General features: G+C 37.8%; 1 protein-coding gene across 2 annotated transcripts; it reads left to right on the forward strand.

Annotated features, from left to right (window-relative positions):
- The first annotated feature begins 19,184 nt into the window (after nucleotides 1-19,184).
- LOC149243105 (chaperone protein ClpB3, mitochondrial-like) lies at nucleotides 19,185-52,074 on the forward strand. 2 transcript variants are annotated; one of them, XM_089374416.1, is made up of 7 exons: nucleotides 19,185-19,374; nucleotides 44,181-44,235; nucleotides 48,542-48,692; nucleotides 49,398-49,706; nucleotides 49,849-50,114; nucleotides 50,238-51,167; nucleotides 51,546-52,074. In XM_089374416.1, exons 1-7 carry the CDS (start codon nucleotides 19,217-19,219, stop codon nucleotides 51,861-51,863), a joined length of 2,187 nt encoding a protein of 728 aa, XP_089230542.1. In that variant the 5' UTR covers nucleotides 19,185-19,216; the 3' UTR covers nucleotides 51,864-52,074. The 2 variants fall into 2 exon arrangements, with proteins under 2 accessions (XP_089230542.1, XP_089230543.1); XM_089374417.1 differs by having other exon boundaries at nucleotides 19,316-19,374; nucleotides 48,555-48,692.
- Nucleotides 52,075-72,089: the final 20,015 nt, after the last annotated feature.

Consider the following 72,089-nt stretch of genomic DNA (forward strand, 5'->3'; position numbering starts at 1 on the left):
AGGAAATTTAGGCATGTGAGTTGTTGAGAAATCTAGGACATAGTAATTATGCTATTTCTTTTCTATTAGAAACTGCTTGTGAGTTCTTTCTACTTATTTAGATTAGGATCTTCTTTTACTTAGGTTATTAGTGTTCTTCTTCATCAAACAACTACCAATGCATAAACCATAAAGGGACAAGAGACACAAAATATAGGTTATCAACCTGGACCAAAACCTCTCACTCTTTGAGAGGAAAACTCGAACAAAATCTTCTTCTTATAGAGATTCCAATTAACGAATATCAAGACCAAAATCCTTGACCTATTTGTCACTCCAAGGCCAAGCCACAAAGCTTCTTCTTCCTTCAACGAAGGTCAAACTTCGTCTTCCTTTACTCTTGCCTTCAAGACCTTGACTTCCTCTTCTCTGATTTAGATCTGCAACTTCTTAGCTTCCTTCAGAAATCCTAACATGTGTGAAGTGTCACCTTTGAGTCCTTGATACCTTTCACTTTAGGTGGAGATTGCTTGTTTGTTAACTCGGCATGATGTCACCCTTGTTCTTCACCTAAAATAATTTCCTTATAGTGACTGATATTTCGGCCTTCTTCTTGCAATGGATAGCAGAGATCTCTCGCACGTGTGGAGGTTAGTTGGCCCACAAAACAGTCCCAAATCAACACTTAGATACCTCGCTGCTCCTTCCTTCTTTCTCGCTGGTAATTAGGCTCCCTTGATGACCCTCGCACTTCAGATCTTTACTGAATTGTGCCTTTGAAATTGTCTCCTGAACTTAGGCCGAGCTGCCTATTTATAGTGGTTTGCCTCTGTAATTAGTTGACATGAAAGAGCTTGAGCCAACATGTCTCTTAGAGTAGGTTATTTACTCCATTTTGTAGCCGACATGAAGGAGTTGTTTGTGCTTGGTCTTGGAGGGCTTACATACAGATTTAATGATTCATACACAATGTAACATACCAAAGAAGGGTCTTTCATACATGACATAGACTCTATTTGACTTTTATGACAAGATGACAAATCCTAAATGCTCACAATGGGAGCCATCACTAAAAAAAAATTCCTTGCTCATGAAACCCATGAGACAAGCATTACACTAATAATTTTATTTTTCTTCTTTTCATCAATTAGATAAAATTACAATTACATATGTCATTATGAAGACTGAACCTAGTTACATTTTTCAACACGAGTCCCTAGGGGTACGATTAAGAGATGTTCAACCACGCCCTCATCAATCTTGGGTAAGCCAAATCCAAGGGTACTCCTGATGTCCCCTCCAGTAGATCTCTTTGGAGGCAATGCTCCAAAATCTTGTTGTGCAATGTCACACACTGTTGCACACATACACGTATCCATGCACTCCTCTACATGGCACATCTCTGTGCACCACTGGATACCCCTGCCTATTGCCATACCACCTTGTAACACATGGCATCCCACATGTGCTACTTTGATAGTGAAACCACCATGATGTGAGTCATGTCTCGTCATTTGTCCTGGACCTTAGTAGACTTGAGCAACCTAACTCCTCACATGCTACTGGGAATAACACTACTATGTCGATCCTCAATGGCCCCTATGCCCAATACATCAATGGAAGAACATTGTCTCCATACAATGTTTTGTCTGGTGGTTTGTCGACGCCACCACCTCCTATAAGCTCCTGCCAAAGTATGCTAATCATCCTGCAACCCCACGCACAACCAACATGCCAAGACATCTCACGAAGTTTTCCTGCCCCCTTGTCAATCCAACTTGTCACTAATGTTGTCGGAGCATCCGATGAAGACAATTAGTCATCGGATCCATCACACTGCTAACACCATCACTAACCAAATCCATGATGTGACGAGGAATCCCACTTGAATCCCAACAATAGTCTAGCCCTCGAGCCCCTCTAGTAATCCATGACCCCTGTTGAACTATGGTCATGGATATATCTGAACACCTAGCCTGCTCCATCAGGTACTAGCTCAAGTGCTCTCACCATCCAATCTCATGAGGGGGATCGAATGCAAGAATACTTGTCCTGTTAAAATTTGAAAGTTTTATGTAGAAATTTAAAAATTCTTTGCAGAATCTTGAAAGTTCTATGCAGAAAACTGAATGTACTTTGCAAAAATTTGAATGGAATTGAATGTACATTGCAGAAAGTTGGAATGTAATTTGCAGAAAACTGAATTTACTTTGTAGAAAACTTAATTTTTCTATGCTGTTGCAATTACTTGGAATGCAGATTTCTTTTTCAAAACTTTTCAGATCAGCAATTGTAGATAAAACATAAACTTAAGGATCATATGAAGAAATCCAGGCACAATTATAAGACACAGAGTGTTAGGTCCAATGACCAGAGCAAAACCTACAAGGGGAAAACCCAAATGATTCTTCCTCTATTAGATTTCTTTAATTGTTTAGCAGAGTACAAAAAGTGAGAGAGAATGAGAATGAATAAAATCACCAATGCCTAATCAACTTATAGCTGAAGTGCTCTTGTTCTTTGCTTGAAGATATCCTTCTCTTGATCAAATGCTGTCCTTCACATGTGCTCTAGCTCTTCTCTCGCTTTTACTCTTCACTTTCTCTCACACTTCTCTTGCACACACTCAACACTAGCTCTCCTTCACAATTGATATGCTACTCTCAACTCTCACTTGCTCTTGCTTAAGTAAATGAGAAATGAGAGGAGTTACAAAATGAATTCATGCCTTGAGCCAATAATAAGAGAATTGAATTCCATCAGGGAGACGTTACTTGAGGAGAAGTGTAACTTATCCGAAGAATAGAGAGAAAGGTACACTTGTCTTGAGGAGTTACAATTCGAATTAGGGAGAGAGAGAGTTACACTTAAACATGAGGAAATATTTGGTAAGAGTTACAAATCAAATTGAATGAGGGAGTTACAAGTGCATTTAATGAGGAGGAGTTGCACTTTTGCCATACATTGAATTAGAGGGGGAGAGTTGCATTCTCTTAAGTGTTGAGTTACTATTTTATTCCAAGAGACAGGTTCGATTTTTCAAGTAAAGAGATTCTCAATTTAATTTACTTATTCCATGAGAGAATTCGTTTTTTATTAATCCATTGGAAGGTAAATGACTTTGGACTATTTTATAATAATATTATCATAATAATTATTAATAATAATACTAGTAAGGATGAATATATTTGTATAATCATGATTGATTTGATTTTAAAGTGGATTCCATATGTCGAGATCATCCTTGATCATTTAGACATGACTTTCTAATTTTGGAAAGTTACTTCCAAATTGAGATGTGACTTACTATTTTTGAATAGTCATTTTAGAATTGTCATAAATGAAATTTTATTAAGTGGTTCAAAACTTCAAACAAAATTGAAATATATGATTTCTTCTAGGAAAAATTCATCCCTGAGTTGCCAAATTTTAACACCCTCTCAGTTAGGGAGGAATTTCTTCCTGCATCAAAGATCTTTGCTTCCTCTGATCTCATTTATTCATCTCAACTCAACTTTGCTCTGAAACATATGTAACAATGAAGTTGCAATCTAAAGAAGAATCGTCCAGTTGACACAATTTGGAAAGGAAATGATCATCACCATAGTTGCAAGAATCACCCCCCCAAGGATCTCGTCATTTGTCCTGGACCTTAGTAGACTTGAGCAACCTAACTCCTCACATGCTACTGGGAATAACACTACTATGTCGATCCTCAATGGCCCCTATGCCCAATACATCAATGGAAGAACATTGTCTCCATACAATGTTTTGTCTGGTGGTTTGTCGACGCCACCACCTCCTATAAGCTCCTGCCAAAGTATGCTAATCATCCTGCAACCCCACGCACAACCAACATGCCAAGACATCTCACGAAGTTTTCCTGCCCCCTTGTCAATCCAACTTGTCACTAATGTTGTCGGAGCATCCGATGAAGACAATTAGTCATTGGATCCATCACACTGCTAACACCATCACTAACCAAATCCATGATGTGACGGGGAATCCCACCTGAATCCCAACAATAGTCTAGCCCTCGAGCCCCTCTAGTAATCCATGACCCCTGCTGAACTATGGTCATGGATATATCTGAACACCTAGCCCGCTCCATCAGGTACTAGCTCAAGTGCTCTCACCATCCAATCTCATGAGGGGGATCGAATGCAAGAATACTTGTCCTGTTAAAATTTGAAAGTTCTATGTAGAAATTTAAAAATTCTTTGCAGAATCTTGAAAGTTCTATGCAGAAAACTGAATGTACTTTGCAAAAATTTGAATGGAATTGAATGTACATTGCAGAAAGTTGGAATGTAATTTGCAGAAAACTGAATTTACTTTGTAGAAAACTTAATTTTTCTATGCTGTTGCAATTACTTGGAATGCAGATTTCTTTTTCAAAACTTTTCAGATCAGCAATTGTAGATAAAACATAAACTTAAGGATCATATGAAGAAATCCAGGCACAATTATAAGACACAGAGTGTTAGGTCCAATGACCAGAGCAAAACCTACAAGGGAAAACCCAAATGATTCTTCCTCTATTAGATTTCTTTAATTGTTTAGCAGAGTACAAAAAGTGAGAGAGAATGAGAATGAATAAAATCACCAATGCCTAATCAACTTATAGCTGAAGTGCTCTTGTTCTTTGCTTGAAGATATCCTTCTCTTGATCAAATGCTGTCCTTCACATGTGCTCTAACTCTTCTCTCGCTTTTACTCTTCACTTTCTCTCACACTTCTCTTGCACACACTCAACACTAGCTCTCCTTCACAATTGACATGCTACTCTCAACTCTCACTTGCTCTTGCTTAAGTAAATGAGAAATGAGAGGAGTTACAAAATGAATTCATGCCTTGAGCCAATAATAAGAGAATTGAATTCCTTCAGGGAGACGTTACTTGAGGAGAAGTGTAACTTATCCGAAGAATAGAGAGAAAGGTACACTTGTCTTGAGGAGTTACAATTCGAATTAGGGAGAGAGAGAGTTACACTTAAACATGAGGAAATATTTGGTAAGAGTTACAAATCAAATTGAATGAGGGAGTTACAAGTGCATTTAATGAGGAGGAGTTGCACTTTTGCCATACATTGAATTAGAGGGGGAGAGTTGCATTCTCTTAAGTGTTGAGTTACTATTTTATTCCAAGAGACAGGTTTGATTTTTCAAGTAAAGAGATTCTCAATTTAATTTACTTATTCCATGAGAGAATTCGTTTTTTATTAATCCATTGGAAGGTAAATGACTTTAGACTATTTTATAATAATATTATCATAATAATAATAATACTAGTAAGGATGAATATATTTGTATAATCATGATTGATTTGATTTTAAAGTGGATTCCATATGTCGAGATCATCTTTGATCATTTAGACATGACTTTCTAATTTTGGAAAGTTACTTCCAAATTGAGATGTGACTTACTATTTTTGAAAAGTCATTTTAGAATTGTCATAAATGAAATTTTATTAAGTGGTTCAAAACTTCAAACAAAATTGAAATATATGATTTCTTCTATGAAAAATTCATCCCTGAGTTGCCAAATTTTAACACCCTCTCAGTTAGGGAGGAATTTCTTCCTGCATCAAAGATCTTTGCTTCCTCTGATCTCATTCATTTATCTCAACTCAACTTTGCTCTGAAACATCTGTAACAATGAAGTTGCAATCTAAAGAAGAATCGTCCACTTGACACAATTTGGAAAGGAAATGATCATCACCATAGTTGCAAGAATCACCCCCCCAAGGATCAGGAGATGGAACTGCGTCTCGTATGGATTCGCCACCGATCCTTCGACATAACTGCAGACTCGCGGTTTCGCTAATTTTTGGTGATTCTTAGGAAATTGGATCCGCGGGGGCTCGATCCGCAGTTCTGGCTGCCCGATCCGTGGATTCGGAAAGGATTGACTGTGAATCCGTGGAGGTCTGGGCATGTATTCGCTGTGGATTGCGAGTGGATCTGAGAGAAGGTGGACGGTTCACACGGTTCCGCGAGACTTTTTTTGTTATTTTTTTTTGGGAAATTTCAAACTATTATGTGAGGAACTATGCTTTCTGAATACTCCCAAGGTGCCCTTTGATGTTCCCTAATGGTAATGTTAAATTCTTAAAATAAAAGTGACATTCTCCTTTATATTTCATTTTCATTCCTTTAATTAAATTTTTAACATTATCATGAAATGACTCGGGATGTTTGAGAGTGGTTCCAACCTCATCAGACTTCATATGGAGAAAATAGAATTTCATATGCCATTCAAAGTTCAACAGACTTAATAGTTTTCAGGATCAATGGGATTGTGGCATTTCATTGGATTATATCATGTATGAGGGCATGTGATTGACATTTAATCAAGAGCACAGAGCCCTATATGTACCCCAACGTTGGTGTTGTTGATTGTTGAACTCTTTTGTTATGGCCTTAGCAAAAATGTACACTTCACTCAAGTCAAAATCATTGATCATGCATGTTAAGCTTTCTCTACCATATTATAAGGCTTGGATTACGCTGTTTGATCAAAATTGGGCAATGTTGACTAATATCCTTAGAGAATTGAAGTAGAGGCAAAGGATAGACAAGGGAAGAGGAATCTAGATTCTATATGGTTGATGCGTCAACCTCTTCTCTAGATTCTAGATTGTTGATGCGTCAAGATGGTTGACGCTGGAATTATTAATCATTAATGTGCAATGGATGCCATATCTATCTTGACTTCGCTTCCTAGATTTTTGGGAAATGACGCTTTTGCATCTCTACTTCCAAAAAAGATCCCTGCTTCATGCAACATTGATCATCACATGTCACATAGCCAAGGATTACACTCAATAATTTTTCATCTCAAAAATTAGGTGATAGAACACAAACATCACATAGAGAAGACTCAAACAAGTCACACAAACAAGAATCAAACACAACTGTGTCAAGTGGTAGAACACTTGCATCCTAGACATGTCGCACTACACCTATTGGTCAAATAGGTGGTTCTTCCCACGTCCTAGATTGTGGGTCAAATGCATACTGAGGCAACTCAATGTTCTTGATCAGTTGTGACCAGTTCCCGGAAGGGTCACGTCGATAAGTTCAAATTGCTCTCTAAAAACCAAGAACTTTTATTTCGGTAAAGGTTTGGTAAGAATGTCAACTATCTGATCATTAATGGAGATGTGATGGAGCCTCACTACTCTCTGCACCATATCCTGGATATAGTGATACTTGATCTCAATATGCTTGGACTTATCATGAAACACATGATTTTATGCAAGATGAATCCCACTCTTATTGTCACAATATTAACTATTGTGTTTGGAACTTGCTCAAATAGTTCCCCAAAAAACTGTCTCAGCCAAACTGCCTCACAACTAGCCATACTAGCAGCAATGTACTAAGCTTCAGCTATACTCAATGTAACAAACTTCTACTTTCTGCTCATCCAAAAGATCATGATAGATCCCAAGCTAAAGTAGCACCCAGAAGTGCTTTTTCTATCGACGGAGTTACCAACCCAATCAACATCAATATATCCATGAAGTCTTACATTTTTAGCAGTGTATTTCAATCCTAGATTGATAGTTCCATGCAAGTATTTGAGTGGGCATGAAAGAGATCAATTATATGCTGACTTAAAGTGTTTACAACAAAGCATATGTTAGGCTTAGTGTTTACCAATAACATCAAAGCACCAATGAGTTGTCTATAATCTATGGGATTTACCAAACTAGGTCCTGTAGCTTTGCCACATAATTTCTTAAAGTTCATTTCTTTAGGAGTATGCATGGACCTACATTCTACCATAACAATCTTTCAAGAAGCTTAACAACATATTTTCTTTGAAAAAGATAAATTTCACCAGGTCTTTGCCAGACCTCTAGACCCATAAAGTAATGCACCAAACCAAGCTCTTTCATTTCAAATTTAAAAACTAATTGCCTCTTACACTGGAGGATAAAGGTTCTCCACCTGTCAAAAATAAATCATCAACATACAATACCAAAATCAAAGGTATACCTTGGACTGTCTTGAACTAGAGGTTTAGGTTTGCACTGCTTCTTGTGAAACCAAGTTTTATCAGGTAGCTATCAATGCAAGCATACCAAGCTCTTGGAGCTTTCTTCATCCAATATACGACTTTCTTTAGTCTGCATGCATGAGTTTCCCTGTCATGCTCTTCAAAGCCTTGTGGTTCTTCCACAAATACTTCTTCTTTGAGGAAGCCATACAAGAAAGCAGCTTTCACGTCCCTTTCGTGAAGAGTCCTTCCTTGGCTAGTAGCTAAGGCAACAATAGATCAAATAGTAGTATATCGAGCTATAGGTGCAAAAATCTCATCTTAATCTATTCCCACTTTCTGAAAGGAACCTCTAGCTACAAATCTAGCCTTATATTTTTCAATACTACCATCTGCACTATGTTTAATCTTAAACAACTATTTGGAAGTGACAACAGATTTACCTTGAGGTCTAGGAACCACTTCCCTGACTTCATTATGGATGATGGACTAGTATTCTTCAGTCATGGCATCTTTTCAGACTCATTCTTTTGCAGCTTCTTCAAAGGTGCATGGTTTTTCCTGAATGATGTTGCTCATGGCAACAACATACCTTTGAAACCGACTTGGCTTCTTACTTTCTCTGAACGTTCCTCTTGGGGCAGCATGTTGTTCAACGTCTTTCAGGGTATTTCGCAGCCATAGTGGTCTCTTTTTGGTAGGAGGATCATGTGGTGGAGGATCTAGAGGATCCATGGAACCCATTGGATTATCAACAAGTTCATTCTCTATTTCTGGTTCTAACTCAGATGCAACCTCTTTTTGATTAACTGCTTGTCTTTCAGCGATGGTAGGAGGAGAGTCTCGTGGTTTTCTAAGAGCTGCATCTTCATCAAATGTTATGTCTCTGCTAAACTCTATAACTCTTTACATGTACATAAATTCTATAAGCTTTTGAATTATCACGATAACCAACAAACGTACATTTCTTTCCTGAAGCTTCTAGCTTGTTCATTTTCTCTTTTGGCACATGAAATTATACATGACAGTGAAAGATTCTCAAATGACTCACCTCAGGCTTTTTACGAGTGAAGACTTCTTCAGGAGTCTTATTATTTAAGGCCTAATGAGGAGTTTTGTTTTGCAAATAAATAGCGGTATTTGCAGCTTCTCCCCATAGAAACTTTGGTAGCTTTTGATCATGTAGCATGGCTCTGACTGCTTCCATAATGGTTCTATTCTTCCTCTCAACCACATCATTTTGTTGTGGATTGTACGACACAATGGTTTCTTTCTTTATTTCAGCATATTTGCAAAGATCATTAAAATCGTTGTAGGTGAACTCTCTCCCATTATCAAATCTGAGAGCTTTGATCACCTTTTCAGTTTGATTTTCAATCAAAGCCTTGAAATCTCTGAACACGTCGAATGCTTCCCCTTTCTTTTTCAAAAAGAATTCCATGTATTGCGAGAAAAATGATCAACAAAAAATAAGGAAATACAAGTAGCCACCAAGAAAAGTAACAGGCATAGGTCCACATAAATCAGAATGTATGAGCTGAAGTACCTCACTAGTTTTTGTTCTGCTTGAAGGAAATTGTCTTCCACTTGCACATCTTGGGCAAACTCCTTCATGATCCATTATGATCTCAGACATCCCAGAACTATCTTCCTTATATGAGTTAAGGCTTTGTAGTGTAGGTGAGCAAATCTTTTGTGCCATAACTCACATTAAAGATCGGTATCATGGACCAGTGCATGAATGGGTTTATCATTGACTTTATAAAGCCCTTCACATCTTGATCCGAGAGTGAAGGCTTCTCTCATACTTGAGTTCAAAGGCTTGGTTAGAACCATTCCATTATTAATAAAAGCAACTTTCATTCCTTTATCCTTTAGAGCAAATATGGATACAATATTTTTTTTTTCAAACCAGGTACATACAAAATTTCTTGCAGAAAAATAGATTTGCCATCATCTAACTGAAATGAAACTGAACCATAACTGTTAACTTGGTGAGCAAAATTATCTCCAAGGATAATGTTTAAATTAGTCTCCCTCTCAACTAGATTAGAGAGTGCTTCTTTGTAACTAGTAAAATGTTTGGAAACACCACTATCAATTAACCAGCTATCAAATGAATCTACAGAAGAAGCGCCGGAAAGAGCAGAAACAAGAAAATATTTTGATTGAGTTTTTGTTGCATTATTTCTATATCTTGGATTTATTGTTTTCTTAGGATTCTTTTTTTTTTGATTTTCAGAAAGTCTTTTCTATAATCAGCTATCAAATGAATCTACAGAAGGAAAACCGGAAAAAGCAGAAACAAGAAAATATTTTGATTGAGTTTTTGTTGCATTATTTCTATATCTTGGATTTATTGTTTTCTTAGGATTCCATTTTCTTTGATTTTTAGAAGAGTCTTTTCTATAATTAGATTTTTTTTTTTTTGAATCTATGTGTTCTTCTTCTTTTTTTACAGTTACGAGTAAAGTGACCATGCTTTTGATAGTTAAAGCATCTAACTTTTGACATGTCTAGATTCCTTTTATTTGATTTGAAAGCAGATTAATTTTAATTACCTTTTTTCTCGTCATAGGGTGTAAAAGCAGTAGGTTCTCCTTCTTCATGATGTGAAATTCTCCCTCCGGAGATCATTCTGGCCTCCTCCTGGATACACTTTCTCAGGAGCTCAGCAAATGTGGGAATAGTGTTGATGTTGTTGATGGTGGCGATAAAAGTCTCCCAAACAGGAGAAAGGCCTCCAAGTGCAATCAACACCATTTCTTTGTCGGGTACAATTTCATCAATTGGTGACAGTTGATTCCTGATTTTAGTCATTCTCTGGAAGTATGCTTGAACTGTCTCTCCTCTATTCATCTTGATGAACTTTGGCTGATTCTTCAAGGCAATAATCTGGTTCAAGCTACTAACTGCAAACATGCCGGTTAGTTTGTCATACATTTCTCTAGCTTTCTTCAAATCATAAATATAAGTAATGAGATGATTACTAAGAGAATCAAGGATAATTTTCCTAGCTTTGATTTCACCATTTTTATGTTTGGATTTGATAGCAGAACTATTTTCAGGTGGATCAGCTACCGTGCTTTCAACATACTCCAAAACTTCATATTTTTCAAGAGTTATATCTAGCCTTGCTGTCCATGGACTAAAGTTTAAAGCATCATTCAACTTCTCCTCTACCTTGAAGTAGGACGAAGTCATCTTGATAAAGAAACTTTGGCATCCAGTGGGGTCTCTTCAAATGATCTATGGTCTCCTCGGACATGTCTTCACCAAGGCTCTGCTACCATGTTGAAATCTGAAAGTTCTATGCAAAAGTTTAAAAATTCTTTGCAGAAACTTGAAAGTTCTATGCAAAAAACTGAATGTACTTTGCAAAATTTTGAATGGAAATGAATGTATTTTACAAAAAACTGAATTTTGTATGTTGTTGTAATTACTCAGAATGCATATTTTTTTTTCAAAACTTTTCAGATCAACAATTATAGATAGAACATAAACGTAAGGATCATATGAAGACATCCAAGCACAAATATAAGACATAGAGAGTAAGGTCCAATGACCAGTGCAAAATCCACAAGGGGAAAACCCAAATGATTCTTTTTCTAGTAAATTTCTTCAATTGTTCAGCAAAGTAGAGAGAGAGAGAGAGAGAATAAAGTCAACAATGCCTAATCAACTTGCAGTTGAAGTGTTTTGCTCTCTGCTTGAAGATCTCCTTCTCTTGATCAGGTCTTATCTGTCACACTTGTTATAGCTCTTCCCTTGCTCTTACTCTTCACTTGCTCTCACACTTCTCTTGCACACACTCAACACTAGCTCTTCTTCTTCACAATGAACATGTTACTCTCAACTCTCACTTGCTCTTGCTTAAATATATGAGAAACGAGAGGAGTTACAAAATGAATTCATGCCTTGAGCCAATAATGGGATAATTGAATTCCATGAGGGAGGAGTTATTTGAGGAGAAGTGTAACTCATCCCAAGGATAGAGAGAGAGGTACGCTTCTCTTGAGGAGTTACAATTCGATGTAGGGAGAGAGAGAATTACACTTAAACATGAAGGAATTTTTGGTGAGAGTTACAAATCAAATTGAATGAGGGAGTTACAAGTGCATTTAATGAGGAGAAGTTACACTTTTTCCATACATTGAAGTAGGGAGGGAGAGTTACACTCTCTTAAGTGTGGAGTTACTATTTTATTCCAAGAGAGAGGTTCGATTTGCCAAGTAAGAGATTCTCAATCTAATTTACTTATTCCATGAGAGAATCCATTGAAGGTAAATGACTTTAGACTATTTTATAAATAATAGTATCATAATAATACTAATAAGGATAAATATATTAATTCTTGACTTGTATAATCATGGTTGATTTGATTTTAAAGTGGATTCCATATGTCGAGATCATCCTTGATCATTTAGACATGACTTTTCTATTATTGGAAAGTTACTTCCAATTTGAGATGTGACTTAATATTTTTGGAAAGTCATGTTAGAATTGTCAAAAATGAAATTTTATTATAGGCGGTTCAAACATAACTGAAAGATATGATTTCTCCTAGGAAAAATTCATCCCTGAGCTGCCAAATTTTAACATGTCCATGTAACAACTCCATCATGCCAATGTTGTGCCTAATACAACTCATGTTGCCTCGTCCCACTAGTCTAGTCAATACATAAGATTTGTCTCGGTAACCCTACCTTCCTCTCCAATGCGTAGAGGTAACCTAGTGCTGCAAGTGCCATCTATATAAGACTGAAGAGAGCTACTTTTTGAAAGTACTACAACTCTGTTAGCTGCCTATGCATTTGTTTGCTCTCCACCGATGGCTGGCCCAAAAGATGACTACTCATCCTCCTTCACTATGGGCTCGACATGAATCACTAGCTGCCCATAGGTAGCTCACCATGCCTAACATCCTCATCGAGCTCATGTCCCTCTATGCACTCTCCATGTTGCACTTGTAGCTCCTCTTCTTGTCTATACCCAATTCGATGCAAAGTTAGGGTTTTTAGCCATCCCCCAATGCTAGTGAGCTTGGTCGTCGGTTAGATACAAACCACTCTCATGTCCTCCAGTTCACCACTCTGCTGCAGGTGGCTATCATTTGGAAACTTTATCACGACTTTGGATGCCTTTATGCCTACCAACACCCCATTAGTTGATGGCCCTATGGGTGCATGCTTCACTCTCTATGCTACTGTCTCAACTCAAGCTATCAATGTGCTCTCTAATAGGGGTGACTCTAGAGTCACACTATGCCGATCTATGTCCTCCTCACAGCCACTGGGGTTATCTGCCTCATGTGCAATTTCCTCCTCATGCTCGATGTCAGGAATCACCTCCATGTAGTGGGCCTTGCCCTTAGTGTACCTGCGCCTCGAGGTTCACAACCCCTCACTATTGAAGCAAAAGTTCCTCCTCTGGAGGTCCTTGAGGAGGTCCTTCCTGGTCTCATCATCTAATTGTCCTTGCCCCGTGCTCTCCCTTTGAGGGCGTTTGGTGTCTTTCCGATCAAATCTCTTTAGGAGCATCTGTGTGAACTCTGTGTAGGACGTAATGCCTGCATGACCCAAAGTGATCGTCCCTCGATACCACCACTCCTTGGCATCTCCATCCAAATGTAAGGTGGCATACCTAATAGCATCCACCTCTGTCATGGGGTTTTGTTGGAGGTATGCGTTTAGTTTCTGCACCCATCCCCTAACAGAACTCCTGTCTGAACCATCAAAGCTGGTGAAGGTCATTTCCCCACCATCTTTTGTACACCCTTATTGAGTTGATCTCCCTTGTATGTTGTGGATGATTTTACTCTCGTGGTATGTGCACCTCTAGGGTCTCTATCATAAGGATGAGGATGGCTCTGGTCTATCATCTGACTGCTACACAACTGGGCCAACATTTCTACTAGTTTCTCATTATTTCTGAAGATCTCATCCATGATTCCCTATATATGCCTTCCTTGAGACACTGGAATGTCCATAGTCCCACTAGTCACTGTGCGTGCATGCCCAACTCGTCCGTGATCTTGTTGGCTTTGTCACGACTAGCCAAAATTATGCTCTGATAGCATTGCAATATTCCCTCCTGAGATATCTTGAATGTATTTGAATAATTAGACATCACATCATCTAAATACCCATGGAAAACACTTCAGTCCAAAAACATGTAATTTATATTGCATTTAGAAGGGAAAACAACCCACTAACAAAGCTTGTAACAACAATATAATTTCAAGTCTATAATCTGACATGAACTTTACAACATGAGAAAATGATGAACCTGAGTATGTTCCAGCAACGAGAATTGATTGACTTCCTCCTACAGCTTGAGTAGGCAAACATAATATCAAGCAGATGCCCAAAGATAATATAAACAACAGTGCAATAACTTGGGTTAAATTCAAATGGGTACATATCACTGGTAGATGGTTATAGCAGCCACAAAACTCAGATTTCTCCTCTGAAATAGCTCAGGAAAACTACAGGAATATATGGTTACCTTCAACAATAACACATGCACATAATCAACTCCCAAATCATATTTATATGGTTTGGAAATTTGTCTCCTTGCACAACAATCCAACTCAGCCACATGAAAGGGATTAGATTCTCCTTTTAAAACATTGTGTAGCAGCTTGTTTCCTTTATATAGCTCAGTTCGTGCAAGAAAAAATTCAGGTCTCTTTGAAACTATGCTCTGGAACCAAGTGAAATTCAACCTCCTTTTTGTAGTGACTCGTCCCTCCCTATTAACAAAAGTCGCTCTCCTCTTTGGGTATTAAAATTTGTGAAGGAGACTCAACAATCAATTTATCTCTTGGAGCAGAGATGAGTATGAAACCCTTGACCCTCTTGTGGACAAAAATCCGGCCTTCAACTAGTGAAAATCTCTGCTACTAATTGACCTTCAAATTTTGGAAATAACTGCAATGAACACGCACAAATCAATCTAAAGATGCAACACAATTCCCTTCCTTGAATTTGGATAACGTGGCCTTAGTTTGGCATGGCAAGACTTCTCAGCCCACTTGAGCTGGAAGGAGGTTCGATTATGATCTTAGTAAAGTAGAGAATTCGTTCCTCTAATGTGTGCAACTCGTCCTTGGCAATTATCTTAAGAAATCGACCTTCCAGCCTCTTGATATTTGGCTCCCTTGAAGGGATTAAACTCGTCTAACTCAACGTGAAGTGATATTCCCCAAGAAGTAACTAGGCTGGCACTCGAAGTCCACCGAAATTAGCTTAGAGTTTCTCTTCAAACTTTTGAGTCTGAAACTCACTTGAGTTTCCTTTCAATGTTAATGAATGTTAATGAGAGATGATAAAAAAAATAGAATCCCCAAAAAATGAGTCTCTCCTTTTATAATTTCTCTCCATGCTTCTAGACTCCCTTTTTAATATTGTTTCACTAGTGGGGGCCATTTTCCACTTAGTGACTTTTGTCGCCATTCTCCAATAAAATAATAATTTGCCGCCATTCTCCATTAAAATAATATTCGCTGCCATTCTCCCATAAAATAATATTTGCCCCTTTTATCAATATTACCTAATCGGGGGGATATCTCACAAAATTGGGGATATTACAAATATGTATGTATTTGTTGCAGCATAATTCTTTTTTTTGTTTGACACTAGAGGCCATCTAGAGCCTCTTTTTGTTCATGTATTTTTGACAATGTGGAAAAATTCGAAGTCAGGATTAAATTGGCAAGGGTCCAAAAGTTGAAAAACTTGTTAAAATCGGGAGTTTTTTGAAAAAATCGGCAAAAAGTCGGCAAAATTGAAAAAACACAAAAAAATCATTTATTTTTAGTTTTTTTAGCATCTAGAGTATCCACAACATCAAATAAATGCATTTTCACATAAACATGTAAAGAAAGCTAATATATAATATGTATATGAAGTCTAGTGCTACATCACATATCAAAATAGTGAATCAACTCCTGAATCTCGAGTCTTGTCTGAGTCTCAACTCTCAAGATGGCTAGCTTTTTCGGTCGACTCCTGATAAAATTGGGATTAATTCGATTAAATTGCTTTTTTTTCGGCAGTGAAAAAGGCTGCAAAAACTCGGCCAATTTAATCGTTTTGCTGAAAAAATCGGATTTTGGGATTTAATCCCGACTTTTTGCCGACCTTTTACACTATGATTTTTGATTTAGAAATGAATTGCACTGAGTGCTATTTTGGTTATATGCACCCTTGTTTGCTATATAAATTGTAGCTTTTGCTTATTTGTGTATAAATGGTTTGGATTCATATGGATGCACATGAATATATATTTTTTCTTTAATATTTGGATATTTTATGTGTTTTTGCTTATTTGTGTATAAATGGTTTGGATTCATATGATGCACATGAATGTATATTTTTTTCTTTAATATTTGGATATTTTATGTGTTTTTGGTTGATCAGTTTTTTTGTTTTGGTTTTTACTGGTTCCCGGTTCAAAGGACTTTTTGGTTTGATCACCAATTTGGTTTCAATAACATTGATTTAATGACATAATAAATATTTTTGATCATGCAACAATCGCACATGTCACTAGAAAATGAACAATTAAAGCATAAGCATGATACACAAATAGTTATCGCTTTAAAAACATGATACATAGATGGTCACCCCTTCAAATAGCTTTCCATTTAAATATTCCAAGCTTCCAAGCTTATAAGGAAACTTCCACAAGCTGTGAAACTAAGTTCTAACAGTTGTATGGTATGCACAAAAATTCAAATATGCACTTACTGAGATAAATCTACTTGTAGGACAACTGAGAATCTGCTTGCTTGAACTGCAATACAACACTATTCGACTCTATCCATGCGACTGTACAAATTTGTTCTTTGGCCTGCTTTTAGAGCTTGGCTTCTCTCCTCTGTTTTGAATATGTTCAACTTATCTCTCTTGTGATCCCCTGAGTCTTTTTGATACCCAAAACATGTTTATACAACTTCTCCCATATTGTCCTATTTATTCTTTGAAAGAGAGAACAAATCTTCTCAATCCTAGCAACTAATTCTCCAAATCTTTGCAACCAATCTCCTTAATCCTAGCAGCCACCTTATCTCAACAATAAGTTGTACGACTAATATTAGATTGAATTTAATTCACTAATTTTATAGAGTCTATAGAATATTTCATTTAGATTTTTAAAACTAGGAGAACATTGGAAAATTGACTTTCAGTTTTATGAAGTGAAATTATTGTTGAAGCTTATGGTAACTTCATAAGGTCTTCTGCATAGGCTTGGTGTTTTAGCAGGCAGAAGATGATTTATTGCCTCTTTAGTGTTAATTTTCCTGTGTTTTATTCTTGACACAATCACTTATATCAATTCTTCTTCAATTAGCAATCAATCTATCCAATATAATATAATCTTCCAGCGACAATAAGCAATAGTAGAGAGAACAGTAAACCAATGCACAATAGAAGACAACCAAGAACAATAGAAACACAATATTTGGTCAAAGACCAGGGGAAAACCCCACAAGGGGGAAAACCCCACAAGGGGGAAAACCCTTTAAAAAATTCTTCTATTAGACAGCAGAGAGATACAATGTTCAAGATCATCAACGACGAGTCAAAGGTCAAAACTTTGACTATCCCAAATACCAATCTAATATCCAATCAAAGATGAGCCCAAAAGTCAAATATGATCCAAAGTCAAATTTGTCAATTTTGGTTAAAGTGAACAACAGCAGTAGCATCCGTAATCAGTTAACAGTCAATGGTCAAATCACCTCCAAAGCAGCTCAGTCAACAGTCAGAGAATGCAGCCTCCTTTACTGGTCAAATTCAACCCAAAACAGTCCCTGCAAATCTGGTCAAAGTCAAACTTTGACCTGCAGAAAACCTAGCTGAAATACTACAGTCAACATTGGTCAAACAACCCAAAAAATCTCAGTCAATGTGCTAGTCAACTCAAAGGAAGGCCTGAAAGAAGGTCACACTAGACTAGCATCAGGAGATGACGAACAAGGTGAAGTATGAGAACTAGAATACAACCAGAAGCGATGAATCATCCAATTCAACCTTATGATTCATAGTAATAGGATCTATAACATTAAATTAAAGCACTTGATTACAAGCATGATTAATGTACCTTATAATAGATGACCCACCTTCATCTTATAAATACACTAGATTTCTCAAAGCACTGACTAGAGCATAAGTGGAGGGCCTTTGAGGTTGGCTATCTATAGATCACATAGGGTTGCTCGCTGGCAAGTTGAATAGATTGGGAGAAAAGTTTTCTTTTGGGGATTGCCCACTTGGGTGGGTAATAATTCCCCTTTTAAAGGCAAACTATGAGTGTCATTTGTTGATCCAAGTGGTAGGGAAAAGTTACAAGAGATCCCAACTATGTTTGATATAAATAAATGTTCAGCAACTCCACTAAAAATCTTGCAAGAAGAAAAATAAATTCAGAAGAAAAACATGGGTAAACTGAAAATCTTCTAGGGTTTGGTTCCCAGTCTTTCTTGATCGTATAGGCTTTGTCAAAAGCAAGAATAGTAAATGAAGAATTTGTTGATCAAGATGAAATCAAGTAGCGACAATGTGTACCTTTTATAGTTATTCTAAAGAAAGTTCAGCACTCTTTCTATATGGAAATATAAGGAAATATTCGTTCACATTTCTCATTAATCTTTCTCAACATGAAGTAACATTCGTTTATATCGCTTCTTAAATCTTTCAAATTGGATAGTTGTGGTTGGTTTTACTTTTTATGTGACTTATACTAACAGTAAAATCTGTTGATGGTGTTATTATTTTTGTTGTAATATTTGTTGTATTAGTATTCTCCTTGTACATTTGTCCTCATTACTAGCTCTTTTCCATGTTATTACTTTAAATATTGCTTGAATGCTAGTATGTCATTTATGACATTTTTTTTAGTAATGTCAAAATGTGCTAGTGATATATTTTATGATTCCATTTTTCAACTCTATCATGTTAGTGTCCTTATATATGTTTAGTTAATTGGGATTTATTTTATACACATGCTCGCTATTGATATATTTTATTCCATTTTTGAACTCTATCATGTTAGTGTCCTTGTCTATGTTTAGTTAATTGGGATTTATTTTATACACATGCTCAATATTCTTCTAATACATTAGTTCAGCTATATAGTATGAAGTTGATTTCCGTATTAAATTGTAAGAAAGTGTTTTTTTTGTAGATCCTGAAGGAAAATTCGAATCTCTTGAAAAGTATGGTATGGATTTAACACAATTGGCAAGAGAAGGGAAACTGGACCCTGTTATAGGTCGTGATGATGAGATTCGACGATGCATTCAAATCCTTTCAAGGAGAACAAAAAACAATCCTGTTATCATTGGCGAGCCAGGGGTTGGAAAGACTGCGATCGCGGAGGGGTAAGTAGCCTACTTATTTTTATATCAACTAGTTCACGATGTAAAGTTTTTCATGGTCCTTCAATGGGTTTTCTTAAAATATTGTATAAACTAAACTTGCCACAATGTATGGTTCGTTCAATCAACAAGAGAATTCATATTTCTTGAGAGGGAAGGTTATCATAAAAAAAGCCATATTTTATGTTCTTTGTTGCCTTTCTTAATTAGGACTTGTCAAGCGTTCGAAAGGGAAAATATAATTATATTGAAGTGCAATATAAGCATGGGTAGTTCAATGTGATCCTTAAATTATAAACATGTAATGTATCGTGAAAGAAGTCCATTAAGCTGAAAATGATGGAATATGTAGATGGCATTTGAAATAATGTCAAGTCGAGTGTGATGGCTTCATACATTTCTAATTTGTGGATAGGGAAAATGAGACTCTCGCTTCTAAGCACTATTCTCTCTAATGCTGACGATGATTGATATTGGACTGTTGTTTATGGTTGCATATCCATGTATTGATGCATAATGAGGTTAAAATAGGTTTTTATTAATTGCTCCTTTATGACAATGCCCATAGGCTAAATCACAGGGTTGGCTGAACTTGAAGGTTCAAGTTCAAAATTTGGCAAACCTAGAAAATTAGGTTTGTCCAGGGTTTCCAAACCTAAAAGATGAACCCCAAGTCGAACCGAATCAAATTGAATCAATTCAAATCACTAATTTTATTAGAAAATATTAGGATTGGCTTTAGGTTTGATTTAAGGTTTTTTAAATCTGTTAAATCTTTTTAAAAACTAGGACCCATGGCACAATTATGAAATTTTGGCGTGTTGAAATCCTTTGCCACAAGTACATTTCTCCCTCATGCTTGTCTGTTGTGTCAATGTGACCATTTCTTCATATATATCTTATATTTACTTATATTTACGAATCAAAATTCCTATTGTAAAAGAAATTTTTTGTAAAGTAAAAAATGTCATAAAAACCCTCCAAGACCTTGTCAAACAAGTCGGCCTCCTAACAAGCCTATCTATAAGGGAAACCCAACTTCATTTGAGGGGACATTCATTCAAGCAAGAAACAAGTTTGATCTCCTAAAGAAGGAAACTGGAAGACAAAGGAAAAGGATGAAAATCAAGGCAAAGAAGAAGAGAAGCAAGATCGAAGTTTTGGACCTCTCTCTCTCTCGTGTTAGGGTTTCTAAAGTAGCTGCTAGACCGAAATTGCAGAAGTTTCTAGGGAATTCGAAGTTGCAGAAGATGTTGTTGGGGAAGTCGAACTTGTTGGAAAGTCAAAGTTGGTGGCAGCTGCTAGGTCAAAAATTGTTGTAAGGTCGAAGTTGCTGGGGTCGATGTCGCTGGAAGTTGCTGGGTTGAAGTTGTTGGAAGTTGCTGGGTCGAAGTAGCTGGAAGTTGCTGAGGGTCAAAGTTGTTGGGTCGTAGTTGTTGGAAGTTGCTAGGTCAAAGTAACTAGAAAGAAGGTTAACTTGGTCTTGGAGGGATCTTTCACAAGGGTTTTAGGTCTTGGAATTCGTCATTTGAACATTCTATAAGAAGAGAAGAATTCTTGTGGGTTTTCCTTTCAAGAGAAGAGGTTTAGGCCCTGGCTTATAGCCTACATCTTGTGTCCTCTTGTTTTATTGTATTTCATAGTTTGGTAGTTGTTTGATGATAAGAACATAAAAATCATCAAGTGAAAGAAGAAGATTATCAAGTTAAGTAAAAATACATCACAATTAGTTATCAACATGAAGATAAATCACCTAATTTAGTTGCCCCTAGATTTCTCAACTTGTTATCAGAGCTAAGGTAACAAGAGAAGAAGAGGCAGCTTGAAGATCATCCAATTCAAGAAGGATACATAAGGGCTGAGCACAAGGAGATCATGAAGCAAGACTAATCCACACATCATCTCGAAGGAACTAAGGAACATCAAGGAGGACTACCCATATCATTGCAAGGATCATACAATCTAGAAGCAACGACACTTTGAAGAAGAAGAAGACCTCAAAGGACCTCACCTCCAAGGAAGAAGGAATTGAAGCATCTTAAGAAGACTCCATCCAAAGGAAGAATACATCATCATCAAAGGAATCAAGGCAATCTCCCTCATCAAGGATCACACCTCAAGCAATCTTTGAAGACACCTCTCATCATCTAGAAGAAGAAGCATTGTCATCAAGAAGGCATCTTAAATTGTCAACAACAAAGGAGTAGTGGAAGTCAACATCATCAAGAAGACATCCATTGGAAGATATCATCATTAAGGAGGTATCTTCATCTCATCAAGTAAGTATTTTATATTTATGTCTGAATCTACTATCAAAATGACTTCATTTTGCAAGGAGAGCAACAAATTGGTTGGGTCATCAAACTACCTTGCATGGAAAAAGAGGATAGATTTGATCCTCATAGAAAATGAAGTCATTGAATATGTCAAGGGTTCAATCTCCAAACCTTCTCAAGATCAATCTCAAGCACTATTGAAGTATATGAAAGGAGAAGTAAGGGCTCAAAGAATCCTCATAGAATCAATCAAGGATTCCATCATCCCTTATGTAGCAAATATGGAGACATTAAAAGATATCTATGAAAAGTTGGTAGAATTGTTTTTTGTAAGCATTGCAGGAGAAGTCATATCATTGATAACCGAACTATACAAGATGAAGGCGTCAAAGGAAGAAGGGGTTTGCCTCATACCTTATGAGGGTGTCAGGGTGTCACAAATAAGAGATCCACTACAAGAGCTAGGGGAAATAATGTCTGATAAAGAAATGACCATCATTGTGCTCAATGCACTATCTGATGAATGGGGTAACTATGTATCAAGTATTGTGGAAAGAAGGAAGCCATTCCATTCAATGAACTTTGTTCATTATGCGAAATTGAAGAAACTAGGTTAAAGTCAAAGACCGATGTTGGATCAAGTGAACAAATTCAAGCATATGAAACTATGGCTAGGAGGAAAGAAAAGTTTGGAAAATTTGATCCTAGGAAACGAAAGAAGATCGACATGTTAAAGATACAATGCTATGAATGTAATGAATATGGGCATTTCAAAAGGAATTGTGCTAAACTCAAGCAGGACAATAAGAAGAGAAAAGAAAGAAATGAAGCCCATATCACTGAAGAAGCAGAAGAACCTAAAAATAAGAAGTCAAAGAAAGAAGAAGTGATAGAATTCCACTATTAGAAGGTCTCTCACTCACCTAGCCTATTGTTCAAGTGCATAGGAGTGAGAAAATCAAAGAAACAAGCATCTCATGATAGGATGCATTGTAGCAAAGATTAAGATGACATCATCATAGAAACATGATGTAGCCAAAGTAAAAATCTATGTGGCTGAAGCAGTCATCATAAAAGGGAAGTAGCACATGACATCTTCATTGAAAGCATAAAAAAATAACCGAAGTAGCAATATACATGGTTGGGCAAAGTCATCTAGCAAGATAGAAGATAAAATGATCATCATACATCATCATTAGAAAGGAGCATTTGCAGAATGAGGATCATCAAGATCCTTCTCTAGAATCTTTATAAGAAGGTTCACCTCTACTTAGATGAAGCAAGTGCCTCATAAATAATCCACATTCGACATTGTGTGGGATCCACTAGTAAGGTATGATGACAAAGATGTGCAACACATTGAAGTACTTTCATCTTCAAATGGGGAAAGGAAGATGCTAGAAGGAAGTCTAGATGACCAAAAGAAGGAAGAGGTATGTATATATTTGATAGATAAAGTCATGTCATCATATAGTTGAATGGTTGACTGCTCTATCTCATGAGCATGGTTAGAAAAGAAGAAACTCTTCCATTAGAAGATGCATGAAGGCATGTAGACTATATGCCTTGAACTCTTATAGAAATTGACAGGATGGAATCAATGTATATACTATATAATATGAGCTCATGGAGAATATGTGGTAGTTGATAATCATGGTTCCTATGTTGAAAGAATTATGTAAAGAAGATTCTGAGGAAAGCAATATATGAAGAAGATGAAAGAAGAGTTTGTGGGTAGATGCATCTATAAGAGAAGATAAGGACTCAACATCCGATGTTGCCTAGAAGGATTAGCTATGATATCTCCATAAAGAAGGTATGAAGACCCTGATATGTATGATGGAAAAAGAGAATCTTGGTAATGTATTTTTTGGATATGGGTTCATATATGTGTAGGATGTTGATATTGTGAAAAGTTGATGTCATGACGAAGGGCCATCATAAAACGGTAACTTTGATTTACTGTTCATTTTGATTTTTGAGATTATTTGGTTGGGTTGAAAATAGGGCTACCAAAAGAGAGTTGTGGATGTCACCTACAACTAGTACTCATGAGATTGAATGGAAGATCTTGAAAGAAACATGATTTGGAAGAGGTAGTTGTATGAAGGAAAGCCATATGTGAACTAGAAGATCACTTTAAATGAAGAGAAGGATGACATGACTATTGATTCAACACTATGGTTTGTTGAAGGAAAGTGACAGAGAAGATGTTTGATACCCTACGACGAAGATCTAGAAGATGAAGGCTCCATAATGAAGAAATTGAAGTTCATGACATGATACCGAAAGGAGGAACCCTACGAGCCGCTGATAGTACAATGATCTCCACCAAGGAAGCCAATAGCTACTGCTGATAACAAGTCCCTAGTTAAGAGGGAGCTTAGGCAAGTCCCTAGGTAAGAGGGAACTCGAGTATATTCCTTTTATAGGAATGAGTATATCCTCCCTAGTTGAGAGGGAGAAATAGACACATCATTCTTTTCTGCATGTTATGAAGAAAGAATGGGGATTGGGTAAGCATTTGGTTTCCAATATGCTTTGAGGATGTGGTAGGGAATCCAATACGTAAAAGTAGTCGAAGAGGAAATTCCTTGAGAATGTGTTAATCCAAGATAGGAATTGTCCTAGGAAGACATAACTTGTGAACATCCATGTGGGGTATGTGCCTAAGAGACAATGATGATGGTATCTATCAATCATTGTCTCGCCAAGATTGTGCTCTGATATTGTGGAGAGACAAAATTGTTAGTCAAGGCCTTGCTATGTGACAATGCTGGTTGGTATGATGACATGCAATGAGATAAGCTAAATTAATAGCTTATGAGATGGCTTACCAATATAACTCTTTTTATGAGAATTATTCAATATGAAAATATCTTAGTAACATGTATGTATTATGAATACCTCCCTAGTTAAGAGGGAGTGTTGAAATGTGTAACTAGGTTCGGTCTTCATAATGTCTAATGTAATCATGATTTTATATATTTGATATTAAAGAGAATAAATTTATTATTGTCATCGTTGATGCATGGGTTTCATGCTCAAAATATATTTATTTATAGGTCAAGCACCCATTGAGTGCTTCTAGGTTTGTCATAGAATTATGAATTCAAAAGAGTCATTGTCATAAATGTAAGACTTCTTTGGGCATGTTGTATCTCGTAAAAGAATTTTTTTGTAAAGTCGAAAATGTCATAAAAACCCTCCAAGACCTTGTCAAACATGTTGGCCTCCTAACAAGCCTATATATAAGGGGAACCCCAACTTCATTTGAAGGGACATTCATTCAAGTAAGAAACAAGTTTGATTTACTAAAGAAGGAAGCTAGAAGACAAAGGAAAAGGAAAAAGTTCAAGGCAAAGAAGAAGAGAAGCAAGATCGAAGTTTTGGGCTTCTCTCTCTCGCTCTTTATGGTTTATGAAGTAGCTACTAGATCGAAATTGTAGAAGTTTTTGGGGAAGTCGAAGTTGAAGAAGTTGTTCTTGGGGAAGTCAAAGTTACTGCTACATCAAAATTGTTGGAAGTCAAAGTTGATGGGCGTCGAGGTCGCTGGAAATTGTTGGAAGCTGCTAGGTCAAAGTAGCTAGAAAGAAAAGTTCATCAAGAAGGAGAAGTTTGACTTGATCTGGGAGGGATCTTTGACAAGGATCTTAGGTCTTTGAATTTGTTATCTTGACATTCTATAAAAAGAGAATAATTCTCGTGGGTTTTCCTCTAAGTTGCACGGGGAAACGTGTACGAGTTTCCGAAACGGGAAGCGATACGAAACGCGACCTCCCCAAATTTTGGAAACGGGGAAATGTGAATATATATATATATATATATATATATTGAAAATATTTAAATATATATATATATATATATATATATATATATATATATATATATGTGCAATCATAAAGCATAAATGATACATTATAATTTATTACACTTAAACATTAAGATTTAATTTACATCACATTTACTCATGAATGATCACATAATGAAAATAAAAATATCGGAATATGCAAAAGCAACGTTTATTATATATCCAAATCTCAAAATCAGCCTTTATTTATATTAATATATGAGGCTGCAAGTACAATAAAGACTATAAGGCTGCAAGAGAGAGATCCAAATCAGGATTTTCTGCATCCACATCCCATTCTTTAGAAGGACCACTGTTGTATTGGGAGTCTCCTCCTACATAGTCGAATGACCTTAGTGCTCTTGATTAAATACACGTTTCATACCCTAGTACCCTACATGATCTTGATTATTGGGAGTTTCCCCTGCATAGAGGGCTTGATTCTCTTGATTAAATACAAGTTCCATACTTTAGTACATGATAAAATCCAATGGAAACATTGCAATCCCCCCAATCCTGAAATCTTGAAAAACAAATAACTATGCTGGATTTTGAGTGAGATCTAAAATTCTACTTTCTACATATGAAATCCAATGAGGGCGAAACCACTCTCAAACATCCTGAGTAATTTCATGGTAATGTTAAAAATTTAAGTAAAAGTGATAAAAATGATGAAAATGAAAAATAAAGGAGAATATCACTTTTACTTTAAGAATTTAACATTACCATGAACTGCATATGCCTCAAACTTCCTGATGAACTGCATATCAACACTAGGGCAAAAATTCACTTTTATAACTTTAGACACACATCTAGAAGTCACTAACATACCCTAAAAGTAAATTAAAAAACAAATAAAAAAAAAAATTAAAAAAACACAAGTTAATGAGGAAACGTGGGTTGTACGGCCCTGAAACGCGTTTCAGGCCGTACTGGCCACGTTTCCGTTTCGGGAAATGTGGCAGTATGGCCGGAAACGCATTTCACGGCCGTACCAAATGCGTTTCCGCGTTTCGTACCACGGACCTCTATGCCACGTTTCCTGCAACATAGGTTTTCCTTTTAAGAGGAGAGGTTTTGGCCTTGGCTTATAGCCTATATCTTGTGTCCTCTTGTCTTATTGTATTTCATAGTTTGGTAGTTGTTTGATGATAAGAACATAATAATCATCAACTGAAAGAGGAAGATAATCAAGTTAATGAAAAATGCATCACAAGCAGTTATCAACAAGAAGAGAAATCACCTAATTTAGATTCTCCTAGATTTCTCAACAATTATTAGGTAAGAAAATCGGTTTCTACTTTGTTTATTGTAGAAGAATCAGCATGGTATCAGAGCCTTGTTAAAGAGAGCCTAGAGGAGCTACAACCTAGTGGAAGAGGTTGAGTTTAGCAAGTCTATTAGGAGAAGGCCAAGGAGACTGTTTTATGATTCAAGCAAAGGTTGATTAAGGCATCTGCTAAAGAGGTTTGAGCCCTAGAAGAGGGTTGGACAATATTATAGCTAGATTGTATAAGGAAAGAGCCATCCACTGGCCTGAAACAAGGCATCCGTAAGGCTGGATAGAGCTAAGAAGGGCATCCAAGAGGGTTTGTCTGTGTGTAATAGGATTGTGAAATGAATCTCTAGGGTATCAAAAAGAAGAAAAAAACACAAAATTGTGAGCCCAATACGTGTTACGTGTTGAGCTTAGCCCCTGGATCTTGAAGGGTTAGACTATTACAGAAGATTGGTGCCTCTTATTGCTAAATCTCATAGCACAACACAGGGTGGCAGCATAACATTTCATCCACCAGACTGACTCCAGGTAATGACTGATCTATGCGTGCCTACCAAAGTCGAAGCTCCATCCTGTCATCCTGTTAGTGTTAACTCATGTTCCTCTCTCTAATAATTTCCATTTGGTACAATTTAAGGAGGGACCAAAGTTCAAACCCCAGAATGTAGAAAATGTTTTTACACATAGTGTTGGAGCAGAATATGTAGCTGCATCCTTGCCACTTTGGGTGTCACTTGCGTGACAAGCTTGTCTCTTAGCTCATGCAGAACATGGAAGGAACAAGAGGAAATTCTGATCGAGTAGATTTCTTGCAGTTGAGGGGCAGGGATAGCATTTGGAGAGAGAGATTTTCTCAGCCAGAGAATCATCAGTAGAGAGAGGCAGAGAGCGATCCAACAACTCTCATGTAGAGGCTGATGCAGGGCCACGTAGAGGGTGAGAGAGAGTTCAAAATTTTGCAACAAAGTTAGTTTCAGAAGCCGATAGCTGGGGTGTGAGACTAGGAGGCTGAGAGCAGTGAATCCGGGCAGCAAATCGATCAACTGGCTGGGTGACGCAGTGCTTAAAGGGATTGATGCAGGGATTGCGTGAGGACTGCGCAGAAGCAGTGCAGGGCCTGCCGGAGGCACCTCATCCATTGTCTGGATCAGCTAAGATTTTTTCTCAGTGATTGTGTGAAGTAAGCTCACAAATCTTTCTGCTAGTGTTTCTCTCTTTGTAACTGAACAACCCTTGAGGTATTCAGAGATGTATTCAGAATTTGCTATTGCTTAATAATAATAAACCCTCAGATCTATTGCACTGGTTTTCCCGCATTGGGTTTTTCCGGGGACATTTGTCTAAAAACAACGATGTCATTTGTGTTGTATTTTCTTTCTTGTTTAGTGTCTTGTTTCCGCATATAATTTAATTAAGTGAAGGTTGCAGTGTATGTATTATGATATTTGCTATAGGAAACTGCAAGTAATTTGTTTAAAGGAATTTAACAAATAAGAGTAATATCATCAATTGCTGCAGTAGGGATTTCGGTTGAGGAATTTTCACATTAAAACGAGCTCTTGCGCTTGGGGAGATATACAACTTTGTGTACTCACATTTTCATGCTATAATAAAGACTTTGGGGTTCATATTGTGGTGTCCTTCTATGGATATGGTATGATCTTTTGGAGATATGAAAGATAATCCTTGAACATTATTATTCACAATGATACATATTTATAATACATTGGAGTGACCCTTGGTTTCATATTCCAAGTGTGGTCTCTTGGACTTCCTTTGACTGTTTAGCTTCCACACTAACCCTTAGAGGATTAGGTGTCCAACATTCCCCCTGTTAATCCAAAGGGGTATGTATGACTCCATGAAGAGAGATGTAATACAAAATGTGCAAAAATATGCATGACAACACTAGGTTGAATGTGCTCTTTGAAATGTTGGTATAAGGGGGTGGTTTAAGGATGACCAACAACACTGGAACGCTTAGTGCAGTTCCCGGAACTCTTCCAAAACTGGCAAGAAGTTGAAGTCTTCTACCAGAGGAAGTGTCCCTAATGATTTGGAGAGGGAGACCTTCAACTTGGAAAAGGGAGGTCTACAACTTGCGGTGGTTTAAGGATGACCACCAACTTTGGAATGCTTAATGCAATCGCTGAAACTCTTCCAAAATTGGCAAAAAGCTGAAGTCTTCTACTAGAGGAAGTGTCCCCAATTCTTTGAAGAGGAAAAAGCTCAACCTGAAAAGGGAGGTCTCAACCCCACATAGATGGTTTAAGGCTAACCACAAACTAAAGGCATGCTCAGGGGCATCTTTGTCTCTGGCTACAACACTGAATTAGGCAAACAGGTTCAGGTTGTCACTCAGGCTCGCTTGATGTGGCTTTGAAGCTTGTATATGACCATCGCTTCTCCCCCTGTCAGATACAAGGTGAGAAGATGAATATATTTAACTGCAAGACTTTTCAATATTCGAGAAGAAATCCTGTTGTATGAAGGAAATATCTTCTTGGTTGTTGAAGTCCATTGCCAAGAAGCGATCCATCCAAACTGAATCTTTGTTCTTGCAGGAGACTTGTTTTTGAAGCATCTATTTGAAGAATGAGTATGTTGACCACAATGCTTGCACGGATGAAGATCAAAACAATGATCCTTCATATGGCCAACTCAGTCACAATGTTGGCATTTAACAACTTGTTCTGGAAGAGAAGCAGGATCTGGAACAACTAAAGGTGAACTGTCATGAAGAAACCCAACACTTTGAAATTGAATGGGTTTGGAATAGTCTGGAATATGAAAGGACGCCTCCTTATCATATCAAAGCCTTGTTTTGTGCTTGTTGTTGACAAGCTCTTCCCAAGGTCAGATGATGGGCTTGGGAAGTGGAACCTGAACATTTACGTCGGCATGCAAATATGCTCCTTCATTGGGCACTAGATTTGAATCAACTTCATATTGTTGCTGCTGATAGGAGTCTGTCTGAACAAAAACTAGTTCAGAATGACAACTCTTTTGTTTTAATTCATCTTGCTGGAACTGAGATTCTAGTTGCAAAAGTTCAATTTTTTCATGTGCATCTTGTTGGCATATTTGAATCTCAGCAAGAGTGGTTTTGTTGATTTTTACTGTATTATGAATAGTAGAATGTATCAATGTCTTCAATAACTCTAATAATTTTTCAAAGTCTGCCATTTTCTCAACAACTCAAACTCAACAGATGAAAGTGTGAGCTTGTGCAAAAAATGGCCAACAATAAAAGATTCAATGAAATAAATGAGTAACAAATATAGGATATTTCTTTGAAATATCTACCATTATCTTGCTTGGATACTAGATTGAAGTCATGTTTGGAAACAATCTTGAATAGATCATTGTTCCTCCCTTGTTCAAAGTGAAATGTTCAAATGTTGTTGCCCATAATTTAGAAAATATAGAGAAACTTAGAATTTTGAAAAGGTTTCCATGGTGTTTTCTCTTGAAAGACAATCACCCATCTCGTCCCTACGCAAACCTTGTCACTTTCTTGCCAGGAAATTCCAATAGATGAAGCAACGAACAGACCCTCAAGAGCAATAAAACTCTTTCTACTTCTCACGGCATCAACTCATGTTGTATACAACATGACTGTCATGTTTAAATAAGCTGACTGGAATGAGGGTAAACAGAACATGTTCACGGTGCTCCAGTAATATAGCAATAGTGTCAGGGTGCACTAAATCACTAGATGGGGCCTTCTTGGCTGACTTCACAATGCTGCACAAACCTCCTAGTGAACCGAACTTTTGTGGAGGCACTTAATTTTGTTCAAGAAATAATGTTGAGTCCTTCGTCCAACTATTCAAACTCTCTTGTGAAAGATTTGATGGTTCTCATAAGGAGAACTCAATGCACATATTCCCAACACAAAGCATGCATCATGGCTTCAATATATATAAGATTTCAATATTATGCCCATCTTCACATATACACCAGCACCGTCTTCAAGAAACGAATTCAATGCATATAATTCATACCATACACCATAGCTCCAATGCATTATAATGACCCTAGGCATATAAACTTCAATACATATCCATCATGTACAACATTGATTTTAAATTGACGCAGGATAAAACAATTCCAAGGCAACATCCATGCCAATCGTCTCTTCATTTCACCATATCATAACTAGCACATTGTTTTGTCGGAGTAATGCACAACAGAACATCCATCCATGGAGAAGGTTCAATGCACCATGGGCTCACCATATGCCATTACACTGAAAGCAACATACCATATTGCTCCAAATCAACGCAGACGAGTAACCAACCATAATTCGTAGGCTTCGACTTCAGCATTCAGACTCATGTTTATGGCCTTCAAAAGCAACATTGATACTTGGTAGATCAAATCAGAGCTCACATAAGACTTATGCGGTCTTTGCATTCAAGTCCCGAATGGTTGTCCATTCAAACGCACTAGCAAGAGTGTGAGCGCTATGCAGGAAACTAGAAATTGTCGACTGTGTGGAGAGTCTAGGGTGGAGAGGAATGTTCAACCACTTCCGTTGCGCAGTGGGGAAGAAACTTCACATCATTCTTGGTTTAGAGATGCTACGAGGTTGGAATCGAAATGAAATGCAAATCCACTTTAGAAGCCTAAATATTATACCATGGTCATTTTCCATGATGCCGATTCTCTTTAGCAAGAACTATGGAAAGTGTTTGACAACGCCAAAAACGAAGCCAAAAATAAAGGTGAAATCATCCAGTCACTAATTGTGATGTGTGTCATGGAGAAGAAGCATCCAGGTTACCACACTCTCAAGCTCACTGCCGAGACAAAGATTGGGTTGGTTACGCAATGCTGTTTGTATGGGAAGAAGGACTGGAGCAGTGCTGATGGTAAGGCAGTGTGGAGTTCCGCTGCGTGGAGTATGGGGGCAGCGTGGTGGGAGTCAACAGTATGGAGGCAGTGTGGTGGGAGTCACACAAAGCACATGTTTGACAGAAAGGCTCGGGCTAACCGAAGCAACAGTGAACAACTTAGAGATGAAACACTCATGTAAGAATAGTAAATCACAAATAGAGAACGAGTGTTACAACTCCAGAAACCAATGCACTCAACATAATGTAGAGGCAAAGAAAGGTTGAATAGAAACATGAAGTATAGACATGTACGAACTTTGACAGGTTGTAGGTAGGAATACATTGTATACCAACACAATCGCTAATTCGGGACGTTGCAGGTTTGATGTGCTCAACTTTGAGAAACGCACAATAAAATAAATGGGCCTGTCATTTACTGACAACCACAAATAGATCAATTACCACATAATAGGGGCTAGTGGCAGAAGCGTTCACTTTGAAAGGTAGAGCACGAATATAATAGATAATCGCAGAGAGATGGTAGGTGTATGAAAACAATTAGGATTATTCAAGAAACCTAGTGCTCTGATACCATGTTAAACATAACCATGGCAGACAAGAGATATTAAAGATAATCCTTGAATACATTATTATTCACAATGTTACATATTTATAATACATGGGAGTGACCCTTGGTTTCATATTCCAAGTGGTCTCATGGACTCCTTTTCACTGTTTAGCTTCCACACCAACCCTTAGAGGATTAGGTGTCCAACATTTGGATTGTGTGCTTATTATTCTATTGGTGATAAATCTATTGTTATTTCCATTTGCTTTCATACATTTATTAGTGTACAATTATTTTGCACTAGTATTTAGGTTAGAGAAGTATTTTAGATTGGGATGTTTTAGTAAATTTTCGGTTAAATTTCTAGAACTTTCTCTTCATTGTATCATCTAACCCCTATGGATCTAACAATTTACCTTGAAGTTGTGTAGAAATATTTTGAATCAAATCTCAAGCGTGAGGGGATGTTTTCGGTTGAACTAGCCCACTCTTGAGCATAGAAGTGGAAGAACCTACATTATAATTTCCAAGGCCTTATCATTTGAGATTTGTTGTGCAGGGGTTTCCTTGGCCTTGACTTGTGATAAAATCTATTCACATTTATTTTCATTAAAAATTTGTGCTTCTATTGATATAAATATGCTAAGATAGAGCATTTTATTGGGTAATCGAAGAGAGGATTAATACTCCCACTCTTTGATTCAATTCTTGTAAATCAGTTGTATATAGTTTTTCATTATTCTCTTATTGTCATCCACTAATCCTTGGGATTCGTTTTGCAGAGAAATAAGAGCATATCTAAGGGGTTTTCTCTCATGTAACTTTTAGCGAGGACTTAAGAGCCAATTTTGGAAATTACCTCCAAGTTTTTGTAGGCTGTCAACTGTCGTTTGGAGCAAGAAAACTCTCTTACTGTGACCCTTTGGAGGCCTTATTTTCTGCCTGGCCATGAGCCTTTGAGGGCTGTTTTTTTCTACCTGGCCGTAAGCATAAGGAGGTTGTTGTCAATTCATGTCAAAATGTGAGCATTTAGAGACAACCTTTCATATTAGTCAAGGCCGTGAGCATTTAGAGGAGGCTCATCCTCTTGCTTCGCATAATTTTTTGCATTCTAAATAATTGGGATTTGAGTAAAAGTCTTCTACAAATTCTAAATTGTATTGAGGTTTCTCCTCTTGTATATTATTACCATTAAGCCTTGTAAAACTGTCTAACTATTTTCTTAAGGGAGGGTCTATTCTTTTTCAAAGTTTCAATATCATTTGTGAAACCTTCCTTGAGGATTTGAGCCTTGCTCACTGTTAAAGAGTCTCCTTCTTTGTAATACCTAATAGGAAAGCAATATTTTTCTTTGGGAGCTTGGGGAACCATTCCCTTGGCATCCATCCCCTTCTCTCTTATGAGAAAAGGTCTCCTTCTTGCTTCGTGTTTGATTAGCGCCCCATTTCTTTCTTGAATTTAGTCTTAGTTTGTTGATGCTCTCTTTTATCTCACTTCATTGTCAAGCTAATTTTCATGATTTCTTACATGCTTTGATTTCATGCTAATTGTTCACTTAACGAGTTTTCAGTTTTATTGCATTTTAATGCCATCTACAATCTAGTTGCAATTTCATGCTAGTATAGTTTTCACTTACATTGTAACATTTTCATACCTCAAGTTTCATGCTCAAGTTGATTCAATTCATTTGCAACTTGTTTCATTTGGAAAGTTTACTTTGAGCAAATCTCTACATTTGGAGCAAATTTGCAAGTTTCATCTAGTTTGTTAACTTCATTTATTTACAATCTAGTTTTAACAATCTAATTGTCTATTTTAACTTGGTTCATTTGCTCAAGCTGCGTTCCAACCTACATTCCATTAACAAATTTGGGCAACCTCACATTTGGAGCAATTTACGATCAACCAATGGTTTTGCAAATTGTCACTCTACTTTCCTTATTATTTTACAAGTTGCAAATATCATTTGTTCCATTAAAATTAACCTCCAACTTAAGTTGGTTGTATAGACATTAGGGACCCTCAACCCTTATTGACTCCTCACTATGAGATCTAGATTTTGGGCGATGGTGAGGTCTGGGGACCGGAGCTAGATTGAAACTTGCTTTAGATCAAGACTAATAAAATAAACCAAGAGCACCTCTACAACACGAAGTTACTTCATTTGCAATACAGTTCTCATGCCCATGCCATCTTGAAATTCAGTCTTATTTGTAAATATCATCCATCTTTAAAGTAACATTTTCTTTATGTTGCAATGTGGATCTTTACTTTCTTGTACTTGAAGCTTTTCATTTGAAGCTCACTTTTGCAAGTTATTGCATGTGAGCATCTTTACATTTCAAGTACATTTGTGGCATTACTTGTTATCTTTCTTACACTTGCTATTACTTTACAAGTAATCATATCTTTCTTTGAGCATCTATTTTCTTGCAAGTTATATCTCAAGTCTTGTTGCTCATATTTTCAGTTATTTCTTGTACTAACACTTGTCTTGCAACAATTGCCTATCGTTGTGACTTGAAGTATCATTCCATTTTGCAAGTGTTATTTCTTTATTGAGCATTGTTTTAAGGCATTGGTTTATCACTATTATCTTGTCATTGTCATATTGATCTTATTGGAATCCATCTCGGTAATATTTACATTGCTCATTTAAATAATCATACTTGCTAAATAATCCTTAAATTCAAGTTACTTAGAAGTAATTTCCTTGCCCTTAGTCTCCTAGAACTTGTTGTTTTCAACAAGTCTTTCCTTTAGAAACCTTCCTTAGGGTCCACCTCCCTTGGCTTTAGCTAGGAGTGAGCCTAGACAGAGAGATTTAGGATTAGATGACATCTTCTTTGAGTTTTGCCACAAAGACCACACCTAGTGGGGTTGAGGATTTTTCCCAAACTAACTCAGCTGTGCAAGCGAGGCGACAACGGTTCCACTCGAGTAGTCTGATCATGAGCAAAGACGCATTTATTATCTACGTTATGTGGAGTACCATGGCCCTATTGGACGAAAAAAATTCTAGGATGGTATAAGATCCACCTTGAAGCATAAGTATCAAGGATTGTTTATAAGTTGGTTCATGAAGATTTTCATCGAAGTACACAACATATTTCTAGATATTGTGGAAGAGATTCGAACAAACACATACCAACTACATAGTTAAATCATTATGCCTGATATCCTTGCAGATCTTGGCATGGGTATGAGAACACATAGAGATCCAATTGCAAATTTTATGGAAGCATTTTTTTGAAAGTTCGAGCCATCAAAGACACAAAGTTGAAACATGAATGTTTGGGTGTATAACCTCTGAAGCTAACTCAACATTTTTCTACAACCAAATATTAGGAAGGCCAGTCTACCATTTGAAACAACTATGTCCTTATTCTGCTTCATAACCAAGGGTAAGGAAAGACCTTCTAATCCTCGTGAGAAGCTTGAATGGCCTCATTGGAAAATAGTAGTCCAAGGGTTTGCTAGAAGGGGAAGAGGTCATGTGACAGGAAAGGACTTATTGCCTACCGCAAGAAGAAAAGAGGCTTGCTGTAGGCCTTAATGTTTGTGGAAGCAAGCTCGAGGCCTAAAGGGTTAGGCCACTATTGTAGAAGGGCAGACAGAGCCCTGTTTTGGTACTTGCAACAAGTTTTAGGGTTGGTTGAGTTGTTTAAAGGTTGATCAATAGTGAACAGAGGGTTGGACATAGGGTTGCTAGGTGGGAAGCTAAATCATTATGCCTGATATCCTTGTAGATCTTGGCATGGGTATGAGAACACAGAGAGATCCAATTGCAAATTATATGGAAGCATTTTTTTGAAAGTTCAAGCCATTAAAGACACAGTTGAAACATGAATGTTTGGGTGTATAACCTATGAAGCTAACTCAACATTTTTCTACAACCAAATATTAGGAAGGCCAGCCTACCGTTTGAAACAACTATGTCCTTATTCTGCTTCATAACCAAGGGTAAGGAAAGACCTTCTAATCTTGGTGAGAAGCTTGAATGGCTTCATTGGAAAATAGTAGGCCAAGGGTTTGCTAGAAGGGGAAGAGGTCATGTGATAGGAAAGGACTTATTGGCTACCGCAAGAAGAAAAGACGCTTGTTGTAGGCCTTAAGGTTTGTGGAAGCAAGGTTGAGGCCTAAAGGGTTAGGCCACTATTTAGAAGGGCGGACAAAGCCCTGTTTTGGTACTTGCAACAAGTTTTAGGGTTGGTTGAGTTGTTTAAAGGTTGATCAATAGTGAATTGAGTGTTGGATGTAGGATTGCTAGGTGGGAAGCTAAAGATTGGTTGAAGTCTATGGACAAAAGAAGTTTGTTGTTGCAGAGGACGAGAGCTACAACAAGGACAACAAGAGTATTAGTGTGTCATGGGATAAAAGGAACAAGCCTAGGACGAGGATGAGCATCCATCTCAAAAAAGAAAAAAGGACAAAGGAATCTTAAGCTTGATAAGATTGATGATGGAGTTGACAGTTCCCTACAACTCTTAGCAGTTTAATCAAAAGATAAGTAATTTGTATCCTTCTTCCTTGATTATTATTGTATTCCTTGGTTAGACTCCTGCCTTTGTATCCTTTGCATGGTTAAAATTGTTTCTTCCATTGTCTACTAAATGACGTTTGCAATTACATCATAAAGGTTGCCAAGCAAAGATTGTGACAAGAAGGTTCTCCCAGTAAGAGGGAGTAACAATAGTAGAAGGACTTGCTTACATGACAAAGGGAGTAGTAATAGCAAAGGGACTTGCTTACATGATAGAATGAGTAGTAATACCAAAAGGACTTGCGTACATAACAAACACAACCAGAAGGACATGGTCGAGCCACTTCAACCAAGACATGATATAAAGAGGAGCAAGAGAACTATCCATAGATGACCAGATTGTGGACATACTTCAAAGAGGAGCTTTGTACGATGCTAAATGTCTCCTTCACTAAAAGGGAATGACGAAATATTTACAGTATTGGGAAAACAATCTCTTGAAGCCATAAAGGACTTTGGGTAGGCCATAAAGGACATTGACAAAGGGAGATGGATACATTCACATTTGAAGCTAGAAGGACTTTTTGTTGATTTTTCATGAAACCGATCTTTGAGATTTTTATATTTTGTTAGTAAAGTTGTAGCTTCAACTGAGATTTTGTGCCACTGCTTCAAAAGCTAGAAGGAATGTCGTTAGTAAACAACAAGGAGGATGAAGAAGAAAACACCTTGAATGCCTATTCTGTTCATCACAAGAAGAATGGAACCTTCAAGAAGTTCAAAGGACCAAAGAAGAAAATGGACCTATCCCAGATTGAATGCTACAACTGCCACAAGATTGGTCACTACAAAAGCCATGATTCAAAGAATCCAAGAAATAAGAAGAAATAAAGGGAACATGCGAATGTTGCGGATGAAGATCCACCTATAAGAAGAACAAGACTGAAGAATCAATAGTTAAGGACTTATACCACTAAATCCTCTCTCTCTCATATAGCTCTTTTAGTCTTTTAATTTTTGAATTGTTTTCCTTTATGTTTTGATTTCTAGAGTTTATAGATCTAACATGTCTTTTTAGAACATTTTTGAATGATTTTGATGAGTTATAGGTATCCCTTGAGATTGGATTAAGAGGGAGCCTTCACCATTTTACTAAAAGATAAGTATTCTATTCTTGGTTTCATCTTTTCATGTTTGGTTTCCTCCTCATATCAAGGCTTGTTTGTATTGTATGCTAATAACCTTTCTATTTATATTTTTCCTTGGCTAGGAAAGCTTGTTGATTGCTCTAGGGTTATGGAGGAGACTTCAAAGGATAGACTAGAAGTATGAAAGAAGTTCTAGTGCAAAAGAAGCCCTTAAAGCATTGATGTTCTATAAAGTTTGTTAAAGAACAACTGAAGGTATGTCTTAGACTATAAGTTCTATTAAAAAATTCTCTTCATGTAAAAGGTATGATCATTCTTCTTTAAAATTCTTGATCTACTTTACTAACATCCCTATGTCTAGGGTTTTGAATCATAGAAGATTCTTGTTAGGGTGATTAATCATTAGATTGAATCTACCCTCATTATATTTTCATTCTTGTGGAAACCTAAAAGGTTCACTGTAAAACCCTAACCTAAGGTTATGTCAATATTGATTAAGAAACCCTAGTCTACTAAGGGTTGTTGATGAAGTCTAGAAATCCTATTCTTTTAATGTTTAGAGTTTTGTTCTCAAGTCCCACTAGCACAACGGGTTGAGGATAGGCCTCGTCAACAAGGCAACCCAGGGTCAAACCTCACTGGGGGAGCGGTGTTGTGCCCTGTGCTAGGGGGAGGAGACATGCTAAAAAATCCAGTCAGCTAAGGGCTGGTGTGGCCCAGGCCGAGTGCGATCTCTGGGTGACTTTGATGGTTTAGATGCCCCTGGGTCGTGACTCATCAAGCCACAGGTCAAGCTTCGAGGATCACAGACAACTTGACGAACAAAAACAAATGTTTAGAGTTTTGTTGTGATGGAAACCTAATCCTTTAGGGTTTTTTATCAATATGTATTGAAAACCTAGAACTTTAGGGCATGGTCAATTAGGATTTACGAGTTGAACTTTTGAATAGTCATAGTAAGATCCTAGGAATGAAACCCTAGGTACATATTCATCCGTATGATCAAAACCCTAGTCTAGTCAAAATTGTTGTATATATAATGTATTGATGTTTGTGTACTGGGTTTACCTAGTAGATATAGTTGTATGCTAATGCATGATTATGTTATCCTAAATATATGCAAGTGTGCTAACCTTATTATTAATGCTCATGTTTGTGAAATCTAGGGTTTGTAACTAAGCCCTAGTAGAAATTGATGTATTAGGAGATAATGATATTCTGTTCGATTGTTTTTAGCCTTGGTGATAAAATCTAGGGTTTTGAACAAACCTTAGTAGAGTTGAAAACTTAGATGCATAGTAGAATTGTTATTTGATCAAATTGTTGAGATCTAAGAATTTGTGTCTCAATGGTAAAGTGTAGGGTTTTGTGACAAAAACCTATCTAGAAATGGAAGTCTAGTATGTAAAAGATTTATTGATTTGAACCTAACTAGGCTTAGGCATTTGGTGTATAAAGTTTGAATGTTTGAATGCTTCCATTATAGTAATATGATTTAGTTAACTTCATGCTTTTGTATATTGTTGTACTTGCTATTATAGTTTTGCAGGTACATGATCTTCAAGATGTTGAAGATATTCGTGATTGAAGATGCTCATGATGAAAGGAAGCTATGAGAATGATGATGATCAAGATGACCTTGAGAAAGATGAAGCCTTGAAAGAATGAAGTTTTTCCGATGGTATGAAGTTGTTGATCTCTCCAAGTTAAGAGGGAGCCTAGATAGAAGAAAGAATATATCTTCCCAGTTGAGAGGGAGGGCATATTATGATGGATACCTTGTAGAAGAAAATAGAGAATGAATAGATCTGCCATATATTGAAGATGTGTCTGGTGTTGCTGAAGAATTGAAAGAAGAAGAAATATTTTGACAAATTGCATATGTATAACTTGATGATGAAAGCAATATTCAAATGACTAAGGACCTCGAAGGTATGTATGTATATTTGAAAGTTTATTGCTGATTGGGGTTTGTGTTTGTACAAGTAAATCTCTCCATAAAAAGGTTGAACACTTTGAAAACATGCTTGGACAAATGGATATATCTAGTTTGATAGGGGAAGTTGAAGCATCTAATGGTGGATGCTTGGGAGGACATTTGGTCGGCCTATGTATTGATGTCTAGATCACGAAGAGGGAGGACAATGTTGGTCATGGAGCTCTGACCTTGGATACACACCTAGATCACTTGGTTAATGGTTAGCAAGTAAGCCTGATGGTACCTAGACTGGCTGAAAGCTTGAGTCCATCTTAGTCCCACCCGGATAGATAACCCTTCTCAGGTATCTAGTCCGAGGAACTGAGTGTGCCATAACTCTTCGTAGTTCATGTCATTTTGAGATCTTCCATGTACTTGTATCTATATGTAATTATGAATACCTCCCTAGTTAAGAGGGAGTGTTGAAGAATGTAACTAGGTTCAGTCTTCATAATTGTATTCAAGTCACAATATATAATGTATTTGTCAAAAGAAAGAAAAATAATTTTTATTATTAATAAAATTGACTTATTAAAGCATGGGTTTAATGCTTGGGTCAATTGTGTTTAAGGTCAAAACCTCCATTGTAGGCTTCTAGGGTTTATACCGTGTCCTTGTCCATGTCATATTGTAAGAAACCCTTCTTGGGAATTATTTGTCAAGAAATAAATTTATTTTTCATTAAAATAAGTCTTCTTGGACTCCTTTACCAAGTCCGCCACAAACAGGGGAATTCAACCTCAGAAGCCTATATATTGGAGCAACTCGACCTCATTTGTAGTGGGTATTAAGCAAGTTCGAATTGCAGTGATCTGTTGTTGGAAAAGTGTGAAATTTGAAAGAAGAGGAGGACAAGTCTAACGGCAAGGAAGAAGGTCTCTTTCAAGGTCAAGAATTCGATTTTTTTTCTCTCTCTAATCTCACATGTGCAAAGTTCAGAAGTTTTGTTGAGAGGATGAGATTCTGCAGTTGCCGGGGAGGCCGAAATTCTTGAGTAGCTAGGCCAAAAACTCTGTAGCTGCACTTTGAAGGGCTGACATTTGGAAGGATAAGAAAGGATATTTACAAGAAGGAAGGGTTGACTTGGTGGAGGAAGATCTTTGCTCTAGAGTCTTGGTCTATCTCATCTTGATTTTGAATCTACTGAAGGAAGAGTTCGTTGAGTGGGTTTTCCCTTATATAGAGGTTTTAGTGTTGGTTGTCCGCCTACATCTGGTATCCATGATCTTCGTATTGTGCCTTTTGATGATTGCTTGATGAAACAAAGATAAAAGAAGAACATAAGAAATATAATAAGGACATTAATATCACTAGTAATTATCAATATAAGAAAATATTTCTGCCTTTCTGATTTTCTAACAAGGGTTTTGAAACATCAATCTTCTAGGCCGCAGAACAATGAATTATCCTTGAAACTTGTAATGGCCCTGTTACCAAATTCTTCGTTGATCTGTAATAGGCAGATAGTCCATGAGAGAACGATAAGTTAAAAAAAAACTATTCAAATTGCCTCTTACTAGATATAGAACTGAAAATTTAGAGCTTGTTATGTCTTAGATCTTCGTTCGAATACACCTCCAAAAGGGAATAAACAAGGCTCATTCTTGTTACTTCAATGTGATAGAAATGGTTCTTTTATATAGTTGATAGAGGGGGTCGATTAGCCTTCAACCAGAATGAAATGCCTATGGACCGATCTTTAAATAGTTCAAAATTTCTACTTGATCTACAATGAGCATTACCCAACGAATCCCAGATGAAGAGCCCAGATCAAACCCTTGTTCAAAATTTGTTCAAGCCCTAAATTGAGCCTCAGGGATGGAGTGAATTTTGCCCAACGAACATGTGTTTAACTACACAAGAGTATGATAAAAGATAGCACCTGCAAAAACTACAACAAGCGAAACCCTATCCCAAAAGCAATAATAAAAAGAAACTTTTGTTTGTCTCCTGGCTGCAAGTATTATTGAGCATCCAAGTTCCTTTTGGCTGTAGAGTTTCAGTAAAAAAATGGCATCGTATTCTTTTGAATGAGAAAATATGGTCAGGCGAATGACCAGTGTTGCATAAAAAAAAAATGAAAACAGATCTCATATGAGATATTGCCCAGTGAATACTCTTTAAATTAAAATCAATTCGTAGCCCCCAAAACTTTTCAAGCTATCTCCTTGACACCTTTCCACTTCATTCGACCAACTTTCGACACTATATAAGGAAGCGAAGATATTTCTTATAGTGCCTAGGGAAGTATCTAGATGCTAGCTAACCTTGGAGGAAGGGCATAAAGAATTAATTTAAAATTAGACTTTGATATGGTGGCATTAAAATAAATTTATTTTTGATCCCAAAAATAAATTCATCTCTTATAAAAAAATAAATGGGAAAACTTAATTTTACCCCCTTTATTTTTAATAAAGGTTGACACCCTTTAAAAATACATAAAAAAACACCTTTACTTAGCCATTGCCATGTCATCACACTTGGTGCCACATCCTCACACAATCAATTGAACATTGCCACATCAACAACCCTTTGGGGTTTTAGACCACAAATTGGATCTTTAACTTTGACCAAGTGTTTCTCTCATACCATGAAGGCCCATGGAACTCTCCACATACCGTCGAAATCAGCAAGACGAGTAGAATCCAATGACAGTGGTATCCAAGACAATTTTAATACTCTGCTGCTCCAAAAACTCCAACAACTGCGAGGTATCCTTATTGTCCAAGGAACCCAAATCCTAAATCCAGTGGCTAGGGTTTCAATGACCTGCATCATCCAGCATCCATCTGCAACAATGTCCATGACCTTAACGCTTCGTCTCATCAAGTTATATCATCAATATCTGGATCAAGAAAGTCAAACCCTAGGGTTAGCGCTTCATCCAGTCAATTAGGGTTTCTGCTCCATATAGGGTTTAATGGTTAAGTTACATCATATTGTGAACCCATCACATCAATGTCCTCCAAACCTGACATTAGTGACGATTCTTGCACGTATTTTGCATCCTGCACCAGCTTACACTACTGCCCCTGCTCCTGCTTTGACATCATTGACAACATACTCAACACAAAGGAGATTGATATGTTTGCTTAAGGAGCCATAAAGGACTTTGGCCAACCGTGGATATATGAGAAGTTACATTTCCCATTCAAGGATGGAGTTATCTAGAGACATGCATCACTATGACAAGCTCATAAACACTTCTTAAAGAAGGAGAAATTTCAGCTAAAGGAGAATCTATTGCAACCAAGGAGAATACCTACCTCTCTAAGAGGGAGTGTTGATTTTTATGTATCGGTAGGGGGTTTTCCCATATGCCAAGAGGTCTCCTAAGTCAGCCTAGAAAAATTATGGAAAATAAAATAAAATAAATTGTATTTTTTGGGTTTCGTGTAGGCACAAAAGGGACTAGTTGGCCCCACCATGAAATGGTGTGTCCCTTGGGGTAAATGGACAGGATGTGACACTTCATTTGTCTCACTCACTCATCATCTCTCTTATATAGAAGACACTCATGGGAGCAGAAAAAGGATGAAATGGCTAAAGTTTGGACTTGGTTTTTGGCACAGATTTCTAGACATTTTATTGTAAACCTTGCTGAAGAAGAATTTCTCCTAGAAGAAGAGTTGCTGGGTTTTCTCCCAAGTTTGGGTTTCCCAGGGAAAATTTGTTGTCTCTATTGTGCATGGCTGTCTCTTTATGATCTTATTTGTTTCTACTGTTTTCACTACATTACTGTTGAGATTTTGTGTATAATTGCTTAATGATATCAGTGGCACAAGAAGAATTAATTGAAGATCATTAGAAGTAATTATCAGATCAGAAAATTGGTTTCTATTGTGTTTATTGTAGAAAAATCAACATCTAACACATTTGATATATAAGGCACAGGAACTGATATACCACTGTATGTGAAAGAACTGATGAGCACAGGAATGCAACTGGTGGATGGAGAATATAGATCCAGGGTGATGAGTAGGAATATCATCAAAGCAACAACAAAATCCCACCCCAAATGAGTGTGTCTGTGATGATGGTTGCCTGAAGGGCAAGTGCAACATAGAGCATATGTGAATTAAGAGTTCAAAAATAATTGTCATGTGAAGATGCATATAATTTTGCAACTTTGACATAGAACAGTTGACTTCCACAGTTACGATATCCCAAATATATGCTTGAATGTGATGCCACACCCTTGTTTGTGAACCTTGGTAACACTGGTTGTTAATTGTTTCTCTTTTTAAATTATCCAACATATTATTAGATGTGTTTAATTTCATTAAGAATTAGCTGTTTTGAATTTCTTCCAACCCATGTTAAAGCTCTGAGGTTGTTTGTCTTCATCACGTTCTGATTTCCAATTACTTTTTTTTTTCCTTGTAGGATGGCACAACGTATTATAATGGGGGATGTTCCAGAGTCGCTTTTGAATAGGAAGGTAATGAGGATTTCATCAAAACTTTTTCTATCATGTTATTGATGTCCATTTCTTTTGTGTCAATTGCTTTCTTTGTTTTGATCAATATTGACATAGTTTTAGAATAACAGAATTTCCTATGTTTCACAATGGTCTACACGAAACATGTAGTGTAGAACACTCTGCTTTAAAACTGTAATCAATCGCATTCTCGACATTATAATTTAAAGATTTTAACCATTTTCATTGTCATTCACTTGCACTTTTAAACATGTAGCCCATTTCGCATTCTCTACATTATAGTGTAAATATTTTAACCATTTTCATTGTCATTCACTTGCTTAGCATTTGATAAGAACCCACTATACATAATGACTTTTAAACACGTACCCTCATTTAAATTATTACGAAGATACGTGGTCTTGTCAATTTCAGTCTAGTTGATGGAAAATCCTTAACTTTTTGGTTGGGATATGGACCCGGCAAATTTTGTATAGTTGATGGCAAAACCATGAAAGATTTAGTGTTTGCTGGGTAGTTGACAAGCTTTTAGTTTCGTTTTTCAGAAGCATCGTATACTTGTTTATTAGGTTTGTTTTTCTTGGGACTTGCCAAGCAAATATTTACCTTTTTTAAAATAATGATGATATGTGTCATTTAATAATTATCTTGATGAAAATTTTCCTCTGTAGTTAACATATCAACTTAAAATGCAACCCTAAATATGTTGTTCGTATTATATGAGCTAATGAATCTTGTTATACTCCTTTCTTGTTGTTCATGGTTGTAGACCTGCTGTCTGGGTAGATTTGCCCTAGATAAGCATGATGTCAGCCACATCAAACGTTACCACATCAGATGTTTTTGGTATGAAATTGCATCCTTGTAGTATTAACAACTCAATTTTCCTTTTCTTTATTTATTTTTCTGATGGTCTAGTTGCTTCCCACCTCGTCCTCCCCCGCAAGTGAAATTATACGACTTCTCTAAATTTTCTGCTTTATTCTTCTTTAGCTATCTTTATCTTTTTGTGGTATAGGATCCTGTGGGATATTGCCACTTCTCTCTCTCTCTCTAAACTCGTTTTGTTTGTTGTTGGATTTAATGTTGTCTTCATTTTCTTCATAGCTTTCTGCCTTAATTTATCTGTGATTCTGTACACCACTGCTATACTAGGGGGGATCAACTATCTTGATTCTCTATAAATGGATTTCACATTACTGAAATAAGATGCCTGTTTTTTAGCTATCTTTATGCTTTTGTGATATAGGGTCCTCTGGGACATTGCCACATCTCTCTCTGTCTCTCTCTCTCTTCCTTGTTTTGTTTGTTATTGACTTTGATGTTGTCTTCATTTTCTTTATAGCTTTCTACCTTAATTTGTCTGTGATTATGTACAACACTGCTATGCTAGGCAGAGGGGTGGGGGCGAGGGGGGGGGGTGGGTGAGTCTACTATCATGATTCTCTATAGATGAGTGTCACATTGCTGAAATAAGATGCCTGTTGGGGCTAAGTAGTGGTGGGGTCTCATTGCGAGGGGTGGGGGCGAGGGGGGGGGGTGGGTGAGTCTACTATCATGATTCTCTATAGATGAGTGTCACATTGCTGAAATAAGATGCCTGTTGGGCTAAGTAGTGGTGGGGTCTCATTGCGGGTTCTTGTATATAAGAAGAGTGGAAAATAACAAGTTTTCAATTTGAGGCTATTTGTTTCAGAAAACAGTCAATGGAAAGGCATTTCATTTAGCCTCAGTTTGCTCAGCTGAATGTAGTTATAGAGTCGTATATTTTTCTAGCAGTGATTTGCTATGCATAAAAAATTCTCAACTTCCAGGCTTTTGGATTTTCCTTTATGACCTGGGATATTGGAGATGAGAGTGGAAAATAATGTGTTTCCAGTTTTGGGTTATTTGTTTCACAATAGTCATAGGAGAAGGCATTTCTTCTCAGCCTCAGAGTTTACTTGGCTGAATGTTATCAAAAAGCTCTATATTTCTCTAGCAGTGACATCTGTTATCCACCAAAAATTCACAACTTTGAGCATTTTCGATTCTTTTACCTAACATATTTGAGAAAATAGAAAACTTGTATGGTCATTCTCTCCTGATATTCAAATCAATTCAGCTTTTCAGACACATTAACCCATAGTTAGTCCTGCATCATATATTTCATTGTTTATATTAACGTATGTAGCAATTACAAATCTGAGTTTACTTTACTGCATTGAAAATTTTAGATGAGTCTACTATCATGATTCTCTATAGATGAGTTTCACATTGCTGAAGTAAGATGCCTGTTGGGGCTAAGTAGTGGTGGGGTCTCATTGTGGGTTCTTGTATATAAGAAGAGTGGAAAATAACAAGTTTTCAATTTGAGGTTATTTGTTTCAGAAAACAGTCAATGGAAAGGCATTTCATTTAGCCTCAGATTGCTCAGCTGAATGTAATTATAGAGTCGTATATTTCTCTAGCAGTGATTTGCTATGCATAAAAAATTCTCAACTTCCAGGCTTTTGCATTTTCCTTTATGACCTGGGATATTGGAGATGAGAGTGGAAAATAATGTGTCTCCAGTTTTGGGTTATTTGTTTCACAATAGTCATAGGAGAAGGCATTTCTTCTCAGCCTCAGAGTTTACTTGGCTGAATGTTATCAAAAAGCTATATATTTCTCTAGCAGTGACATCTGTTATGCACCAAAAATTCACAACTTCGAGCATTTTCGATTCTTTTACGTACCATATTTGAGAAAATAGAAAACTTTTATGGTGATTCTGTCCAGATATTCAAATCAATTCAGCTTTTCAGATACATTAACCCATAGTTAGTCCTGCATCATATGTTTCATTGTTTATATTAACGTATGTAGCAATTACAAATCTGAGTTTACTTTACTGCATTGACAATTTTAGATGAGTCTACTATCATGATTCTCTATAGATGAGTTTCACATTGCTGAAATAAGATGCCTGTTGGGGCTAAGTAGTGGTGGGGTCTCATTGCGGGTTCTTGTATATAAGAAGAGTGGAAAATAACAAGTTTTCAATTTCAGGTTATTTGTTCCAGAAAACAGTCAATGGAAAGGCATTTCATTTAGCCTCAGATTGCTCAGCTGAATGTAATTATAGAGTCGTATATTTCTCTAGCAGTGATTTGCTATGCATAAAAAATTCTCAACTTCCAGGCTTTTGGATTTTCCTTTATGACCTGGGATATTGGAGATGAGAGTGGAAAATAATGTGTTTCCAGTTTTGGGTTATTTGTTTCACAATAGTCATAGGAGAAGGCATTTCTTCTCAGCCTCAGAGTTTACTTGGCTGAATGTTATCAAAAAGCTATATATTTCTCTAGCAGTGACATCTGTTATGCACCAAAAATTCACAACTTCGAGCATTTTCGATTCTTTTACCTACCATATTTGAGAAAATAGAAAACTTGTATGGTGATTCTGTCCTGATATTCAAATCATTTCAGCTTTTCAGATACATTAACCCATAGTTAGTCCTGCATCATATGTTTCATTGTTTATATTAACGTATGTAGCAATTACAAATCTGAGTTTACTTTACTGCATTGACAATTTTAGATGAGTCTACTATCATGATTCTCTATAGATGAGTTTCACATTGCTGAAATAAGATGCCTGTTGGGGCTAAGTAGTGGTGGGGTCTCATTGCGGGTTCTTGTATATAAGAAGAGTGGAAAATAACAAGTTTTCAATTTCAGGTTATTTGTTCCAGAAAACAGTCAATGGAAAGGCATTTCATTTAGCCTCAGATTGCTCAGCTGAATGTAATTATAGAGTCGTATATTTCTCTAGCAGTGATTTGCTATGCATAAAAAATTCTCAACTTCCAGGCTTTTGGATTTTCCTTTATGACCTGGGATATTGGAGATGAGAGTGGAAAATAATGTGTTTCCAGTTTTGGGTTATTTGTTTCACAATAGTCATAGGAGAAGGCATTTCTTCTCAGCCTCAGTTTACTTGGCTGAATGTTATCAAAAAGCTATATATTTCTCTAGCAGTGACATCTGTTATGCACCAAAAATTCACAACTTCGAGCATTTTCGATTCTTTTACCTACCATATTTGAGAAAATAGAAAACTTGTATGGTGATTCTGTCCTGATAATCAAATCAATTCAGCTTTTCAGATACATTAACCCATAGTTAGTCCTGCATCATATATTTCATTGTTTATATTAACGTATGTAGCAATTACAAATCTGAGTTTACTTTACTGGATTGAAAATTTTAGACAGATTTTGGTTGTTGTTTCAGATTTGGATCATAGGATTAGAAAATCACTTCTAATGCATTGGTTGCAGCTGATATCATTAGACATGGGTGCATTGGTTGCGGGAGCTAAATTTCGTGGAGACTTTGAAGAGAGATTGAAAGCAGTTTTGAAAGAAGTGACAGCATCAAATGGACAGATCATTCTCTTTATCGATGAGATACATACAGTTGTTGGGGCAGGTAAGTGAGATTAATGAATCATTGAATAGTTTCATTGCCCGTTCTTTCCTGCATACTTCTTAATTTCTAACCAAAGCCAGGAATATCCTCTATCAAGAGGGGTCTGTAAAGTGGTCCATAATGCATGTGATATAGACGTAAGATCATTGAAGTATCATTGTTCTTTAACTCCCTGTATACTTTTTTGGTTTTAAACCATAGCCAAGACTATCCTCTGTTGAGAGGGGTCTGTAAAGTGGTCCATGATGCATGTGATATGTATCATAGATGTCTAATTGATTTATATTAAAATCTGAAAATAAGTTTTGGTTGTGCATATGACGCATGTGAAACCAGCAAAATGAAATGAAGTACGTGCCATTGGTGATATCATCGTATTCCTAAATTGATGTGCAAGACCAAGTTGACATGTCCAGCATAGTTATAGAAAATAAAGTGTGTGGGTAGTAACTCTGAGATACCCTCTTGGTCAACATATGGTCACCCATAAGTTTGCTTTTTATTGGGATAACATACTCTTATGCTGTTTTCTATGTGTGTGTTGAAATCTCATATTTTCTAGTAGAAGTAAATCATATTGTCATGGTTGTAAAGGACCATAAGATTGTTCATAACTCAGTTTTGGTTTTCTCCTCCTGGTTATATATATCTGCCATGACTGTGAAGTAAATTTCCAATCCCTCTTATGATTGTCACTTTGTACAGGTGCTACAAGTGGAGCTATGGATGCAGGCAACTTATTAAAACCTATGCTTGGACGAGGCGAGCTACGTTGTATTGGAGCGACGACACTCAATGAATACCGCAAATACATTGAAAAGGATGCTGCTCTGGAACGCAGATTTCAGCAAGTATATGTGGGTCAGCCATCAGTGGAAGATAGTATATCTATTCTTCGTGGATTGCGTGAACGCTATGAATTGCACCATGGAGTTAGAATATCTGATGGTGCACTAGTTGCAGCTGCTGTTCTTTCAGACAGATATATTACTGGGCGCTTTCTACCTGACAAAGGTGCTTCATTTGCCTGTACATGTTTTTTGGTTAGTTTTGTTGTTCTGTCATGCATAGGTTCAGTTTTATAAGAACTGCAGTTTGAAAAACCGCAAGTATATGTTCCTCTATATAATAAACAATTTTAACTACTGTTTTGTAGCAATTGATCTTGTTGATGAAGCTGCTGCAAAATTGAAAATGGAAATGACATCGAAGCCTACCGAATTGGATGAAGTGGATAGAGCTGTGCTGAAGTTGGAGATGGAACGTCTTTCTTTGAAAAATGATACGGATAGAGCATCCAAAGAACGTCTTAATAAGCTGGAAGCTGATTTAGAGGCACTAAAACAAAAGCAAAAAGAGCTTACGGACGAATGGGAGCAGGAGAAGACACTTATGACTCGCATTCAGTCAATCAAAGAGGAGGTATGTTTTGGTTTTGGGTTTGGCATGTAAATCCAAGAGTTGCAAAATTTACTGCCCGTGACAAGATCTACTGTTCAAAAATGATTTATAATTCACGTCAAATCCAACTTATCTTTTGAACAGGTGGACAGGGTGAATTTAGAGATGCAGGCAGCTGAACGTGAGTATGATCTAAATCGGGCAGCTGAACTGAAGTATGGGACATTGATATCTCTTCAACGACAATTGGAAGAAGCTGAAAAGAAACTTGCTGAGTATCGGGAAATTGGTAAGTCGATGCTTCGGGAGGAAGTTACAGAAATTGATATTGCAGAGATTGTGAGTAAGTGGACTGGTATTCCGGTTTCAAATCTGCAGCAGTCAGAGAGGGAGAAGCTTGTCTTCTTAGAAGAAGAGCTCCACAAGAGAGTTGTGGGTCAGGATATTGCAGTGAAGTCTGTTGCTGATGCAATTCGAAGATCAAGAGCAGGACTTTCTGACCCTAACCGCCCAATCGCTAGTTTCATGTTTATGGGTCCAACTGGAGTAGGAAAAACTGAACTGGCAAAAGCTCTTGCAAGCTATCTTTTTAACACGGAACATGCACTTGTAAGGATTGACATGAGTGAATACATGGAAAAGCATGCTGTATCTCGTCTAGTTGGAGCTCCTCCTGGGTATGTTGGCTATGAAGAGGGTGGACAGCTAACAGAGACTGTCCGTCGGAGACCATATTCAGTGGTATTATTTGATGAAATTGAGAAAGCCCATACTGATGTGTTCAATATCCTTCTCCAGTTGTTAGATGATGGAAGGATAACTGATTCACAAGGGCGTCTGGTTAGCTTTACAAATTGTGTTGTCATTATGACATCAAATATCGGATCCCAATACATTTTGGAGACACTTCAAAACACGCAAGATTCTAAAGAGGCAGTTTATGAATTAATGAAAACACGAGTGATGGAGGTAGCACGACAGACTTTTCGTCCGGAGTTTATGAATCGAGTTGATGAGTATATTGTATTCCAGCCTCTAGACTCGCATCAGATTACTCGTATAGTTGAGCTACAGGTATGCGTTCAATTACATTTGACCATGTACACTGGATGGGTTGGAAAGTCTCTTTGGATTGTCCAGGATCAACTTTTTTGTTTGCATTCTTCCTTCATGTTTTTGAAATCTTTAATGTTCTATATAATGGCTGCATGGGATCAAAATGGCTGGCTAAATTCATCTACTTGTGATATGGGCATTATGTTTCCCTGATAACAATTTCCATTTTTGCAGCTTAAGCGTGTTCAAGATAGACAATCTGTTTGCATTCTTCCTTGATGTTTTTGAAATATTTAATGTTCTATATAATGGCTGCATGGGATCAAAATGGCCGGCTAACTTAATCTATATGTATTTATGTATATGTTTCCCTGATAACGCTTTCCATTTTTGCAGCTGAAGCGTGTCCAAGATAGACTAAAACAGAAGAAGATCAATCTTAAATTCACTCAGGATGCCGTTACTGTGCTTGGTAACTTTGGCTTTGATCCCAACTTTGGTGCAAGGCCAGTGAAGAGGGTGATACAGCAGATGGTTGAGAATGAACTCGCTTTAGGCTTCCTTAAAGGAGATTTCAAGGAAGACGACACAGTTTTAGTTGATGCTGAGATCACAGCATTGTCAAAAGATCATATTCAGAAGAGATTGGTCATCAAAAGAATTGACGGTTCTGATGTCCAGTCTGAAAACGAAGTTTTGGTTGCAAGCCATTAGTTTAATGGTAACCAAAGGTTGATTTGAGCATAGCCATTAGTTTAATCGTAACCACAGGTTGATTTGAACATACATTGGAAAGAGCATGGAATAGATGCGCTTCTTGTAGATGGTTGGGTTTTATAGTGAGTATAAAACACAGACACATATATATACTTCACGGGGCTAGTCTGTATAGTTAGTGTGTTTTTCTTGTTGATAGACTTCTGAAGTTCGGGAATTAAACATCATGTTCAATGCATATTACCAAGAAGGGTGGCAAGAGGGTTGTCACAAAGTGAGAGCGGTTTGACCTGTGTAGCACCTTATATTGAATTTGGTTAGGCTGTAAATTTTAATTAGGATTGACCATAATCATTTTATTAAAACTAGATAATTATGACGGAGATGTTTATTTATTTTATTATATTTTGGGTTGGTTGTGGAGGTTGGCTCCGCTGGGCAAGTATTGATTTAATCTTCAGTCTCAACTTTCAAGAGATACAAATTTAAGTTAGATAAAAGGGTGGGTGCAAATTTAATTGGAATACTTCCATTTATCATATTTATAAATTTATTTCATTGGTTATATATATATATATATAATTGAATGTCTATTTAATGAGGTATAATAATATAAAAAATTAATTAAAATTTTTACGATTCTTGGATCATTCATAAATAATGATGGACAAATAAATAAAAAATTTAATATGATTTTTAGATTGCATATAGGTAAGGATGGACAACAATGTTCATTATGTATATGGAATAATTTTTTTGATAGATATGTTTAATTTCTTTTAGAGAAAGTTCCTAAATGATACATTGTTGATTTATTAGTGGAGCTTTGCGAAGGATCAAATTGGTTTTTCAATTTTGGTAATTTTAATTATTAAAAGTATTTTTTTTGTGATTAATGTGATCATATTGGAAATCCAAACTTTTTATGCTTTGATCATATAAAATGATTGGGATTGGTTATGGCATCAAAGACATGAAGCTTTTTTTATGTTTTTTCAAGGAATTTAAGGATTTTGCTAGACTTGCTTGTTTTACTATGTAAGTCTATGAAAATTTCTGGATAATATATAATGTCATGCTATTTGTCCTCATTGCTATGTTGTTTTGTGAATATTAGCCAATTAAGGAGGGTTTTTTTATGAACCAAATTAAGCCTACGTCGAATAGCAGAAATGCAGAGGTTTTCTAGTAAAGCTTGATTAATGATTAGTTGATGGCCCTATCCACTCTAGAGAATAAAAGCGAGGCTTTATGTAAGTGTGAACAATATGTTGATTTTCCATGAATAAGCTTAAAGATCGTTTAATTTAGGGAATGGTGCTTACTCAAAATTTATGCTAGGAAGAGTAGAAAATGAAAGCTTACTCAAATGGTCCAACATATGTCATGAATGTTACAAGCTATTGGTCATCAATAGTTCATGAAACACAAACTGCCTATATGAATGTTGAATTATAACATAAGTTGCAAATAAGATTCAATAAACATTCATTCACATTACTTCATAACATTTGTGCCATTATTGGAGCACCATGAATGATGTAATTGATTGCAATAAGGGAAAATGCATTAATAGTCATACGACCAAACAATTAAGTTAACATTTCTTTCCAACCCTAATGATTTACTACAGTAGAAATGAAGTCATGTTTGTTGGCGATTCCTAAATCCAACACTATAGAAAATTTATTGCGCCTGACATGTGCCGGAGATAGCCCCTTGTAACACGTTGTTTTTTTTTTTTCCTATAGTCATCCGGGCGCGTGTTATATCTACCTATCTCTGGCGCATGTCAGGGCGTAATAAATTTTCTATAGTGTTGGATTTAGGAATCGCCATGTTTGTTTGTCTATCTCATGGTTCATGAATTGCAAATTGTATATACAAATGTCTAATTACACTAGGAGTTGCAAGTAAGAGTCAAAGAATCATTCATTAGCATAATTTCATAGCATTTGCATTATTATTGGTGGGTGTCGAAAATTGTAACTAGGTCCGGTCTTCATTATGATGCAATTGTAATCATGACATTGTATATTCTTTATAAAGAAAGAAAAATGAAAGATAGAGATTATATTTTATTTTGGAGTATGGGTTTCATACTCAAGTTTGAGTCAAAAGCATGTTCTTCGTGCTTTTAGGTCTTCTAGGTCTTTTTAGGATAAAGAATAATATTGGTCATTTGTCATAGTTCCATTTGAAAATATTTATTGTATCATGTAAAAGCGATGGATAAGCCCAAGACCAAGTCATTTTAAGGGAAGGTTATTTGACCCTTAAGAAAGGCTATAAGAAGAAGGGAGCTCGACCTCGTTTGCACACTCATCTAAAGCAAGTTCAACTTGCAATAGCAAAGGTGAAAGAAGAGGAGCAAAAGTTGAAGTTTGTCGAGGGATATCTTTCTCTGTCTCAGCAGGGTTTGTGAAGTTGACAGTTTCAAGAGAATGAAATTCTAAAGCCGCTGTAGGGGGTCGAAGTTGCAAGGCTGAAATTTTGTTGTAGGGGTTGAAGTTGAAAGGTCGAAATTTTGTTGCAGGGGTTGAAGTTGTCGTAGCAGTGTTACTCATCAAAATTCTAAAAGTTGTTTTGAAGTAGATCTCACTGGGAGCTAGCTTGGGTCTTGGAGGGTTTACTGACTTGGGTCATTGGGTCTTGGAAGTCTCTTTTATAAGAAGATTCTAAAGAAGAGAAACATTTTATGGGTTTTCCCCTTGGAGTGGTTTTGCCTTGGCTTGGAGCCTATATCTTGTGTACTTTGTCTCTTTGTGATCTTCTTGTTTTTTGTAATTGCTTGATGAACATAATCAAAGAAGTAATAAAAGAACATCTAACATCACAAGTAATTATCAAGCTAAGGAAAATAAGTTATAATTATCAAGTCTCCATATTTTCCAACATGGTATTAGAGCTAAGGTGCAAGAAGGAGACTCAAGATCACAAGTTAGTTGGCACAATGTCAAGAATCATGAAGAAGGGTTTCAAGTTTCTTGGAAATCTCATTATCTCCATCAAGAACTACATATTGAAGATCATCTCCAAGCTAGTAAAGTAAGCAGTAGAAGGAAATATGTTCTCCACTTTATCTGGCACCTTCAAGGATGAGAATGTATGGGTTATCGACAGTGGTGCCTCTAGACATATGACTAGAGAATGTAGTAAACTTCAGACCTTGTTAAAAGGAAATTCTTCCCAATCAATCGAACTTGGAGACAACAAAAGCTATACAGTAAAAGGCATTGGGTCTACGTCATTGGAGCTCGAGTCATGTGGAAACATTCACCTCAACAACATCTTAATTGTTCCAGGTTTGAAGAAAAATCTACTTTATATTTCTTGTCTAGAGGATAAGGGTAATAGAATTGCTTTTGTTGATGGCAAGGTTTTGGTTTGGGATAAGGGCTCAAGTATTAATGAACGATGATTGGGGTTTGTGAGGGAACATGTATAGACTCTATATAACTCTAACTCAAGCCCTAGTTGACTTGGAAGTGAGTCCTTCCGAACTATGGCATAAAAGGTATAGACACCTTCATTATAAGATGTTGTCATCTATGAGTCAAATGGTCAACGACATCCCCGAAATAAAGGAAGATCATGAAGGAACTTGTAAGGCATGTGCGCTAGGCAAGAATGTAAAAATTCCATTTGCAATTAGTGAAACTAGATCTAAAGAAATCTTGGATCTCATACACTCAGATGTATGTGGAACTATGGAAGTTAAGTCTCTTGGTGGGCATCAATGTTATGTAACCTTCATTGATGATTACTCGAGGAAAACTTGGTTATACCTTCTCAAGAACAACAATGAGGTATTTGAAAAGTTTCAGGAGTTCAAAAATGAAGTGGAAAACCTAACCGAGAGGAAGATCAAGATTCTAAGGACAAGTAATGGTGGAGAATACACCTCCAAAGAATTAATAGCTTTCTACAAGGAAACGATAATCAAGAGGGATCTCATTGTTCCCTACAATCTTGAACAAAATGGAGTGACAGAAAGGAAGAATTGTACTATTGAAGATTGTGTTAGAGTTATGCTACATGATTAAAATATCCCTGGGTTCTTGTGGGTAAAGGCATGTATGACAATTGTTTACTTGTAGAACTGAGTCCTCTCAAGATCCTTAATAACATGACACTGGAGGAAGCATTGACAAGAAAGAAGTCAAGTGTGGACCATCTTTGTATATTTGGGTGTTATGTGTACATTCATGTACCCAAGGATAAAAGGAAGAAGTTAGATCCTACCAGTTTGAGGGGCATCTTTGCGGGGTATAGCGCTTTATCTAAAGCCTACATAATCTACATCAAGGAGGATCATTGAATTGAGGTAAGCAGAGATGTCACCTTTGATGATAATATAACTTACAAGAAATTGAAGCGTGTTCTTGTTGGCTTTGATGAAGAAGAAGTTCCTATCTTTAAGGTTACCTCTAGGGACAATGATGGTCAAGAATTGAGACCTACTCAAGAAGATGTTGAAGGTCCTTGTGAGATTATATAACAAAGTAATTGTTTGAGAAAATTAGAAGAACCCTGTTTGGTTGAAAACTACTCTTTAAGAGGCAGAAGGACATACAACATCAGTGACATCCAGGGAAAGTAATAAACCAAAGAGGTGTTTTGGATATGTTGCATACATGGCAAAGTTGATTGAGGCAGAACCTTCCTCCTATGAGGATACAGTGGAGCATCAAGAATGGAGAAGTGTTATGCGAGAAGAATATCAGTCCATAATGAAGAATGATGTATGGGAGATTTTCCGTAGGCCAAGTGACAAATTGATAGTCACTTCAGAATGGATTTAGAAGATAAAGCATGCTGCTAATGGGAGCATCGAGAAATATAAAGCAAGGTTTGTAGTGAGGGGCTTCTCACAGAAAGGGATTGATTATGAGAAAACCTTTGCTCCCACAGCTAGGTATATGAAAATAAGATCACTTGTTATGTTGGTTGCTTCTATGGGATGGAGCATTCATCAAATGGATGTCAATACAACTCTCTTGAATGGAACTATTGATGAGGAAGTTTATACTGAGCAACCTCAAGAATTTGAAATAAATCAGAGGGAAACTCATGTTTGCAGGTTGGAGAAGGCTCTATGTAGCTTGAAGCAAGCACCGAGAGCATAGTATGCAAGAATGGATGCATACCTCTTGAGATTTGGTTTACCAAGAGTTCGGCATTTCCAAATCTATATATCAAGGTGGTCGAGGAGGATCTAATTATTATACTCTTATATATGGATGATCTACTAGTTAGAGGTGTAGATTGATAGTGTTATGCTCTTAACCTGCAAAATGATACCCAAATACAGAATATGCGAAGAAAAGATACCCAGAACATAGAATAGCAATGATTTTATTATTCAGAGAGTAATGTTCACTTGCCTCTTCGAGGGGGCAACCTCCAATAGAGCAGAGCTCGACTACAAAATAAGACACTATGCTCCTCGCAGGGAGTCTCTATCCTTTATATATGACTCATACATGCAATACCACGGGCCAATACCGTGGGTTTTATTAATACCATCTATCTAATACTACAGCCCATTTGCAACTAACTGTGGTTTCGTCATTAATTGCGGATTAACCACTTACAATTATTAATATGGGCTTTATTGACTCTTGACTATGACGTGATCCCATTACATAAATAAGGGGGTTAGGGTGGGACCCTAACATGCCCTCCCCCTTAAGACGAGCCTTGTTGTCAAGGCTGAAGCTGCGGAAACTGCTGAAGAATAGTGGCTGGTTCCCAAGTTGCATCTTCCAGAGAGGTGTCTTTCCATTTGACGAGAACTTCCTTAATCATGCGGCCGCGCAGTTGCTTGTCTCGTGTGTTTATTACCTGTTCGGGTTGAAGCCAGATGGACCCTTCTTCGTCCAATTCAGGTAGACTGGTCCGAATTCTACAATTGTTCCCAATCACTTTCTTGAGGCATGAGACATGGAAAACTGGATGGATTTTTGCAGTAGGTGGCAAGGCCAACTTGTAGGCCACTTCTCCAATGCGCTGAAGTACTTGATATGGTCCGTAGAATTTGGGAGAGAGTTTCTGACACCCCTTGTCCTTGAGTGATGTTCGCTTATATGGTTGTAGCCGTAAAAAGCCCTGATCCCCTTCTTGAAATTGGCGCTCTGAGCGATGTTGGTCTGCCTGTTGCTTCATGCGGTTCTGAGCTTGATGAAGATTCTCTCGAAGATGGGCGAGCATGGTTGCGCGGTGTTGTAGGAGTTGATCCACTGCTTGTACTTTTGAGCATCCCTTGAGATACGAAGTAGGTGAAGGTGGGAGCTGACCATATACTGCTTCATAGGGAGTCATTTTGGTGGTGGCATGATAGTTGGTGTTATACCACCATTCAGCCAGAGGTAACCACTGTACCCAAAGGTGTTGCTTTTTTGAAGTGAAACACCTAAGGTAGGTTTCTAGACATTTGTTGACGGCTTCGGTTTGACCATATGTTTGCGGATGATAGGAAGTACTGAGTTTGAGTTGAGTGCCTTGTATTCTGAAGAGTTCCTGCCAAAAATTACTGGTGAAGATCGGGTCGCGGTCAGACACAATAGAAGTGGGCATGCCATGCAATATGAAGATCTGATCCATGAAAGATTGAGCAACCAAAGTTGGTGTAAACGGGTGGGGTAGGGCGCATAAATGAGCATACTTCGACAGTTGGTCCACAACCACCATGATGACTGACTTGTTCCTTGACTTTGGAAGACCTGTAATGAAATCCATAGAAACCTCCGTCCAAATTGATGCCGGAATGGGCAATGGTTGTAATGTGCCTGGTGTGTTGACGGTTTCCCCTTTGTGGCGTTGACAGACATCACATTCTACTACGAAAGTAAGGATGTCCTTTTTCATGCCTGTCCAAAAAAATGATCTTCTGGTGCGAGCATACGTCTTCTGAAAGCCCGAATGTCCTGCAATGGGAGATGAGTGCAATTCTGCCAAAATGCGACTTTTGAGGGTGGATGTTGGTGATATTACGACTCTGTCCTTGTAGCGAAGAATATCATCCTGCCACGAGTAGCCCTTGGTGGAATTTGGATCTACCTGCAATTGAGAAATGAGTTGGGAGAGCCCGGGGTGTGAAAACCATTCCCTGCGAGCCTCTTCAATCCATTCTAGAATGGGGAGGGAAATTGCTAGCAGAGTACTTTCCTCCTCAAATTGGCGAGATAATGCATCTGCTACACTATTGTCTTTCCCTTTCTTGTAAATGATCTCATAATCATATCCCAGCATTTTGGCTAGCCATTTATTTTGTTGTGGGGAGGATAGGCGTTGCTCCAAAAAGTATTTAAGACTGTGATGATTTGTGCGGATTTGGAAACGTCGCCCCAATAAGTAAGGTCGCCAGGTCTCGACTGCATGTAAGATGGCCATCATTTCCTTCTCGTAGGTAGAATGGCCTAGATTCCTCCCACTGAGTTGTTGGCTTGTGAAGGCCAATGGTCGCCCTTCCTGCATTAAGACCGCCCCAATACCTGTACCCGAAGCATCACATTCAATGACAAAAGATTTGGTGAAGTCAGGTAGTGCTAAGACTGGAGTGGAACACATGGCATTTTTTAGAGCTGTAACGGCCTGTTGTGCTTCCTCATTCCAGAAGAATGAATTTTTCTTTAGGAGTTGGGTGAGGGGCTTCGCTATGCGACCATAGTTGCGGACAAATTTACGATAATAGCCTGTGAGACCCAAAAATCCTCTCAAGCTCTTCATGGTCTTAGGTTGAGGCCATTCCTGCATTGCCTGGATCTTTTTGGGGTCCACCTTGACACCTTCACGCCCCACAATGTGGCCCAAATACTCTACTTCTGCCATGCCAAATGAACACTTGGACATCTTGACAAATAATTTATGCTTGCGGAGCAGTTGCAAGAGTAGATCTACATGCTGAAGATGTGCGGCCCAAGTGCAACTATTAATGAGGATGTCATCGAAGAAGACAAGGACAAATTTCCTGAGATATGGTTTGAGAATGTGGTTCATAAGGCTCTGAAAAGTAGAGGGGGCATTACAAAGACCAAATGACATGACCAGGAATTCATAATGGCCTTCATGAGTTCTGAAAGCAGTCTTGGGGATGTCGACTTCCTTCATGCGAATTTGGTGGTAGCCTGAGCGAAGATCTAGCTTAGTGAAGAATTGAGCCCCATTGAGTTCATCCAGCAAATCATCAACCATCGGGATGGGAAATTTATCTTTGACTGTCAACTTATTGAGGGCCCTGAAGTCGGGACACATCTGCCACTCCCCATCTTTCTTGAGCACCATGACCACTGGGGATGAATAAGGACTAATGCTGGGACGAATGACACTTGCTTCCAGAAGTTCCTTGATGATTTTTTCTATTTCATTCTTTTGGGTGAATGGATATCTGTATGGGCACACATTTGGGGGTTGGGCCCCTGGAACCAAGGTGATGCTATGATCATGTTCCCCTCGCGAGGGTGGAAGCTCATGAGGCTTGTCAAAGACCGGAAGATGGTTATTTAAAATCTGTTGCATCTCAGGATGAATTGGCAGAGGCTTTGTTTCGACTGCCTGGATGGCATTAAATTGAGCTACAACTCCATGATTGCCCTTTTTTAACAATTTTTCCATCCTATGCGAGCTGATGATAGAGGGGGCTCCCGCCTGGAGTCCACGGAGGGTATGTGTGTAGTTGTTCTGCTTAAAACTCATATATAACTCCTGGAAATCCATTGTGATTGGCCCAAGAGTGCGGAGCCATTCAGCGCCGAGGACAATGTCGCAACCCCCCATGTGTATGGCAAACATGTGGGTTTTCAACTGATAATCCCCCATTTGAAGTTTGACATTTTCACAGCGGCCTTCACATTTCATTGTGCCTCCATCCGCAATTTGAACTTGGAAGTTAGAAATTGTTCGTAAAAAACAATGCACTGCTTCTGCGACTTTTTGATGATGAAATTATGTGTACTTCCACTATCAATCAAGACTACTACTGGGCGATGTTTAATAAAACCTCTGATTTTGAGAGTTTGAAGGGAAGAAATCCCTGCCAAAGCATGCAACGAAATAACTGGTTTGTCAGAGACATTGTCCTTTTGGTTGTCTTCCTCTAGCGGCTCCTGTTCCTCCAGTGTTGGATCTTCCTCTGTTGAGCTGTAGTCAGTGGCATCAATTTGAAAGAATTTGGGCTCCTTGCATTTATGACCTGGGGAGTATTTTTCATCACAGTAGTAACATAGGCCTTGCTTTCTTCTTTCGACCATTTCCGCAGGTGACACCTTTTGGACCTTAAGTGTTTGAGTCGTGTTGTGAGCCTGTGGGGGGCGACCTTTAGCGGAGAAATTTGGGCGACTGTATTGGGCTGCTAATGCACGTTCCACGTTACGAGCTACCTTGCAAGCCTCCGTCCATGTGGGAGGGTGGTGCAGTAGGACTTGGGCTTTGATAGCTTCTTTAAGGCTGCTGATAAAACATTCCGTGTAGAACACATCTGAGAGACCCCAAGTGCGGAAGGCTAAGGCTTCAAAAGCTGTAATATATTCATCCACTGTACCAGTATGTCGGAGCTTAGTAAGACGACCCAAAAAATATGATTCCTGGTCAAAGCGGTCTTGAAGAGCTTTGTTGAATTTGGTCCAAGTCCTAAAAGGTCCAGTGCAACGCTGATGCCATTCCCACCATTGCCACCTTTCATTGTCCAAGTACATGCTCCCCAACATAAGCTGAGTCGCATCATCGAAGATGTGATTCAGTTTGAAATACTGCTCCATTTGTGCTATCCATGCCGACGGGTGAGAACCGTCAAATTTATGCATATCCAACTTGGGAGGTCGCTGACTGGGTGGTGGGTGGGTTTGCCAGACGTGAGGAGAGTGGCTAGACTCACCCTCATTGTGTTCAGTGCCATTATACTCCTCCTCGTGGGCTTGCTCCTTGCCCTTCGGGACTATTTTCTCGACCATGCTACATAGTCCGGTAAGCTGAATGTGGAGGTTGTGCATTGATTCTTCAAGTTTGTCCATCCTTTCATTGGCCATCGTTTGAGCTCTAGCTTCTACCATACACCAACCAGATTTTTTTAAAATTGGGACCGCCTAAAAAATTTTCACTAAGAAGTGAATGGTACCACCGTGCTCAACTCGTCGTCCTGATTCTGATGGGCTAGATCACCAATAAGCATCCTGAAAGATCTCAGACTTCCGTTCTTATCAATACTGCAGTGGCCAAATCCTCAAAATGTCAATGCGGCCAAAAGTCCTGCGAAAATTATACCCCGGTATAGGAACCCTTCACAACGACTCCGATCTGGTGGATCTGAGAGATCTGAATGGCGGATCTGATGGCGGAACAGACTGCTTCTGCGGATCTGATGGATCTAATAGATCAGAATGGCTGATCTGCAAACTCGAGACTGCGGGACTGATGTGTGCTGCTGCTGCACCCCTTTGCACAAGCGGATCTGGAAGAGATGCTGTGTGATCCCCCTATAGAAAAGGGAACTATGGTCTTGAGGAGTGTCAGGTGCTACAGATCGCAATATACATAAGGGTCTGGCAGTAGTACTCGGCCCAATGTTTCAGGGCTCTAACTAAGGAGGATCGATCGTACCCTTAGCCGTACAACCTGACTACCCTATTGTACGGGCGAGTAATCTCCCCGAGTGCTGTTCTCGGTGTACTGTAGCCGCAAGACGACCGATGGTTTATCTATGGCGAGGTTTCAAGGGAGCCTAGGGGGCTTCCGATATACCCAGAGGGTACGTGGAAGACAATCCGTGCGCGGTTCTGTCTAATGCGCTACTACTCGAAGGGGTACCCACAGGGGTTACAAGGGAGTTCAACAGACGTGACCACCTCTTGTATTTCCTGCGTGCATGCTTCCCCAAATCCGCAGGTTTATGCGCTCAACGACAGATCCCGTGGTTTAAAGACGCCGCAACACGTCTCTAGCCAAATTTTTTTTTTTTGCTAAGAAATGGAGATCCCACTGGCTCTGGAAAGTGCTCTGATACCACTTGTTATGCTCTTAACCTGCAAAATGATACCCAAATACAGAATATGCGAAGAAAAGATACCCAGAACACAGAATAGCAATGATTTTATTATTCAGAGAGTAATGTTCACTTGCCTCTTCGAGGGGGCAACCTCCAATAGAGCAGAGCTCGACTACAAAATAAGACACGATGCTCCTCGCAGGGAGTCTCTATCCTTTATATATGACTCATACATGCAATACCACGGGCCAATACCGTGGGTTTTATTAATACCATCTATCTAATACTACGGCCCATTTGCAACTAACTGTGGTTCCGTCATTAATTGCAGATTAACCACTTACAATTATTAATATGGGCTTTATTGACTATTGACTATGACGTGATCCCATTACATAAATAAGGGGGTTAGGGTGGGACCCTAACAGACAGGTTCAGTAATGCAACAGGCAGTTAGCAACCAAGTTCGATATGAAGGATCTTGAAATTATGCATTATCACTCGGGACTCGAAGTATGGAAAAAGCCGAGAGAGATATATCTTGGTCAAGGTGAATATGTGATCAAGATGCTTCAAAAATTTGGCATGATGGAATGCAAGCCTATGATGACTCCTATGGTTACAAATTTGAAAAGGTTGAGGAGTTCAGAATCTAGTCTGGTAGATCCTACTTGCTACAGAAAATTGATTGGGTCCTTGATGTATTTGGTGAATACCAGGTCGAACAATTGTTTTGCAGTTAATGTCCTCAGTCAGCTTTAGATGGAGCCAAAGCATGATCATTGGATTGCAGCTAAGCATATCTTTAGATACTTGCATGGGGTCATACATCATTGCCTCAAGTATACTAGGAATGAAATCAAACTCATGGATATACTAATTTAGATTGGGGTGGTAGTGAGTTAGATGGAAGAAGCACTACAAGAGTATGCTTCAGCCTTGGATCTTCCATGGTTTCATGGACGAGCAGAAAGCAAGATATAGTTGCTTTGATTAATGTTGACGCTGAATATGTTGCTACACATGAAATCTGCAGGGAAGCAATTTGGCTTAGGGAGTTGTTATCAGACTTGTTTGAAGGACCGCTAACCCTACATGGATACATTGTGATAATCAGAGTTGCATAAAATTGACTGAAGTTCATGTGTTTCATGCTTAAGACAAAGCATATAAATAACAAGTACCACTACATCAGAAGCTTGGTGCGAGATAGGGTCGTGGAGCTACACTATCTACCTACAAATAAACATTTAGCTGACATATTGACTAAAGCATTACCAAGCAAGAAGCTTGATTACTTGAGAGGTAAGCTTGGTTTGGTGGATATCTCTTCCCTGGTTGAGAGGGAGTGATATCTGATAGTTCTTATCTTTATGGGCCAGGCACTATACTAGGACTAATAGTTGCAAGTCTTACTAAAATTACTTATGGGAGAATCCATGGAAAGAAGTTGGTGACCGATGCTCTTTGAGGATGAGGTTGTTGGGTTTTGTTATATTCTTTCCACGACTAACCTACGTAGTGAACCGGGGGGTTAGAGGGGGGGCGGAGCCCCCCCTTCGTTGCGCTAATTGTGTAGCGGGGGGGCGAGGGAGAGGGAGGGTCACAGGGGGTTTGAGGTGAACCCTTTACCCCACTTTAGAAAATTTTGGTTTTGGACCCTATGTTAGGATGATTTTCGCACATGTTTTTGGACGCGATGGTTTTCGATCCATGGTATTGGACACAATGGTTTCGGTCCATGGTATTGGATGCTTCGGCATGTATAAATATGTATTATAACATTGAAAGGAACATAATGAAAAATCACGCTGGTAGTCCTGGTTTTGGGATCTAGGGGAAAATATATGTGTATATGTGTTTTATGTGTTGTGCTCTTGCATTGTTTATTTTCTGTGTTTTAGAATTCGTATGTAGGTAATTTGTGTACAGGGTTAAAACCTACATTTGGTATCAGAGCTTTTTTGGCTTCAAGGGGACGCATTTGTTGCTGAGGGGTTTCGCTCGGGCCTATGGTAGACCCTGTTCAGTGGAAGATCTACAAGATCGATTTTGGTGGTGAAAGAAGATGGCAAGCAGTGGAAAGATAAAGATCGAGAAATTTAATGATCAGAGTTTTGAGTTGTGGAAAATTAAGATGGAGGATTTGTTGGTGGATAAAGATCAGTGGATCAAGGTAGATCCGGGTACTAAACCAAAGGGAGTGTCTGATGAAGAATGGAAGAAGTTGGATCGGAAGGCAAAAAGCACAATACGATTGTGTGTCTCAGATTCAGTGTTGTTGAATGTATCAAGGGAAGCTACGGCGAAGGCTTTGTGAGACAAGTTAGGGACTTTGTACCAATCTAAGTCTCTGGTGAATAAACTGTTCTTGTGGAAAAAGCTGTATAACCTGAGGATGAAAGATGGAGACTCGGTGATAGAGCATCTGAACGCATTTAATATCGTGGTAAGTCAGTTAGCATCTGTTGATATTAAAATTTTAGATGAAGATAAGTGCATCAGTTTGTTGTCTTCTCTATCAGATTCTTGGGATAGTCTGGTTATTGCAATAGGTAGCAATGTAACTGCCTTGCAGTTTGATGAAATAGTCTAAGCCCTGCTGACGAAGGAGATGAGATGGAAGAATATGGAGAGCCAGAATGGTGATGCCTTGTCTACACAAGGATGGTCCCAGAACAGAAACAAAAATAAGTCATCAAGTGGGAGATCTAAATCTAGAGGGAGATCTAAATCTCCAAGAAAACCTATAAAGGTGGTGTGCTGGAAATGCGGAAAGGAAGGGCACTACAAAAAGCACTGTAAATCTAAATCTCCTGATAAAGGAAAGGGATCTGATGATGCTCCTTCTGCAGAGGCAAAAACCACCTCAGATGAAGGTGGGGATGTGTACTTGGCTTCTTCAAGTACACATGTAGATCATGAGGCATGGTTAATTGACTCAGGTGCATCCTTTCACGTCACTCCCCATAGAGAGTGGTTTTGCGAGTATGAGAAATATGATGGTGGTGATGTCTTCTTAGGGGATGATAGGAAGGTTAGAATCATTGTTCGCGGAAAAGTAAAGTTGAAGTTGCAAGGTGGAAGGGTTAGAACACTTCCAGGTGTTCTGCATATTCTTGCATTAGCCAGAAATTTGATTTCTATAAGCAAGCTGGATTATGCAGGTGTAAAAACAGTGTTCGAGAAGGATACCTGCAAAATGGTTCGGGGAGCACTGGTATTGATGTGGGGAGTTCGAATTGGAACTCTGTACAAGCTACAAGGCAACACTGTTATTGATGGGTTCAACAGTTGTCTGGTTCCTGAAAGTGGAGCAGAAAATCTAGTGGTTTTTGGAGAGAAGACCATGTTGTGGCATCAAAGGCTTGGACATATTGGAGAGAAGGGCCTTCGAATACTTCATGGTAAAGGTATGGTAAAACGTATGAGTAATAGTTCTCTGGATTTTGATTTCTGTGAAAATTGTGTATATGGGAAGCAAAATTGGGTGAGTTTCCCCTCTGGTAGTAAGAGAGCGAAACAAGTATTAGAACTTGTGCACGGTGATGTGTTTGGACCTGTGAAGGTTCCATCACTGGGTAAGTCTGTGTACTATGTATCATTTATAGATGACTTCTCAAGGAATACATGGATATATTTCCTTAAGAAGAAATCTGAAGCCTTTAACAGGTTTAAAGAATTTAAGGCTCTCGTGGAAAATCAGACAGAGAAGAAGATAAAGGTGCTGAGGACAGATAATGGTGGAGAGTTTTGCAGCAAGGAATTTGAAGAATTCTATAAGAAGTGTGGTATAGCACGACAGAAGACTACTCCATATACACCTCAGCAAAATGGAGTTGCAGAAAGAATGAATAAGACGTTGATGGAAAGGGCAAGAAGCATGCTCAGTGGTGCTGGGTTAGGACAAGAATTTTGGGCAGAGGCGGTGGATACTGCATGTTACCTGGTCAACAGGTCACCTTCATCAGCGTTGGAGGATAAGACTTCAGAAGAGGTATGGACTGGTAAGAAACCTTCTCTTTCACATCTAAGGGTATTTGGATGTGATGCATATGTACATGTTCCAAAGGAGAAATGAACCAAGTTGGATAGTAAATCTAAAAAGTGCATCTTTATTGGGTATAAGGATGGTTTAAAGGGTTATAAGCTTTGGAACCCAACAACCAGGAAGGTTGTGTACAACCGAGATGTGGTGTTCAGAGAGGTGAAAGATGTTATTAAACATGAAGTCCAACGAGAGGAACCTGAGAAGATAGAGTTTGAGCTAAAGGAGGAAGAATCAGACTCTACAGCCAAAGAGGAATCAAAAGATGAAGAGCCACAAAATCTGGGTGTAAGAAGATTAGTTCGAGAAAGAAGGCAACCAGAAAGGTACAGTCCATCTGCTTTCTATTCAAATTTTTCTTTATCTATTGCTGATGATGATCCCAGAACTGTGAAGGAAGTCGTAGATTCAGAGGACGAAAGACTCTGGAAAGAGGCCATGGTTGATGAAATGGCATCTTTGCACAAAAATGAGGCTTGGGATCTGGTGGAGTTGTCGACTGGAAGGAAACCATTGGCAGCAAATGGATGTTCAAGAAGAAAACAAATGCAGAAGGAAAGGTGGAGAAATACAAAGCTCGGTTGGTAGCAAGAGGCTATTCCCAGGTGCCAAGAATTGATTTTAGTGATATTTTTTTCTCCTGTTGCCAATGTAACTTCTATTAGGTTACTTTTATCTGTTGCTGCTGCTTTTGATTTTGAGGTAGAATAAATGGATGTGAAGACAACATTTCTTCACGGGGATTTGGAAGAGGAGATCTACATGAAGCAACCTGAAGGCTTTGCGGTGAAGGGTAAGAAAGAATTGGTATGCAAGTTAAAGAAGTCTTTGTATAGGTTAAAATAGTCACCAAGGATGTGGTATCCGAAATTTGATACATTTATACGGGGACTTGGCTTCACCAGAAGCAAAGCAAATCACTGTGCGTATTTTAAATTAATTGGTGACCGTGTTATTTGCTTGGTCTTGTATGTGGATGATATGTTGCTGGTTGGAAATGTCAAAGAAATTATCTAGGATTTGAAGACCTAGTTGTCCTCCAAATTCGGCATGAAAGATCTTAGTGTTGCAAACTATATTTTGGGCATGGAATTTAAAAGAGATTGGGCAAAGAGGAAGATCTAGTTAAACCAGAGGAAGTATGTCGAGACAATATTGCAGAGATTAATATGCAGGATATTAAACTGGTGAAGGTTACTATTCTTGTAGGTGTAAAGTTATCTGCTGAACAATGTCCCAAGACACAAGAAGAGGAAGAGGACATGTCCCGTGTTCCATATGCAAGTGCAATCGGTAGCCTAATGTATGCAATGGTCTGTACTAGACCAGACATTGCACATGCAGTGGGAGTATTGAGTAGGTTTATGTCAAAACCAGGAAAGGAGCATTGGACAGTAGTGAAGCGGGTTTTCAGTTATTTGTGTGGCACTAGTGATTATGGTTTGTGCTACCAAGGAAGACCAGGATTGGACAGAGTGTTGGATATTCGTAGCTTTGTTGATGCAGACTGGGCTGGAGATCTGGATCAGAGAAGATCTACAAGTGGGTATGTGTTTAACCTATTTGGAGGTGCAGTCAGTTGGATGAGTAAGAAACAATCTGTAGTGGCACTATCAACTACAGAGGCAGAATACATGGCAGCTACTCATGCAAGCAAGGAAGTTGTTTGGTTGCAGAGATTGTGTTCATGGGGTTAGTACAGGGAGCTATAAGGATAGACTGTGACAACCAAAATGCAAATTTCTTGGCAAAGAACCCTGCTTATCACTCAAAGACAAAGCACATTGATGTTCAGTATCACTTTGTGAGGGATGTGATAGAAGACAAAAAGGCGTTGCTGGTAAAGGTGGACACTTTGAAGAATACTGTAGATGCATTGGCAAAATCTGTGAGCTCTGAGAAGTTCTCTTGGTGTAGAGAAACAATGGGTGTTTCAAGGCTGGAAAATTCTCTCCTGTGGCCCCCTGTGGAAAGAAAACAAGAAGTGGGAGAATGTTGGATTGTGTTATATTTTTTCCACGACTAACCTACATAGTGAATCGGGGGGTTAGAAGGGGGGCGAAGACCCCCATTCGTTGCACCGATTTTGTAGCAGGGGGGGGGGTCACAGGGGATTTGAGGCGTACTTGTAACCCCACTTTATGGGGTCTAGGGCAGCGCCCCGGAAAATTTTGGTTTTGGACCCTATGTTAGGATGGGTGGACCCACCTATGGTTTTGTGCATGATTTTCACACATGTTTTTGGACGCGATGGTTTTTGGTCCATGGTATTGGACGCGATGGTTTTCGGTCCATGGTATTGGATGCTTTGGCATGTATAAATATGTATTATAACATTAAAAGGAACATAATGAAAAATCAAGCTGGTAGTCCCGGTTTTGGGATCCAGGAGAAAATTTCTGTGTATATGTGTTTTATGTGTTATGCTCTCGCATTATTTATTTTCTGTGTTTTAGAATACGTATGCAGGTAATTTCTGTATGGGGTTAAAACCTACAGAGGTAGGGCATCTAATATAAGAGTAGTCGAAGAGGATTGATATTCTTTGAGGATCCAAGTTTGGGAATCCAAGATAAGAATAGTCCTAAAAGGACATACCTTGTAGACATCCGGATGGGGTATGCACCTTGAGAGGTAGTGTGGCAAATCATGTAAAGCCTCCTAGCATAATGCTCATAATTAAAGATGAATTTGCCTAATTAAGGCCTTCAAGGACAATGTTGGTTATGATATAAAGATGCTTGACAAAAGATGGCTTATCAATCTGAATTTTCTTATGAGAATGCTTCAAGATTGAGATTCCTTGTACTATGAATACCTCCCTAGTTAAGATAGTGTTGAAAATTGTAACTAGGTTTGGTCTTCATTATGATGTAATTCTAATCATGACATCATATATTCTTTATAAATAAGAAAAATGAAAGAGAGAAATTAAATTTTATTTTGGAGTATGAGTTTCATACTCAAGTTTGAGTCAAAAGCATGTTCTTTGTGCTTTTAAGTCTTCTAGGTCTTTCGAGGATAAATAATAATATTGGTCATGTGTCATAATCCCATTTGGACTCATTATAATGAAGGAAATATTTATTTTATCATGTAAAAGCCATGGGTAAGGCCAAGACCAAGTCAGCCCAAGAGAAAGGACGAGTCGACCTAAGAGGGGTTATTCGACCCTCAAGAAAGGCTATAAAAAGAAGGGAGCTCGACCTCATTTGCACACTCATCTAAAGCAAGTTTGATCTGCAATAGAAAAGGTGAAATGAGAGTAGCTGGAGGACAAAGAAGAGGAACGCAAGTCGAATTTTGTCAAGGGTTATCTTTCTTTTTGTCTCACTATGGTTTGTGAGGTTGTTGGCTTCAAGAGAACGGAATTTTGAAGCAGTTGCAAGGGGTCAAAGTTGTAGGGCCAAAATTTTGTTGCAGGGGTCAAAATTGCAGTAGCAGTGTTGCTGCATCAAAATTTTGGTCGTTGTTTTGAAGAAAATCTTGTTGGGGGCTAGCTTGGGTCTTGGAGGGTTTATTGGCTTGGGTCTTTGGGTCTTGGAAGATTTATTGGCTTGGGTCTTTGGGTCTTGGAAGTCCCTTTTGTAAGCAGATTCTAAAGAAGAAGAAATGAATTTTCTGGGTTTTCCCCTTGGAGGGTTTTTTCCCTAGCTTGGAGCCTATATCTTGTGTACTTTGTCTCTTTGTGATATTCTTGCTTTTAGTAATTGCTTGATGAACACAATTAAAAAAGTAATAAAAGAACATCTAACATCACAAGTAATTATCAAGTTAAGAAAAGTAAGTTATAATTACCAAGTCTCCATATTTTCCAATGACGAGGAGAGGGAGAGGCTAGCGCTCGTGGGGAGGGGGTGGAGAAATGATTTTACTATTTCTTTTTTCTTTTCTTCCACGAAAAAAAGTGTGGTTTACATTTTTCTTGAAAAAGTTTCAATAGTATTTAACTTAAAAAATGAGTTATTTAATCTTTAATATCAATGAATAATTATGATATCAAAGAAAATAAAAATTGTTCATGTTAGAATGGTTTTTGAAATTATTTTCATGAAGTGTTGGGTGTGTTTTGAAAGTGAAATCATCACATTTTAAGAGAAAATTTTATTCCAACTTATATAAGGGTGCAAATTTAGTTTAATTTGAATAGTGGATTAACCTTTATTTATCACACTTATAAATTTATTTCATTTGATTTTCATTTATCATATTTTTGAATTTATTTGATTAGAGTGTGGTAAGTTTAATGGATGGAATTGATGTTTTTATTTATTAATATTTTTTAAATAATATTAAATGCATATCTAATATGAAATTTATAATAGCAAAAAAATAATTAATTTTTTAAATCTCATTCTTGAATCATGAATCATATATAGATAAGGATTAACAAAGATGTTCATCATGCATATGGAACAAAAATTTTGATAGATATGTTTAATCTTTCTTAGAAAAGGGTTTTAAGTGATGAATTTCTTACTAGACTTATTTTTTTTTGTCTTGTCAAGGAGTAAATTGGTTTGTTGATTTTCATTTTTAAGATTATTTCAATTGTACTTGTAATCATTTTTGTGATTAATGTGGACATGCAAAATTTGTATCATATTGGAAAGCTTGACTTTTTATGCTTCGATCATAAAAAATAATCATGATTGGGTATGGCATGAATGGCTATGAAACTTTCTTATGCCTTTTTCGATTAACCTAGGGTTTTTCCTAGGGTTGCTCATTTTTCTTGCATATTATCTTTATTATACAAGTTTAAGAAAATTTTCTTCATAATTGCCTCATGTATTGTTTACCTTCTTTGGACTATCCAAAAATGTCCTTGCATGATATGCAATGTAATGCTATGTATGGTTGCTTTGTGAAAAATGCCCAATTTAAAAATGGTTTTCATATGAGCCAAATTAAGAATATTGGACTCTCGATCATTAAATATGAGGTTTTTGTTCAATGTCTTGGCTGTAACTATAATACCTATTTACACATTAGAAGTCAATCTGGTGAGGATGTCTATTTTCCATGAGCAACTAGGAGAAGCTAGATGTTAAAGAAAACCCAAAAAATGTGAAGTGGAAGTGGAAGGAATATAAAAGAGCATTTTAGCATTTGATGGGGTAACTATATCCCATTTTCCTCACTGGATGTTGTCTAACACCACATATTTGTCGCATTTCTAGGAGATTGGGAT

The sequence above is a fragment of the Pinus tabuliformis genome, chromosome 8 (genome assembly GCF_031772625.1).
Source record: "Pinus tabuliformis cultivar Carrire ecotype Pingquan chromosome 8, CPIR1, whole genome shotgun sequence".
Classification (NCBI taxonomy): domain Eukaryota; kingdom Viridiplantae; phylum Streptophyta; class Pinopsida; order Pinales; family Pinaceae; genus Pinus; species Pinus tabuliformis.

Coding starts and splice junctions, on each gene's coding strand:
- LOC149243105 (XM_089374416.1), top strand. CDS start 19,217: ATGGATTTAACACAATTGGCAAGAGAAGGGAAACTGGACCCTGTTATA. Junction 19,375..44,180: donor AAGACTGCGATCGCGGAGGG/GTAAGTAGCCTA, acceptor TTTTCCTTGTAG/GATGGCACAACGTATTATAA. Junction 49,707..49,848: donor GCGCTTTCTACCTGACAAAG/GTGCTTCATTTG, acceptor ACTGTTTTGTAG/CAATTGATCTTGTTGATGAA.